This window comes from Chenopodium album, chromosome 12 (genome assembly GCF_948465745.1).
Source record: "Chenopodium album chromosome 12, dcCheAlbu1.1, whole genome shotgun sequence".
NCBI lineage: Eukaryota > Viridiplantae > Streptophyta > Magnoliopsida > Caryophyllales > Amaranthaceae > Chenopodium > Chenopodium album.
In genome coordinates, this window is record NC_137845.1 from 46,093,088 (window position 1) to 46,165,176 (window position 72,089).

At 37.3% G+C, this 72,089-nt stretch overlaps 2 protein-coding genes across 2 annotated transcripts; one reads left to right on the forward strand and one right to left on the reverse strand.

Moving 5' to 3' along the window:
- Positions 1-11,595: 11,595 nt before the first annotated feature.
- On the forward strand, positions 11,596-19,645 carry LOC145570554 (ABC transporter B family member 1-like). The gene is made up of 10 exons (XM_081629679.1): positions 11,596-12,402; positions 12,494-12,548; positions 12,661-12,836; positions 12,938-13,138; positions 13,248-13,507; positions 13,598-13,914; positions 14,004-14,227; positions 15,988-16,361; positions 16,783-17,497; positions 17,952-19,645. The coding sequence occupies exons 1-10, from the start codon at positions 11,962-11,964 to the stop codon at positions 19,236-19,238; spliced, it is 4,050 nt and encodes a 1,349-aa protein (XP_081485805.1). The 5' UTR covers positions 11,596-11,961; the 3' UTR covers positions 19,239-19,645.
- Positions 19,646-24,705: 5,060 nt separating this feature from the next.
- On the reverse strand, positions 24,706-29,910 carry LOC145572462 (uncharacterized). Its single transcript, XM_081631437.1, has 2 exons — positions 29,519-29,910; positions 24,706-24,949 (listed from the first exon to the last, which is right to left on the reverse strand). The coding sequence occupies exons 1-2, from the start codon at positions 29,773-29,775 to the stop codon at positions 24,847-24,849; spliced, it is 360 nt and encodes a 119-aa protein (XP_081487563.1). The 5' UTR covers positions 29,776-29,910; the 3' UTR covers positions 24,706-24,846.
- Positions 29,911-72,089: the final 42,179 nt, after the last annotated feature.

Sequence of the window (72,089 nt, forward strand, 5' to 3'; positions counted from 1 at the left end):
ATTAAGCTTATAGCATTGGAAAAGCTCAAGATGTAAAAAAAGTGGCATGCTCCAAGTTCTAGGTCTTGCGCTCTCAAGAGATTATGGTGTTGAACCCACTGTCAACTCCATTTGAATCTTCCATACCCAATGTTGATCATGAAAGGTGCACAATCCACATAATGCTCGTACTGAAGGAAATCCCTGCTCCAGCAGCGCAGGCGCACAAGGAAGATGCGCAGCGCCCAGGAATGAAGCGTCGCAACACTGCAAGGAATGCCGTGACATGGTAGGAAACACCGCGTCACGGCATCAACCACCGTGATATGACAGCATCCAGCACGCCACGGTAACCTCAATTGTGCAGGCGCATCATTCTTGTGCGGGCGCACACCTTTGGGATCTGTTTCCATACCATGTTTATCGCAGGCGCACAAGTTCAAGCGAGAGCGCGCCCAACTTCGCCTATTTTGGGATTTTTGCCTTAATTTCTTTGTATATAAATAGTTCTTCTTCTTCTTATTTCTTGGAAGGAACCAATTCATTATGCACTTTTAGGTCTCATATTCTTAGCTTAGTTGAGAGTTTCCCTCTCTAGTTTTAGGGTTAGTTTAGGAGTATTTAGAGAAAGAGAGTGAGATATTTCTTTGGTGATTTGAGAGATTGAAGATTTAAGGTGACAATTGTATTGAAAATCTCCATAATCAATCAATGAGGATTTCTAACTCCATCTCATTTTATTGCTTTGTTTGATTTCATGTTTGTTTGATTTGATTTTGATGTTTGATTCTTGATTAGTGTAATTGTTCTTCATATTTTGTTGATTCTTGATTTCATTAGTTGCTTGTTGATTAGATGATGATTCTTGAGTAGTTGTTTTGATAGGGATTGGATAAAACTTTATGATTGATTGGTTGTGATTAATTTGGGAATTATGTTGATTGATTGTTGAGATTAAAGTGATTAATGTAAGCTTGCATATGTGTAGTTTGATTAGGCCTTGAGAACTATGCTAGATTGCATTGTGATTTCTAATGACACAAACCATTGATTTAGGAAATGCAATTGTTGATTGGTTTGGATTGTGATTCTCCTAGTTTGTTATTCGTAGAGAACCCTAGCTTAACGATTAGGAGATAACTCTTTAATTCCAATTGATAGCTCTTATCATTAGTCTTCACAACCATTGATTGGCATGTGCTTTCCAAGTTGTTGCAATTGTCATCATTACTTATTGATCCCCATTCCCTAGTGTTTTATTTGTTTGATTCATTGTTTTGGTAGTTGATTTGTATTGTCTTCACCCTTGACTTCGACCTAGCTTAGGCGTTAATTGAAAACATTTGAACATAACTGTTCCTAGTGGTTCAATCCTTGACTTACCTCTATACTTGTATCTAGGTTTGTTAAATGATTATAAGTTTTGTTTGACACTAGGGAGGATTAGTCAACGACCTAGTTTTTCCCCTGTCAAACACATATCATTATTTTATTGGTTTGACAATTTAATTTGATTTATTTTTATTTATTTAAGATTTTTATTTTTTAAATATTATTATTGTTATTGTTTAGGATAAAAATACCTTCAACACGTGTCCCAAATCCTATAGTGACACGTGGCCCAATAGCCGGGCGACATGTGGCCCAATAGGAAGAAGGCGCATGGCAAACATGAGAGCACCTTAATGGGAGAAAAGGCCTCCTTAAATCAGGAGCCCCAAATCCCGAGAAAGACGTTAAAACAGCGCCCCCAAAGAACACTTGTCCTCACCAGATTCCGTCGCCAATCAGAGCACACCTTTTTAGGGAACTAACCATAAAGGGGCATACATTCTCACCCCTATCAATACCCTAATCATTTATGATGAGAGGGGTGGATAGAGATATCTCATTTATTGCATAAGAAATTTGCTCCAACTTTTCTCTACTATCTCTCTCTAAAATTCCTTCGTTTTTCAATCACTTGATCGTCGGAGGCGAATATTCCATCAAACGGAATATTCGCTGTTTTGCAAGTGTCCAAGAGCATCTGGTTGTATTCAAGACTTGTATCCCGAAGGATTCCAAAAAACCTCAAAACAATTATTATTATTATTTAAAAAAAAACCCAATCCCACACCCACCTCCCCCACCAGCCACCGTCGCCACGCCCTTCCCCGGTGCCCTGCAAGCAGCCCCCCTTGTTGATTTCCGAGGTCAGACGCACCCAAAACCCCTCCCTCCCCTAAAAAAACCCCTAAAATCGGATCTTCCCCACCATTGCTAGAATTTCGAAAACCGATTTTCGAAGGTGGGGGATAGGCTTGTAGAGGAGGGAGGGGAGGTTGGTGGTTCGGGCGAAGAAGGAAGAGAGGTGGCGTGAGAGCGGCGACAGAGATAGAGGAGGTCTGAGCGCAGCCGCCGCCGCGGGGCAAGGAGGGGACAATACTGGCAAGGCGCCGGGGAAGGGAAAGAGGGTGGCTCGTAGGGGAGGTGGGTGGGGGATAAGTTTTTTTGTTTGAAAAAAATATTTTAATTGTTAATCAATCACAATTAAGAGTTAATTAAACTCTTAACAAATTTATTAAAAAATAAAACAAAATATTAACTGGTCATTAACATTGCAGATAAAATATCTTGTTTAAAGTGGAAACCCTTTAAAGGTTGTATTATTCAAAAATAATCAAAAGGTTGACTTATTTATTTTTAGCACATCATTTAAATGTTGAACTATTTTTGACAAATTTTCCTTTATTTAATTAAGATATTATTTTACAAAAAATCCAGTAAGGTAATAGCTCACAAATTGGAGTAAAACAAGGTTTTTTTTTTTTTGCTTTTTTTTAAAACAATTATATCAGCCTTTTTAACTTTATTATATAGATAAATATATTGATGATCAAAAATAAGTGTTAAAAAGACAGAACAAATGAAATTAGACACTATGCTCGATAAGCTAATATACGGTATATTAGCTTATCGAGCATAGTGTCTATTTTCATTCGTACTACTTTGTATCTTTTTAACACTTATCTTTGATCATCAATATGTTTACCTATTTAAGACCTAAACTCGAACATGATCCGACCTGAATATAACCTGTATTTTATTGACCTGAATCGAATACGACATGAACCGAGATTGATCCAAACCTATTTAAACCCGTCAAAACTTGAATTTGACTCGATATGTTACTAACCTGACCCAAATTCAACCCGGCCTGTTATTAATCCGACCCAAATCCGATGGGATGCATGACCCAAAGTGACCTGAACCTAACCTGACCCGCATAAGTAGTGCTATTTACCCGAATTAACCTGACTTGAGTTGACTCGACCCACATCGACCCGACTCAAACCTGACCCAAATACCCGAATTGACAACTATAAATACACCCTCGGTATTTGAATAAGTGAAAAAGTTCACTTGTGCATGTTTGTTAATGTAAAATTTTGAATAATTGAATATTAATAAACCATACATTGATACAATTCCAACAAATACCCACAAAACTATGTTTATTCTTATGTAAATATTGTTGGAAGTTCTTGAAGTAAAACCAAGAAAGGTACGGTGTTTATTCTTTTGACTGGTGGGATTTAATGGCTATTGGAATCCCTTAATTTTAGCTTCCTCTTATTGCTAATTTAATGGGCATTATTGCTGATTAATGTTGTTACTTATTGCCTAGCCGTTGCCTCATTGATTACTCATTTTAATAGTTGGTCAATGGCACTTAATACTCCACTTATTAAGGTTGGCCGTTGCCTTCTTCTATACTTACATATATTCAAGCTTCCTTGACTACTAGATGACACACAAAAATAAAACACTCTCTTATTCTTTTTTAAAAAATATTCTTTTGGTTTTTGGGCAAGTATTCTGGTTCCAGTCGGGTTTGTGAGTGCACACAAATTCCGGCGCCGTGCTTATCCTGGAGGGCGACCGCTTGATGTCTACTGCACCGGGGTAGCGCGGAATCGTCTTTTAGGTCAGTGGTTTACCACGACGCGGCAATTGTCAATTGGTCTACACAACATTGAGATAAGTTTTCCGTTTAATTTGCTTATATACTAACAAATATCACATTGTAAATTAGATAAATAGAGCAAACTGTGAAAATGTTTCAATTATTTAAATATGGAGAGAGTAAATTTATGAAGCAAGTCTTTGTCAAATTGTCAACCAAATAGTTTGGATTCAATGTTTTTAGTTAGTACTCTTATGAGACAAGGGAACGTTAATGGATGGAAAAACCATGCCCCTTTGTCAATTTGTTAATCGTCATCAACCTAGGGCGACAAGCCGTACAAGCGGCGTGGAAAACCCGCAAATAAAGTGGAAAATAAAAGATGTAAATTATTTAATTTTTCTTTATTGAAGGGATGGATTAGAGAAAAGGACATCTTAACTGCAGATATTCACGACTTTTGTGTTTATTGTACTACTATTTTGGAGTCTTAATCAAGCTTCATAATTTTAACAGATTAATTAATTTAACGGTAAAATTTGTCTTAGATTCTCTAGGGTAATTGCTTACATGGATTTATTAGTATTTTATTTTTGCAGATCATCTATATTTTGCAAGGTCAAGCTATGTATGAGTAGAATGACAACGGGTCAGATTCAGACTACATGAAGCATAATTTGACTCCAACTCTACAAGTTGTTGAAGTTTTGATTCCTTTGGCTTCGACATCCATCTCTGATAATCCAAATCCAATTTGACTAAATATCCCAATATTTGAGCTCAACTCCAATTCTCAATTTTGTTTTCACCTAAGCTAACTTGTTTCAATTATTAAAAAATTGATCCAAAACAACTAATCTAGTGATCAATACTATTTTTAGAGAATCATTTGGCAATGATATAACCAACTAAATATTAACTAAATGCAAAATTAACATCAAAGGCCAATGAAACAATAGAATTGAATTCTAAAAAAATTGGAGATGAATTCATATTTTTATTTGAATTTAGTCTTTTTTTTTTTTTAGATCCAAACTCGGTCATTCTTATGTGTAGTGTCATCAAGAATATTTGAATTTTAATCAGGCTAATAATTACTTTGCGATTTCTAATAACCACGGTAAATTCAACAAAATATAAACCATTTGTTGGTACATGAAGTAGTTAAATTTCTAGTATTGTTTTCAAATTCGGCTTTAGATTGGGTATATTATGTTCACCTTATTTTTATTTATTTCAAGACTTTTATTAATTATTTCAAAGTTTAAAAAAAAAATTAAGGGTTGATACGGCTAGCTACCTAAGTTCAATTACAACTAATATAAGTTTAGATAAATATATGATAAGCTAAGTTCACAAAAATCAAGTCAATAGATATATAGAACACGTTCTTAATATGGAAAGAGATTTCTATGGCTTATGTGTTTATCCTTTTTAGAGAAAATTACTCCATAAATAATTAGATTTTTTTTTTTTTTTTTACTTATTTGTTATTCCGTATTTGATAAAGAGTGTACATAAACTATGGCGTTAAGGGAGTCACGAAAAACGGTGATGAAATTCAATCAACCCTAACTAACCCAAAACTTTAACCTGAAGTAGTTGGCATTGGCAATTGAGAAACCAAATTTTAAATTAGAAATGAATAAAAGAAATTGAAGAATCAGAGCTTTGCGATTTACATATCATTTTTTTCTGCAAAAAAGCTAGCTTGATCGCCATTTGTTTACATATACATTAATTTAATAATTTTAACAGAAACCAGAAGATAATAATTAAAGTGCTTTTAACTATAAGCTCTCTGAAAAGCACCAGTATTAAAGAATGTAACATGACTATATAAATATAATGTTGCATTATAATTTAGTTTAGTTAGTACTCTCTGACATATTAATCAAAAACAGTTCAGTAATTTAGTTGTAATGTTAATTATTATATATTACTAAGTGCTTAAAATTAGTAGAAACTAAGTGGAGTAATTTGCTGTCAATAAGAATCAGCAGATATGGCCCAAGATTTTCTGATGACAAGTGGAACTAACACCAATTATTTATTAACTTTGTTGATTATGAATAAGATAATAAGAGTACTATTCCTCAAAAAAAATAATAATAGTACTATACAAGTGTTCATAGTGATAGTTTAGAGCATAAATTCAGAAACCCTTGATTAATTACACAAATGTGGTAACTGGCCTGGGGTTATTTTCGGTTTGCTCCGATTACAAGTCGTTTGTATAATTATTATATTAGGAATATAGAAAAATATATTATTGATTGTACTCGAACCAACTTTTATTTTAAAATTAAGGGTAAATTAATAGCATCAATACAATCTAATGACAATTACCGATCTACAAAATATTTCAGAAAACGATTCTTTTTTTTTTTCTTCTAAAAATAAGTTGTGAACCATTAGAAATTGTAAACAAATAGGCTACGTAATTTCGTATTGTGAAGTAAATTGATATTTATTGCATAATTGAGGACAATATTTTAGATTCGTAACTATAATTTGGGTTGGATTAATTCGATACTTTGTAATTTACATCAAAATAAAATTGACATTCTATCCATCTTTTTTAATTTGTTATTTTATTTTGTTGAGGATGTGAGTGATAGGTTTTTTTTTTTCTCCTTTATGTTTTACAGAATATACTTGTAGTGTAATCAAAATTGATTTTGAGTAAGTGAGATTACGAATTTAATTCTTAAATAAAGATGTTACCGCTAATTTGGGACAACTTTATAGGAAAAATGATATGTGAATAATTCAAAATGTAGTATTATACATGAATTATGAAATATAAGTGTAAGCTAGATTTGATTCCTTGAGTTACAATTTGGATATAAATATAAGTTAAGTAATTGGATACATGCATGTATGTATATGTAATTTGTATAGACACTAATTTTGCATGGTCTAGAAATTATCAAATTATTGAACATTAAATTAAAGTAAAAATAAATTTCTTCCAACAAAAAAAATGAAAATTTGGTACTAGATGAGATATGATGGGTTGAGGATTGTGGGGTAATAAATATAAAAATAATATGCCAGCTAAAATGTAGGGAGGTTCAAAGTGTTTAACCGATCGGAGACAAAAGAAGAATTTGTTGCTTAGTGATGGTGTTCTTCTGCAATTACGACAACAAAGCGTGGGCTTAACTACTTCTTACGTTAACAGCGGCCCAAATTAAGAAATTTACTAATACCTAGTATTATTGAAAGCAATTGGTTAAACAACATTTAATTATATAACAACCTTTTAAGAATCCATAGAACTGTTTAACGGAGACTAGTGTTATAATGGAGGAACTCTATGTATTTTCTATATAAAGGAAAAAACGAAAGATATGAATAAATCCCAATATTTTTTTTTTAACATGAGGTAAAAAAAAAAAAAAAAAAAAAAAAAATTCTACACTTGAAGTGTCTAGATGATTCTCAATTGAGCCTTATTGCCCTTTGCTGATTTCAACAATCAAGCTTGTGAATATTACATACTCCCTCCGTCCCATGATATAGTTCCTCTTTTTTTTTATTTTGGAGATTAAAATGTTGTTCCTCTTTTAATTTTTGGATAGTATGTAAAGACTATTGTACCCTCATTTTTTTTAACTTTATTCATTCTACTTTCTAATTTATCTTTGAATTTTGCACATGCCATTTACTTTTTTCCACTTTCTCTCTCTAACTTTTGTCTATGATTGTACTTTCCACTTTTATTAATGTACTTCATCCACTTTCTCCTCCTATTTCTTAAATATTGTGAAAAAACACAAACAAAAACTACATTATGGGACGGGGGCCGGGTGTATATCGAAGAGACTACATGCCTCCCAAAACGTCCTTAGTGTCCAAAATAGGGTCATTTCCTAAAGACCCTCCTAGTTAGAAGTGTCAAAACCAAACCGAAACGAAGAAAACTATACGTTTCGAACTGTAATCGATCCAATTTGATCCGAGAAATTTAAGACCCAAACCCGATCTGTAACCGAACTGAACTCAACACGAACCTGAACTTGACCCGATCCGAACTTAACCCGGCACCGATTTGATCCAATGTGAACTCAACCCGAATTCGATTTGACCCAACCCAAACTCTAACTGAACCGATTTGACCCGACCCGAGCTCAACCGATCCGAAATTGACCTGGCAAATAGTCAATCTAATCCGATCTGTTTTGACCCGAACTGATATTAACCCAACCCGATTTTAACTTGATTTGATTTACTTGAGCTGAATTTAACCCGACCATAATTAATTATTGACCTTTAAATTCAAGTTCTTATACTACACTACTATATTTACTAATTATTAATAAGTTAACTTTTTTTACTACAAAGAAATAATCCAAGTAACAAGTTTACTTCATATACATATTAATTATATAAAATTACTTTCTAAGCTTTATATTCGTCTCATCTAAAATTTGCTACAAATAATTTGTAATACTTGAACATTAAAACCTCTTCTGTCAACTCGATAAAAAATATGATACATGAATGACTTGATATTGACCCAATAATAAGGTAAAAACTCAATAATAACTCTAGTTTAAAAATAACCTTATTTGGATATGAATTAGGTCAACTTAATCAAAATCCAGTCAAATACAGAAAGGAATTGAATCGAAATTGACCAATTAATGAATCAACGAATCAACCTTTTCTTAATCAAATCGAACTTGACCGAACCGAAATTAACCCGACCCAAATTCATCCGACCCGAAATTAACCCAGTTAATCTCGCTTTTAACCTGATCTGAATTTATCCGAACTGAACATGAACCGATCTGGAGTTGACCCAACCCATATCCGACCCGGACTCGATAGACCATGACCCGAATTTGATCCAACCCGAATTTGACCCGACCCGACCCGATTCGAGTTAAAAGAATAATTTTGACCCGAACATATCCGATCCGAACAGACCCGACCCGAATAGACCCGACCCAAACTCCATCCATTTATCTGAATTGACACCTCTACTCCTACCCTCCTGTTGTAACACTAAGTTATTAAAGCATTTTTGTGTAAGCCTGCCAAAGGCCATTGTAGGCATCCTAAGAACGTCGATGCTTCCAAATGGAATGTCATTGTCGCTGAGCTATATTCGTAACCTTAGAAACCTTGCTGGGGTGCCCTAAGTTCCTCAAGCCTAAACTTGATATGGGTTATAGGTGATTTTTTTTTTTTTTTTTGGGGGGAGGGGGGTGGGGGGGTTGAGGTTTCTAAGGTGTGCTCCAATATTTTTTTCAAATAAAATTCTAAGCTTACCCTTGTTTTTTGGTTTCTACATGGTATCCTAAAATCACACTAATTATATCCTGATCGATAAATTGTTGTTAGCTCAGCTTTAATTAAGCTAGCCCCTCTAACTTTCTATTGGAATCAATGGTAAAATTAAATTATTGCCACCACTTTCCATTATAATTAAAGCTTTGGTTTGCGTGCCCAACAATTATCTCGATTTATTTGGTGAAAAAATCATTGGGTTAAGGTCTCAAGTGTCATTTTGGCTCTTAAGGGTCCATTTTAAGGCCAAAACCAGCAAAAAATTACCAAAAACGCCTCAGTTTACATGTTGTGATTCGCATTCGGGATAATTGATCATTAGTTAAGGTTTCGATAGGTCATTTAAATCCTTAAGTTTAAATTTTAGGTCAATTGTTCTTAAGTTTAAATTTGAGGTCAATTTTGGCATAAAATTACTAGAAACTCTTCAGTGTGTGCAATGGATCGCCTTGGTTTGCATGCCTTAATTTTTTAAGCAAGGTAAATTGCTCGATAAAGGTTTTTGAGAGTATTTTTGGGATTTGAGGTAGGTTTAAATTTGAGGTTAAAATTGGCAAAAAAAAAAAGTACCAAAAATGCCTCAACTTTGTGTGTTTAAAAACGCTCAATGACATTAATTCTAACGAGTGTATAATAAACAAGTGAGGGATACACAATTTTTTTTTTTCTTTTTTATAAACAAGGGATACACAACTTAGAAAAACCCATTTTATTTATTTTTGATAATCATCCTATAACAGAGTGTATAATGAAGTGATAATAATAATAAACAAGGGATGCACTACTTAGAAAAACCCATTTTTTTTTATTTTTGATAATCACCCTATAACCGATGTGTGTTGTGCTACCGGTTGGGTGTTCCATTGTTCTCTGTCTCGACGCCATGTTCTGCTTGTTCAAGGATTTTTCTTGGGGATATTTTTGGTGATCGTGCGGTGTCGTGTGCTGGTATTGCGGGTATTAAACATCGGTATAATATTGTTCGAGATACCTTTATTGATGTTTGCTATAGAATTGGGATTTCAACTGGAAAGGAGTTGGACATTGGGTTGTCTGGTGGGAACGATGGGACCTTCACACCTACAGATGTGTTACTTTATTTATGGGACCGAGGACGGGATGTATGTGTTGATTTTTCAGGGTCTTCTCCTTCGACACAGACTGGACAATCTGACTTTGTTCATGGACGGGTTGTGGCTAATACAACTCATCAAAAGTGGGTCAAGTACGAATCCAATTGTCGAATAATTGGATATGGTTTCCTCACCTTCTCCTTTTCTTCACTTGGTGAATTAGAGAAGGAGGTTGTTGCATTGCTGAAGAGGGTTTAGAAGTTCTCAGTGACTCAGGACATTGGGGCACGTGATGCTATTCATATTTTTACTAGAGTAGACTTTGATATAGCTAAAGGAGTGGGGGCCCAGATTGTAACGTGACTTTCCATTAATTTTCTAGAGTTAGTATTATATATTCATGGAGTACTATGGATCATGGTACTCCATACACAATATTTTTGAGTTATTTTGCCTACACTTTATGTTATTTTGCTTAAATATTTGTGTTATTTTGTTACAACAATATGTTATTTACTTATTTAGTTCAACCTCAGCTCATGCTATTTTAATTTATATAAATTAACCGGTACTTATGTAAAAATAACATATATATAAATTGAAATAATAATAAGTTTACATCAAAATAACATTAGCAGTGTTGAGTTTTAGGGCATTGTGAAGAGAAACGAACACTATAGGAGGTACTAAATTTCTGGACATGAAGACATTTGAACCCTTAAATGGCTTCAGATCCATTGCTTTCTAAGAAACCCATATAATTGGAAGAAGAAAAGAGGAGAGAGAAAGTGTGATTGATTTTGAGTTGGAGTAAGAGAGTGGGAGGAAGATGACTGAGAAAAAAGGTGAAATAACATACATTTATTTAAAAATAACATTATACATAAATTGAAATAATAAGAAGTTAAGATCAAAATAACATGAATTTTATAAACCTGGAGTGCAATAAGATAGAAATTGCAAATTTTCTATAGGTTCTATGACTTTGTCTGTTTTTAAAATATAATAATAATAATAATAATAATAATAATCATAATTAGATCATGCTAAGTTTTCACATAGTGTGTGCACTTGGTTTTTTTAGTACAGCTCTAGCTCATAGGGTCAAAATTGAAAAGAAAACCAAAAAAAAAAAAAAAAAAAAAAAAAATCCAAATGTTGATCCTCCAAGTTTTCACACAACAGTATAATTTGTCGGAGACTTTAAAATTACAAGAAGAATTAGTACAAAACCTCCCCACATTCCACTCTTTCTCTCTCCTTCCTTTCCCTTATCATGTCACTTTCTTGCTTCTCTTTCTTTTTTTCTACACAAACAAGCAACCAACCAAACAAAAACAATTACAAAATCAATGAATTTTGAAAACACATCTTCTGTAACTCACTCTCTCTCTCTCTCTCCTCTCTCCAATTCAACACAGAATCACATGTAAATTCTTATTACCAGTAGTAATTGTCAACTATTCTTGGGATGGTGTTTCCCACAAGCTTTCAACCCCATTAACTAAAAAAATAAATAAATTAAAAACCCATCTTGAAGAGAGAGAAAGATGAAGTGGGTGTGAATTAATTTTTAATATTATTCATTTTTTTTTTTTTTTTTTTTTTTTTTTTTGGGGAGTTATAAAAGAAGCTCAAATTTGGGTTGGTTTGCAAATAATGTCACAAAAAGAATCTAAAGAGATAAAGACAATTGAACAATGGAGATGGTCGGAAATGCATGGTCTTGAGCTTTCAGGCTCTTCAAATAACAACACTACTCTTAACTCCAATCCTCCTACTCATCTTCAAGAATTCCAAGCTTCGAAGATGGAAGCTACTGATGGTAATGGAAACAGTAATAGCAATGCGAAGAAAGATGCACAATCGTCGTCTTCGGGATCAGCTGATAAACCTAAAGAAGGACCGCCTCCGGTTGCGTTCAAAGAGTTATTCAGATTTGCTGATAAATTGGATTGTATTTTGATGGGAATTGGTTCTCTTGGTGCTTTTGTTCATGGCTGTGCTTTACCCCTTTTTCTTAGATTCTTTGCTGATCTTGTTAACTCTTTTGGTTCTTACTCTAATAACCCTGATAAAATGATGCAAGAAGTTTTAAAGGTACACTTCATTTACTTTTTAATTAATCTCTAATCTATATTTTTTTTACTCAAATTTTTGAATAATTTCTCTTTTTGGCAATTTTTTGTAGTATGCATATTATTTTCTTGTTGTTGGAGCAGCAATTTGGGCTTCTTCTTGGGCAGGTAAATTTTTTTAATTTGTGATTTATTTTTGGGGTTTTAGTTCATAAAATTTTTCTCCTATTTTTTGTGGACTATAATCAAATTAAATTTTATTATATGATATGGTGTATAGAAATTGCATGTTGGATGTGGACTGGAGAGAGGCAATCAACAAAGATGAGGATTAAGTACTTGGAAGCAGCATTGAGTCAGGACATTCAGTACTTTGATACACAAGTTAGAACTTCTGACATTGTTTTTGCTATTAACACTGATGCTGCACTTGTTCAAGATGCCATCAGTGAGAAGGTACAATTTTATTTTATTTGCACCATATTTCATACACATAATTATTGGTCTATTATATGGTTGAATTATTGCTGAATATGATGTTTTTGATGAAATTGCAGTTGGGTAGTTTTATACACTACTTGGCAACATTTGTGACTGGTTTTGTGGTGGGATTTACTGCTGTGTGGCAATTAGCTTTGGTAACTCTTGCTGTTGTTCCTTTAATTGCTGTTATTGGTGGAATTCACACTACTACATTAGCTAAGTTGTCTAGCAAGAGCCAAGGAGCTATGTCTCAGGCTGGGAATATCGTCGAACAGGTACGATTTAACGAGAATTTTTTGAAGGTTTTGTTGAATTTGATCTTTTGAGCATGTTTTATGGCTAATTTTCTGATCTGGGTATGTTTCATTTGGTACTAATTTGCAGACAATTGTTCAAATTCGGGTGGTTTTCGCGTTTGTGGGTGAATCAAAAGCCTTACAGACGTATTCGGCAGCATTGAAGATTGCCCAGAAGCTTGGGTACAAGAGTGGATTAGCAAAGGGTTTAGGATTGGGAGGAACTTATTTCGTCGTGTTTTGTTGTTATGCTCTACTTCTTTGGTATGGAGGTTATCTTGTTCGGCACCATTTAACTAATGGAGGTCTTGCCATTGCTACTATGTTTGCTGTCATGATTGGTGGAATGTAAGTTTACTATCAATTGTTTCCGACTTTCTTGTAGACTTTTTATAATTGCGAAATTTTGATTAATATTGTACTAATTTGGTTAATCAGAGGTTTGGGACAATCAGCACCGAGTATGAGTGCGTTTGCCAAGGCGAAAGCTGCAGCAGCAAAGATTTTTATGGTAATCGATCACAAACCAAGTATTGACCGAATCAAGGAATCAGGAATCGAATTGGAATCAGTTACAGGGCAAATCGAGCTCAAAAATGTCGAATTTGCATATCCATCTAGGGCGGATGTGAAAATTCTCAACAACTTCTCACTTTCAGTACCTGCTGGAAAAACCATAGCTCTAGTTGGTAGTAGTGGATCTGGGAAAAGCACTGTTGTTTCTCTAATTGAGAGATTTTATGATCCCACTGAAGGTAAAAACAATAATATGTCATTTATTTTCTTACAAATAAATGAAGCATTTTTTCATTGGGTAGTTTGTTAATAAATATTTGGTATGCAGGACAAGTATTTTTAGATGGGCATGACATTAAAACATTAAAGCTGAGATGGCTGAGGCAGCAAATAGGGTTGGTGAGCCAAGAACCCGCTTTATTTGCAACCAGCATCAAAGAAAACGTACTCCTAGGCAGACCAGATGCTAGCATGGTCGAGGTCGAAGAAGCTGCCAGAGTCGCCAACGCCCATTCATTTATCATTAAGCTTCCTGATGGCTTTGAAACTCAGGTAAGATCAATTTCACCCTTTTCTTATAAATGTTGTATATCTTTGATACGAATCTTGTTATCGGTTCACAAGGCGGTTGGCTGAGGGGGCGGGGAGGTGGGTGTGTGATTGTTCTTGTTTATTAGTTGTGGTTTCTGATGTTAATGATAACTCATGTGTTTTTGCACATATTATGGTTAAGAGTAGTGGTCTAAGTCTCAAACTTAGGAACATTGACCAGATATGGTTGTGGATTCGAGGATCTGACTTAGCTATTAATTCTATCTATTCTTGGTCTGAATTATTGTGTCCAATGTTCCTACATTGTTTAAGTTTTGGCTTGCGTATTGCCCACAATAAAAGAGTTTGCATAAGAAAAGTAAATAGCGTACAACTTCGGTATATAACAGTGTAAAATTTACCATTTTACACTTTTCTTTAACAATTTAAGGGCCACAAGGAGTTAAATTTTACTGTTAAATAAATAGCTCGAGTCTTTGAATAACCATAAGGGAATAAGAGGATGGTTCATTATTTTATACCTTGGATAAAAGAATATACTAGCCTACTACTAGTATCTCTCATGTTCGTTTTTTAATCATTAATTAATCAATTTCTATGATTATTTTATTTTCTTGTTTTTCATTCCTTATGGAGTACTCCAAATTAATTTCATATAACTAGTGCAAGTAGTAATACTAAAAAGATAGTCGTGAGATAGCCGGACTTTTAGATTTTATTGGTTTATTGCTGTGTTACAGGGACGTTTAGATCTGTGTACTTTTTGTATACGGAGTATTCGAAAAATAAAGTTAGGCGTGATTTCTTTCTTATGTAACTCAAAATGGGATGATTGGTCAACAAACAAAACCTAATACTTTCTCCCTTTCAAAAAAGTCAATGCAATAGAAGGTGTTTGGTCATGCATTTAAAGAAAAGGTAACATGTCCCAGTCAACAATGCATGTGCAAATATTAATAGCATACTCTTCTGAAACAAGGACCATTTGGACTAGAGCAATTTGTCAGTTAGTATTATATTTCCCACTCACTGCCATTCTTTTACTTATCTGTGTCTTGATTTATTTATTTAATTAGTAATATTTCTTTGCTTTTCTTTTTCTTTTTCATTTTTTGGGTTTAATTGTCAAAGAGAGTTAAGTAAATGTTATACTAAGTATAATATTGGTGTTTCCACTACAAAGTTTCTTCTTCTGATTATAAAACTCCCTCAATTTGAGGCTCTTCGAAGACCGAAGACAGCTTCTTCAAACTTCAAAGCCTTGTTGAATTATTATACAAGTACTAAAATTTTGAAATCCTGTCAGCTTAAGTTAAAAGAATTAATAAAATGGTTTGAGAATCAAGCAAGATTCCTTATTACGAAGTTTGACACATTATATGCATTATCAAATATGCTATCCTATTAGCAGTGCTTGACAAAATCATGTGTCAATATCTAGTAGAGTTTAGTGCAGTATTTGGGCATATCAGTACCTTTGTCTTTTAGAAAAAATATACTTGTATGTAATATTGTTAATACAGTCTTATTTTATTTTTCTGTAGAAAATTTCCTACTGTGGGCTGGGAATGAACTAAAATTTTATGTGACAAAACATGGACTATAATTGATTTTGACGAGGAATAGCAACTTTCTGCTTCCAGTTCATTGATTTTACTGTACAATTATTTTCTCACCAGTAGGCTTGCTGCGAATTAAATCCAAAAAACTTGACAGGAATTTTGATAAATAAAGTCTGATAAACGTTCTGAAAATGACAGGTTGGGGAGAGAGGCTTGCAGCTCTCTGGAGGACAAAAACAAAGGATTGCTATTGCCAGGGCAATGCTTAAGAACCCGGCAATACTGCTTTTAGATGAAGCGACTAGTGCATTAGATTCTGAATCAGAAAAGCTCGTCCAAGAAGCTCTTGACCGGTTTATGATCGGCAGAACAACTCTTGTTATTGCCCACCGTCTCTCCACAATTCGTAAGGCTGATCTTGTGGCTGTACTTCAACAAGGAAGTGTATCAGAGATTGGAACCCATGATGAACTTATGGGCAAAGGCGAAAATAGTGTTTATGCCAAGCTCATTCGCATGCAAGAAACGGCTCATGAAACAGCCATGCATAATGCCAGAAAGAGTAGTGCCAGGTACTATCTTTGAAAAATCGTCTAGGACAATCATCCTATTCAAATTCAAACTAGATATTCCTGCTTTCTGCTGAAAATGCATCAGTCCTATTTAATTTCAGGAAAGAAAACATGTTATGGTTATCATTCTCTACTAAATATCAATCTTAAGGAGCATGTTACAAAAAACTTGCCAATCAAACAAATTGAGAAAAGAAAAGCTAGGGTTTGACATAAAGTTAGAAGCTATGCAGAGTTTAGTAAGTTTTATAAAGATGAACTTAAAATCTAGTCATAATAATTATAAAACCCGTAAAAAAAGCTGGAAATTACTTGTTTTGGTTCTGATAAAACAGAAAGTTTAACTTGTGACTTTGTTAGTTATAATAGCTTGAACTGTGTACATCTGAAGTAGTATATGACCTTGTACTTTATCTTGCAGGCCTTCAAGTGCCAGAAACTCAGTTAGTTCACCAATTATTGCACGGAATTCTTCGTATGGTCGTTCACCTTATTCACGTCGGCTCTCTGATTTCTCCACTTCTGATTTTAGTCTCTCTATTGATGCCACCCATGGAAGTTACAGGCCTGAGAAGTTGGCTTTCAAGGAGCAAGCCAATTCCTTTTGGCGTCTTGCTAAAATGAATGCTCCTGAATGGCCTTATGCTTTGGTTGGTTCTGTGGGCTCCGTTATCTGTGGTTCACTCAGTGCCTTCTTTGCCTATGTTCTTAGTGCTGTCCTTAGTGTCTACTACAACCCAGACCATTCTTTTATGATCAGAGAAATTGCCAAGTATTGCTACTTACTAATTGGACTTTCTTCTGCTGCCCTCATCTTTAACACGCTACAGCATTTCTTCTGGGATGTGGTTGGGGAGAATCTGACGAAAAGGGTTAGGGAGAAGATGATGGCAGCTGTGATAAAAAATGAGATGGCGTGGTTTGATCAGGAAGAAAATGAGAGTGCCCGAATTGCTGCTAGGCTTTCTCTTGATGCTAATAATGTTCGATCGGCTATTGGGGACAGGATTTCTGTTATAATGCAGAACTCCGCTCTTATGCTTGTTGCTTGTACTGCCGGGTTCGTTTTGCAATGGCGTCTTGCTCTTGTACTTATTGCGGTCTTCCCTGTTGTCGTTGCTGCTACTGTTCTGCAGGTTTGTTACTCTTTGCTGATTATTTCAAAGTCTCCCCGCCAAAAAGTAGATAAATTTAAGGACATGCTTATGCAATTATATATAGTGCTTAAAATTAATTATTTCCCAGAATAATTAATGACAAAATATGATTAAGGAATATAATACCTGTGCAATTATATAGAGCATGAGTTCCAAGTATGACCTCTCCTACGTTTCCCCTGTGGCATAATCCCAATACAAAAAAAAATGAGCATGTTAATTAGTCTACTTTTCCAGAATACGCCACAGTTATGTTTGAAAATTGTACATGGCATGCTTGAAAAGATAAAAAGAAGGATTGTGCAACCATCAATTTCCCATGTGATAGTTGCTAAACAAGACAGTAACTTTATCAGTTCATTCAATTTTTTTATTTTTTTATTTTTTTATAATTATGGTGATGGTTCCTAATGTATGTATTAATCTGGTACAGAAAATGTTTCTGAAAGGTTTCTCTGGAGACCTAGAAGCGGCTCATGCCAAGGCTACACAGTTAGCAGGAGAAGCAGTGTCAAATGTCAGAACTGTAGCTGCCTTCAACTCGGAAACGAAAATTGTTGGCCTTTTCACTAAAAATCTTGAAATTCCTTTACGGCGTTGCTTCTGGAAGGGACAGATTGCAGGTAGTGGATACGGAATAGCTCAATTTGCTCTTTATGCTTCATATGCTCTTGGTCTCTGGTACGCTTCTTGGCTTGTGAAGCATGGAATCTCTGATTTTTCTAAGACAATTCGGGTTTTCATGGTCCTTATGGTATCTGCCAATGGAGCTGCTGAGACTTTAACCCTAGCACCTGATTTCATCAAGGGAGGACGTGCAATGAAGTCGGTGTTTGAACTTCTTGATCGAAAAACTGAAATTGAACCTGATGAACAGGATGCTACGCTGGTTCCTGAACGCCTTCGTGGAGAGGTAGAACTCAAGCATGTTGACTTTTCCTATCCCACACGTCCTGACATATCTGTCTTCCAAGACATCAACTTGCGGGCACGAGCAGGGAAGACTCTTGCCTTAGTAGGTCCCAGCGGATGTGGTAAGAGTTCGGTCATTGCTCTAGTGCTGAGATTCTACGATCCTTCGTCTGGGAGAGTTGTGATTGATGGTAAGGACATCCGAAAGTATAACCTCAAGTCCCTAAGGCAGCACATGGCATTAGTCCCACAGGAACCATGCCTCTTTGCCACCACAATATATGAAAACATTAAGTATGGCAATGAAAATGCAACAGAAACTGAGATTATAGAAGCAGCAACCCTAGCAAATGCTCACAAGTTCATATCAGCCATGCCTGAGGGCTACAAGACTCAGGTAGGGGAGAGAGGAGTTCAATTGTCCGGGGGCCAAAAGCAGAGGATTGCACTTGCCAGGGCATTTGTGAAGAAGGCAGAGATAATGTTGCTTGATGAAGCTACAAGTGCACTTGATGCAGAGTCAGAGAGGTCTGTTCAGGATGCATTGGACCGTGCTTGCTCAGGGAAGACGACGATTGTGGTGGCCCACAGGCTATCAACCATTAGAAATGCTCATGTTATTGCTGTTATTGATGATGGGAAAGTAGCGGAACAAGGATCACATTCACACTTGTTAAAAAACTATCCAGACGGGTGTTACGCCAGAATGATACAGTTACAAAGGTTCTCACACGGTCAGGCCATAGGGATGGCATCAGGATCAACCTCTTCCACAAGACCACGAGAAGATGAGGGGAGGGAAAACTGATGCTGAAAAAAGGTGGAAGAATTTCCAAATTTAGTAAAAAGATAGGAAAAAGGAAAGGAAGAGGGAAAAAAAAAAGTATACTCACATATCCCTTCTCATCAGTTTGGAATTCTTGATTTTTGCTGTCATATATAGCTTCTTGTGTATGTGTTATCTAATTTAGCTTATGAAATATAGTAATTTTATCCAAAAGGTTCATTGTTGGGATCCAACTTCCTAGCTATTGTACATGCAACACATCCGAAAGGTATCGATCCGCTCTGATTTGGTCACTAGGATTTAGTACGGGTACAGATTCCACATATATGTAATTCGAGTGATTTATTGTCATATTGATGATGAATACATGAAATGAACTTTTTAAATGACATGAATCCAATACGAGTACTTCGTATTTTGTAGGCGCCCATCTTTTTCTTCTTTAGAACAAGTCAATCATATTAGGTTATGTTAGGATAATTAATTAATTATATGTCTAGGTCAGAGCTAGGTAATGTAATAATGGAGTTAAGGTAGGGATTTTTTTTTTTTTTTTTTTTTTTTTTTTTTTTTTTTTTTTGACAGAGAGATCTATAAATGAAAAGCAAGATTACAACCTAAACTAAGTAAAGAAAGCAGAATTGCACGACAGAACATTGGGGGACGGACCATACAACTTCTTATGATTAGGAAACCAAGTATACCCGGAAGGACAGGATGCTATTCTTTTAGAGCCGCTTAACCTGCTAAATAAAGAGTTAGTAAACCCGGGAGACCAATTTTGCAAAGTGGCAAATTTCCTTCTAAACTTGGGACGGGAAGACGAGACAAAATCCAACAATATTTTAGAGGAGGACGTTGTTGGGTGAAAGGAAGTCTGTAGAGGGGAAGAAACCGGCTGAATTGGTAGGAGCGTTGATGTAGCTTCACAAGATGACTCGAGACTTGCCATTCCTATGGCTGGATCTTCTTGCATCAGATCTGGAGTTGTTTCACACCTATCATGCCCTTCCACAGGGGGGTGACTAAACTCCATTGGTGTAGAAGCATCTTGAGTTTCACCATTATTCATCTTCTTTAAAGGATTGGCTACTCGGATGGTGATGAAATTCTTATGGAGAGAACAATAGTAGTGTATTGTTCGTCCTTTGGAAATCGCTCCGTATATTGTTGGAGTGAGATGCAAATAGGAATCAATTCGCTTTCGGCTTAAGAACCGAAAACCTGACCCTTTCAGATTTGGGTTTTTTGTTTCTTAAGTTTCCTTCAGGACACAATTGGTATCAATAATGTTGGGCCTAAGATCTTGGTTGGTAGGGTTGATTTTACCCTCCAAATCCAAAGAATTGCCATCAACATTCTTTTCCATTTTGGTGTTGTCATTCACACCTTTACACCTTCGAACATGGCCATCACCATTACCATCTCCTTCCTTTCTTTTTCCTTTTTTTCCTAAGTTCCTACCATTATCTTCCTTCCCATATTGAACATAATCTCTAAACTTCTTATTCTCCCTTGTTACTGCAAGAGCCTCATCAACGAACTCCGGAGACCAACCTAATAAGGAGATCACCTCCTTTAGTTTTTGATTGAACTCACTATTAGTGGGATCTAATTTTAGGGATTGTGCAAGATCCATGAAAGCTAAGGTAGGTTTATTAAGTTCTAACGCCGCAATCGCTCTTCTGTAGTACGCTTTCACATTCGTAGTATCAAAACACAAAACCGCTGAACATAATTGACCCACTCTATCATAGTCTTTTATCTTAATGAAACAAGCACCCAAGTTCAAATTAAGGGACACAGCTATGCCCGAAAACATCAATTTATCCTCATCGCTACAAACCGAAGCAAAGGACAACAACTTAAGAGCAAGAGAGTATTTTGCTATAGCAAACCCTATTTGATTCTGTTTGTAAAACTTGTTTCCCTCATCTTTTAGACTTTTAACAAAATTGAAAATACCATGAGGATTCTCCAAATGCCCAATTGTAAACTCCAACCCATGAGAAGAGACATCGTTCTCTTCAACATGTGAAATACATAACATCCCCCTTAGTTCTTCAAAGCTTGCCATACTAACTTAAAACTAGCAGAGTAACACACCAAAGACAAAGCTGAAACTAAACCACTAGGCTTTCCTAACTATACAAAAGAGTTAAGGTAGGGATTTGGAATCAAATAATTGGACACTACAAAATCAATATTGTTAGGTTTATGTAGGGTAAAGTATGACAAAAATTGAGATGGGTTAGGCAGTTAAGAGACGTAACTTTTTTTAGCAATTAAATTTCCGTAACGTAATATAATATAATGAGTATGAAATTTTTTTTTAGCAACTAAATTTTCGTAAAACGTAATATAATATAATGACTACGAAATATTTGTATGTAATTTATCGCTCCGTAAGATGAAGTAAAAGACAATTGAAAAGGGGGGATGCATTTACACTATTCATTATTGCACCCATAGAATTTTAGTAAGCACAAAATAGAACAAGTAGAAGATTAAATGAGGAAATTGGTTGTGGGCATGGAAAATAATAAAGGGTGACAGAGCATGCGGAAGAGTGATATAAACGGGGGAGCAAAATAATTTAAGTATTTGGTTTCATTGTGGTGGTTGCACGTTCGTAATATCACACATGAAAAGGTGAAAGTGGACTCTTAGAAATGACACATTACTAACTTGAAAAATACAAGTAAATTATAAAGATGGAGTTTCTTTTGGGTTAAAAGGACACAAAAAAGTGGGCTCCTTATGTGGGGTGTGCATGAGCCAAGGAGTTTTATTTATTTATTTTTTATTATTTTTTTTTTAATGAAAAACTTTTTATATACATCCGGTTTACACTAATATTAGTGTATATCGAGCAGTATAAGGGTAACTTTTAGCTAATTTTAGGGTAGTATTTTGCCCTTTTTTAGGTAATTTTAAATATAATACAATTTTTATATAAATAGACAACAAGAAAAGTTTTATAAAAGTAATTTAATTGCATTCAATCACTAATAATTGATTTAAAGTCATTTAAAATGTGATTCTTTACTAATGAAGTGTAGATAATTTTTATTTGTATTGGGTTACTTTTATGCATATTAGGGTAACTTTTATTCATTTTTGGGGTAACTTTAGGGTTATCATTATAATGGATGTATAATAATTATTGTACACCCGATTTTTTTTAAAGTTTGTGTTTTTTAATTAATTAGTTTTTAAAAAACAAAAATAAAAACAAAAATTGAAAAGGACATTTAGATGGAGAAAATGACATTTAAATTATTCTGCTCTTAAAAGCATGCATATGTTTATGCTTTAGATGGGTGTGAGTGGTCCCAAGTGACCACTTATTGTTTTAAATTATGAGGATAGTGAATTTTTTTTTTTTTTTTTTTTCTTTAAGAGCAGAGGAAGCTACAACAAAGGATGATCAAATGCGGAAGAGTAATTGTTCTGCCTTGTGCTGTGAATAAAAAAAAGTCAGCTAGTATTTTGCTCATTTCGAAATGAGTAAATAAACATAATCTTCCTTTCAAAAAAAAAAAAAAAAAAAAAAAAAAAAAAAAAAAAAAACATAATCTTGTCAACATAATCTTTGTCTAGAATCTACCTATTATTAAATTTGACTTTATTACTTGTAGGAAATCATATGGTACCTAATGCCCTAATGGTTGATTCATATTTCTCCTTATTTATAGGGGGTTATTCATCACCACAAAATTAAGGGACAACAAACCCATTAATCTTGGCATATGTCTATGCCCTTTAATGACATTATAACTCGGTGGATAATTATTTTGGTGAGTGTACTTTACTAAATTTTGCATTTTATCCCCACATGCTACCTTAATGACTAATGCCCAGAACCACTTGAATACTATAATAACGTGTGAACTTAGGCTAAGTTAAGGGTCTATTCTCTTCAGCTTGATTTCAGTTCAGTTCACTTCAGTTCAGCTTCAATCAATTCAGTTTAGTTTAGCTCCTAATTTCCTTCTCTCCTAAAATATTCATTTCAGCTCTATTCAGTTCAGTAAATCAGAACATGCCCTTAATTTAATTCGAAATTTATCAAACAGAAATTATTTTTACTAACTAAACTCATTTTCATTAAATTACTGATTGAAACTTATCGTTAATCACCTATATGGGAGATGGTAACTACAAGCCGACGACAAAGATTTCAAATCTTATTGTAGATTATTATGTCATATTGTAACGAGGTGACCCTTCTATTATGGCTAATTTAGATCTAAATGTAGACCATTTCTAAAAGATGACTACTATTGGGACATAGAAGCTCTCTGGTGGATACTAAAGTGAGATTGTACTACTGATTCAAGGTACCCTTTCTTGTGGATCTAATTGATGAACCTTTTTGGGGGTCTCTACTCTCTAGTAATGAGAATTTTACTTCTAAAAATCTGGAATTTGGCTTGCACATAACAATACAAATGGAAATTAGTTAGATTTGGAAGTTAGATATTTCCCCTACATTGTAAATCTTTCTTTGGCATTACTCCATAATGTCTTGCACTCTTGCCTACTAGAATCTAGAGATATTGTTTGCCAACGATACCTTAATATTCCTATTTGTTGTGGCTTTCACAATAACGACTTATCACATGCCTATACACGATGAAGAAAAATAGAAAATAATTAACAAAACCCAATATGATATGAAAATACTGTAAAAAATAAAAAAAATAAAGAAAAAGCCCCTCCTCCCCCTCCCCCTCTCTCTAATCGATCCACTTTTACATTATTCACATTTCGAAAAACAATTCGACTATTAAAATCTTAGGCATCTACAATCTAGAATGTGCACCATGAAGCTAATAAATTACTTGGGATGTCAGCTAGAGGGCTGGCAATCCCAGATTTGACTCAAAGTTACTGAAAGAAACCCGATCCCAATAACCCGAACTCTACCCGAATTAACCCAAATTTCATATTTCGTAATAATATTACGTTTTACACTATTTTTGATAATTTCAAAGCATAAGCCGAACTCGACCTGATGACCCAAATTACAAACCCTAGCCAGCTACTTGTGTAAAGACTAAACAAAATTCCCCAATCTAGTAAAGCATACACAATTCCAACTTTAGAGAGAAGGAATAGAAATACATCTAATATCCCCGTCAATTATTTTTTTTTTTTAAAAAAAAAAAAAAAAAAAAAAGAAAAGAAACATCTAATATCAAGGACTATGGAAGGATGCCTATTATTGCCTAGTAGCTCGGAGCTTGATGGTATACTTAATATACCACCCCCACCCCTTTCTCACTGCAAGGACATTCAGCCTGCTACGTTTAGGGCTGGAATGGTCCAGCACTCAATCAGGAGTAAAATCAGCAAGACTGTTTGGGGCAGGAATGGTCCAGCAGTAGTAAAATCAGCTAAACTGTTTGGGTCTGGAACAGTCCAGAAGGAGGCGGAAGCAAAGCAATTAAACCGTTCTTAAACAGAATGTACAGTACACAGCTGAAAAAAGAAACCAGCAACAAGTTTATAATAAAGCCTGAAAGTATTCTTACTAAGCCAACATTTTTTAAGATTCTCTGATCTAGCTACATTTTTTGAACAATAATATTTATCATTTAAGGGAAAAAGAAGATTTCACAATTCACATAGACATCAACTTTGGACCATTATCCGGCATGCCCATACCAGCAGCTAGTTCGGCATCAAGTTGCGTGTGCGGTGCAGGTCCTAACATAATCTTCAAACTGCTCAAATGAAAATAATATTGAATAAATATACAAACAATGATCAAGCTTAGGGATGCCAATTTAATGCTTATAACAACAAAGGAGATAAAAAGGGAAAGAGAGGTAGGGAGTGGGGGGAACTGGGAAGTCGAATGCTTAATACTCTTATAGCTGCCACAAATTCACAGCCTATCATATTCAAAAAATTAACATGTTTAACTAAAATCACCTTTGTAAAAGTTGCCCATAGTACCCTCTTTTGTTCATTCATTCAAAATGGGGGCACTATGCAAAATTGAAACATAATCCATTTCCAATTCACAATATATACGACTTTTTCTAACTGTCTTTGGACTATTATTGAACAATTGCAGTACTTCCTTCAAAAGAGCTACAAACATACAATACCAAATATAAGAAAAAACGAAAACAATTGAGAACTCAGGCAACTTGCAACACAATTGCTCAAGATAGTCAAAACCTGGGGATCATCTACACAATCCAGCAGGGTAACAGCTCGGAAAAATAAGATGAAATATATAACCGTTGGATATTAGAACAATATAAGCTAACTTTCACCAATGGAGTTCATCTGCATCTAACAATCAATTTATGATAGGAGGAGATTGTTTCTTAATTTTCTTCTCCAGAACTGGTTTATCTATCTTTCATTGATCATCCTTGCAGACAGCCCCAAGAAAGGTTTGTCCAAAGCTGCAATTTATCCTCCTGTCTAAAGGTAAAGCTTTTTCTTAACACCCTTCCAGTTGAGCGTTATAGCATTAGGCCACGTAAGACTATCACATCTGCTGTGCCCATAAACATCCCTTTTTTTGGGGTCAGCATGATTTTGTAACTATCCTCAACTGGAGGGTATAATTTTACAACTAGAATCACTGACAGAAAATAGGTGTTTTAACTTACTACAAATTGTTCCATTCTTTATGGCTGAACAAAAAACCAACAAAATTGCTCGAGCCATGCATAAAATTCTCTAATAAGAGGCTAAGGATTAGGGATGGCAATCCAATTTGGATCCGACCCTACTCCGCCCCGATCCGAGGTAAAAAATCCGCTCTGAGTCCGAGAAAAAAGTAATCCGAGTTCGACTCCGTTAAAATAATCCGACTCCGACTCGGAGTTGGATCCTACAAAAAAAACCGGGAAAAAAATCTGACTCCGACAAATGTCCAACTATGACGGATAATCCGACTCCGACTCCGATAGATTGTGGATTTTGGTGTGTGTCATGGTGGCATTAGGTGTGGGTTGTAAAGGCCCAAATAACCCAATTTCTCAAAGTATATTGAATACTCAAAGTATATTGAATAACGAAAAAAAACTCGGAGTCGGGTCGGATCGGAGTCGGAGGTCGGATATTGAAATCGGAGTCGGAGTCTCGGAGTCGGATGTCGGAGTCTGATTTAGCCTCCAACGTCCTGTAGGATCGGAGTCGGATTTAGCATAATCCGCTCCGAATCCGACCCGTTGCCATCCCTACTAAGGATAGGCTAGAACAAGATAATTTTTCAATTGAGTATTGCTGTATTTGTTTCATTTATCAGTAGAATATACTTCCTCTGTTTTCTTAAACTTGCAACACAGACTTTAGACACGCAATTCTAGGAGAAGGGTCAGGTACTATGCGTAAAAATCTATTAAAAAAACAGGTACTATCCGTAAAAATTATTTAGATTAATTTATTTGTTTACAATCTCGACCTCAAATTGCGTGCCATTGTGTTGCAAGCAATTAAAAATAGAGGAAGTAATATTTAGTAACACAATGACACAATGTTGTTCTATTGTACAACAAAAAGCTTTGAGATTATACATGCCCCATTATGCTACGTTTCTAAAAATTGATCATTATTATTCCTGGAGTGTCGTTGATTTCCAACAAAGCACTTTGTTAGAATGATAAAACTTTTGGCTTAATTGCTATTCAGAATAGAAATTTAATCTGATAAACAAAAGAGAGTACTTTATTGAGTTTAATAAACCAGGACACAACACTCAACACTCACCCTGAATAAGAATCTCAATTTGGCCCAAGTTTGCACAGAAGGGGAACACCAAAACTCTAGCATGCAACTGGGAACAACTACTAAAAACTTCATATTTTCTTTTTTCAAGTATTCTGGCCTTTTGAGCTGCTCATATCATGATTTGTGATTTCACGGTCAGAAGAAAAGTGACAAAAAATCTTCACCTAATATCACTTGATTAGATTGCTCTCAAGCCCGTTATTATCTCAGTATTTTCCAACCAAGCATAAACCCAATGTTATCCTTTCCATCCCTAAATAAAACCCGAAACTTGAAACACTTGGTTTCTCACTTCAATTACTCTTCATGGATTATACACGAATGACACTTCAATCTCTCCCTCAAATGGGTTAAAAGCCTTAAAATTTATGTTTTCTCTCAATCAACAGTATCACCAATCAACAAAAGGGTCTTCTACCATCCAATCTTCATTCTATTATAAAATCTCTTACATTCAAAAGAAGGGCGAGACACTGTTCAATATAAATATATGACTATTAATAATCTCCAACTCTTGTTTCTTTCATACAAATATTCCCATTTCCACAATAAGACATAACAAAATTAACCATGGAATATCAGCATGCTTCAAGAAGCATAAACAAACATGGTAGTTTTACATTGGAACCAACTATAATTATAAAACGGTTCCTGGCAATAACCTAAATGACCAATGTTAGAAGATTGTTATACTGTCTCATTCTTCAAAACAGAATTTTATCTTGCACTTACTAGCATAATTATCCTGAACTGTAAATATTTCGATCCTGTATTAAACCCATTGCGAAAACTCAAATGCAATCATCATATATTGACCAATTGCAGGCATTTGAACGCATTATATTCACTAAAAACTAAAGCTTAAGCAAAGCCAACTCAAGAAACGTTAATTTCCTCAATAAACAAAATGGGCATCCATCAAATCAAATAGGGTTTTTCTACACAGTTACCCTAAGGTATTCACTTTTCCATGTTGTGTCCACCCATTTTCAAAATTCCACACTGTAACCTCAAATTACCTTTAGTGTGTACAATGTAACCCTGCCCTAACCCCTCTGTTAACATTAACTTGAGTTAACTTTCTGTTAACTTCAAAATAAATAATTTTATTTCTTTTTTTTTTTAAAAAAAAAAAAAACCAAATCACCCAAACACCTCTCTCTCCTCCCTCACAAGTACCCACTACTGCACCACTAGCCGCACCACCGAGCCTCGCTCCTCTCTCCTCGACCCACCACCGTGTCACCCTCCTCTCTCAACACCTCTTCATGCCCTGATTTTCGACCATTTTTTTTGAAAAATTTTGGGCAAACGTCGAACAATTTCGATCAATTGAACCATAATTCATGCAGATTTTTGTTGGAAAAATCAATTAAAACAAGTTTTGTGTATTTAATCTCAATCTAATTGAACCAAAATTGATGATATAACAATTAAAATCAAATTGGGGGAAAATTTGGGGTTTTCTATTGCTTTGAACCAAATTCTTTGATTTTAAAACGAAAACAACAATTAACAACTTAATTTTGCAATTTAAATCCAATGAAACAAAACCATAAACCAATTTGTCGAAAATTTAATTTGAACACTTTCTTTGGTGGTGCACTAGGTGGTGGTGGGCCTACAATGAGTGGTGGTGGGGCTGTTATGGGTGATGGTAGGGGTCACTGGTGGGGTTCGGCGGGCGGCTTGGGGTGTGTTGGTGGGTGGTGGGTCGTGAAGGCTGTGTTTTGGTGGTGAGGAAATATAAAACTAACGGCAACTTAACGGTAGGGTTCGCCGATTGAGAATATACTTTGAATAGATAGTAAGAAGAAGGCATTTTGACTCTCTTTCTAGACATCGTACACACTAAAGATACTTCAGGGTTACAACGTGGAATTTTGAAAATTGGTGGACAAAGGAAAAGTGAATACCTTAGGGGTAGAAAAACCCAATCAAATATTACAATTACTAAAATCATACATTTGGTATTTTGGTTAGTGATGTTAACCATGCTCCTAAATACTACTTTCTACAAAGATACTCCGTAATCTCTAAAGGGCAATTAACCCCAAAACACCAAACTCGATACACTCACCCAGGTTATTGATAAAAGCAAGCGAGGAATAAAAAATCCATGTCTGAATAACAAACGCAACAAATAGCCTAATCAATCTCATCATGTACTAAACCAAACCGTGCACCGAAACAACAGCACCGAAGGCGAAAAAATCACTCTACATCACTACATCTTCAAGTAAAATCTTTCAATTTAGAATATCATTCTTCTCTTACACACTAAAACCCCAACCAACTTCACCCCATCAAAATTTCAGAACGTCAAACTCCAAATTTCATCCCCAGCAATGCAATGCTCATTTTAATCCGAAACAATAAATTAATGAACAATTTTATACATGAAAATAAATAGAATCATTATAAAAAAATAGATAAATTAACCCACTAACAAATTTATATTTCCCAATAAATCATAAACTAAGACGAACAAAAACAAATAAATATCAAAATCAAAATTAAGAAATTGAGCAAATACAAACCGTTTCTTATGACGTTTGGATTTGAAGTGTTCATCCCTAACAGGGACATTGGAGAAGTAACGATCACAATGAAGGCAATAATACTGACCCATACCAGGCAAATCTTCATCAAGCGGCAATGGCTTTCGATTTTCATCAGGTTTCAGGAGATCATTGTAGACAATATCGTCGCCTTTAACTTCAAATTTGGAACGTCGATGAGTTTTGTGCGAGTATCTTCTCTTCCTGACGCTTCTGTGCGGGCACTTTCCTCCCATTTTCTCTCTCCTCGAGACTGCAACAACAACCGAATTCCTTCTTGTTGGTGCTGCGAAGTTGCAACAATGGAGGTTTTTGGGTGATTTTTGCTGGGAAAGAGAAACCCTAGAATTAGGGTTTACCGAAAGGGGAGGTAAGGCGATGAATTGATTTGGGGATATATGGTTGGCTTGGGTTGGGATAGGATTTGAGGTTAGGGTACAGAAGAATGCTCGAATTGTGGCCCAATGCTTTTGGGGCTACTTTTTGACCTCCTTAGCCCAATGTAAGTGAGGCAATCTTAAAACCGAGATTGAACTTTTTGAGTTTGCCCCACCCGGTTCACCGAGGATGAGTAGTCAAACAAGAGTTTTATTCAGTCGGCAAGGCTCGAACTCGAGACCTCCCTTAAGCGATATCAAGCTACTTACAACTTGAGTCAACTCTTGTTGATAAACCAAGATTGAATGGGAAATCGAAAAATATGAACTAAAAATGTTTAAAATTGAGGCTTAGTTCATTTGCCGAAAATAAGATGTTCTGGTTCGAATTTTCTAAAGTATGATCTAGTATTTTCTTATCAAATGTGGTCTAAATTAAGTGCGATCCTACAATCCGGGTTGCGATTCTTACGGTTTTAGAGTATTTATTATAAGACGTATTTATCATGTGTTGAATTTGATTGTAAAAGATGGTTCATATTTGATAAAGATCTTGAATTCTCGTATTCGTAGTGTCATTAGATATGTGAGGAGCTATCCTTTAAGAGTAAAATTATTTGCACACTCTGTTGTGCTTGTGAAAGTTTCTTGTAAAGGCTCCATTTGTCTTGATGTATCAACTAGATGGTATTCTACATATCTCATCTCATGCTTAAAACTGCTTTGAAATTTGAAAAAGATTTTAATATTATTCAAGGAAGATGACCCTGATTTTAAAAGTAAGGAGCTTAAGGATGGAGTTTCAATAAAAGATAATTGGGTAAATGCTAAAGTGTTGGCCTTCTGTTCAAAGCAATTTGATGAGTCTACAAAGAAAATGTCGGGAAGCTTGTTGTCTCTTCAAACATAATGTTGAATTCTTTGATAGATGAATGGGAGAGCTCTTCAAATATAGATTTTTTTTTTTTTTTTTTTTTGACAGTGAGAACAAATAAACAAAAAACAAACAACTTAAAAAGACCAGAAAAGAAACTCCCGAACTCGAGCCTTCCCAGCCAACCAGTGTGCCGGCGAAACCCACTGCCTAGGAACCTTCCGAATTCTGCAGACATCAATAGTAGCCAAAAGAGCACGAATATCCCGAACCAGCCAGCATAGGGAAATGTCATCACGTTGTTTCTGGGCCAACATCAAACAAAGGCGTTCGGAATCAGACAAAATAAGGATTTTACGAAAACCCCTCGAGAGGACATGTCGCAACCCCTAGTAGCACGCCTGTAACTCAGAATGGAGCGCCGAGGAGGAGAAAGAAGCACGGGCACCTCCCCCTTGAACTAAAGGCGAACCACAATCTTGAAAAATCCAACCTGCACCACCCGAATTATCCAGTGCCGACCAGGCACCATCACATATGAGACAGATATCAACCCCGGAATTAATCCTTCCACAAATAGTGACCTCAACACCTGAAACCGGAGACCTGAGACGATTATCCTCCAAGAAAGGATGAGTGCAGAAGTCCTGAGCCTGCTGACCTCGCAAAAACCACTGAGAAGCAAGAAACAGAACGTCGTTCGAGGAAGCCGCTTGGGACCGAAACCTAACATTATTACGCGAAAGCCAAATAGCCCATAAAAGAGCAAAAAACCTGACCAAGTTTTCCCAGTCCTTAGCCACCCTAAACAAAGAAATCATCGAGGAAAACCATTGAGGGAAAGACAGGCAAAGAAGACCCCGGCGATTAAACTGGAAGGAACTACTGACCCATAAAGAAACAACAAAGTCACAATCCCTAAATAAATGGTCCACCGTTTCCAGCTCCCTATGGCAAAAACAACAAATAGGGTCGACAGAAAGACCACGAGCAGCTAACACTGCCGCCACCGGAAGACCAGACTGAAGAATCTTCCAGCCAAAGATTTTCCATTTTGGAAGCAGAGGTAAACCCCAGAATTTTCCCCACCAGGAAGGGGAAAATGACCCCCTTGAAAGACGATTGGAAGTCTTTAAAAGCAAGAGTGCATAAGCAGATTTCGTCGAAAAGGAACCATCCTTAGTAAATTTCCAATACACAAAATCGTCCATGAGCACCCTTGGACGATCCAAACCTAAAATTCGAACAGCTGTCGGGTTGTCGAAATACCTATGGACCTTTGAAGGGTCCCACGCGTTAGAACGCGGATCAATAATATCGGATACAAGAGTCGGAAGATCCGACTGGGATAAACTAGGCTTAAAAGAAACTGGACCACCAGGAGCCCAGTCATCAATCGTAATACGAACATTCCTACCATCACCGACTTTCCACCTAAAACCAGGAGCAACCGCTGTCAGGGCCTCCTGTAAACCCCGACACCCCCAAGAGGGTCGAGAAGCCCTAGCCTCCGACGCAGTAGCAAGAAAGGGATACTTAGAAAACATGATACGAGAGACCAACAACTGAGGATTATGCATCATTCGCCAACCAGTCCCAGCAAGAAGGGCAGAGTTAAAACAAGCAATATTTCGTAAACCCAGGCCACCCAAGCCTTTTGGCAAATGCAGGAGAGAGGCTGAACGCAAGGCCAAGCCCTTAGTAGATCCAGAAGATCTCCACCAGAAGCTGGCTAACATACTGTCGATCTGGGAAGCAACAGAAGACGGAATCTTGAAGACAGACAGAATATGATTAAAAGATGCCACCAACACTGAATTGATAATAACCAGTTTTGCAGCAGCTGACAATCGCACAGAAGCGAAAGTGGACAGTCGACTAGCAATCTTATCAATCAAAAATTTAAACTCCGAAACCTTACTCCGTCCCATATCCACAGGCAGGCCTAGATAGGTTCCAAGTGAATCCTTTGATTGAAGCCGAAGACTGCGAGATAGGTAATCCCGATAATCAGGGGGAGTATTTGGACTAAACTTGACAAAGGATTTCTGAAGATTAATCATCTGGCCGGAGGCGGAACAGAAATCTGAGAGAATGGCCATTACATTATCACGATATTTTGTATTTAAGGAAATTACGTGAATAGAATTAGAAACAAAGCTAAAAACAATAGAAATATATGTTAGAGTTTTACGTCTTTAGGTTGTATGGGTATTAGAAAATAGATTGGTAGTTATAGACAAAGAAGCAAAAAAAGATATAAAATAGCTGAAAGTGCAATGCGACACACGTAGATGCATCGTAACATGCTAGAATTGGCATACCACTCTGGAATTGGTGTGGCATGTTGCAATTAGCGTGTCACGGCAAATGTGACGTGTAGTGGCACTTTTCCTTTATTTTTTTAATTGTCAATTTTAACCCTGAACTCAAAGGCAAATAATATTCCGTTGTAAAGCAAGTCTACTTTCAAACCAATTTAAATCAGATCTATATTATTTCTAGATTCTAAGATATGTCCCAATAGTGCAAGGGTGTCGGGTTTGGACTAAGTTTAGTATTTTGTTCATATTTCATTCGTTTTAAACCGGAATTGGACGTATGATATATAATTGGGAAGCTAATTTCAAAGGATATCCAACTATGTAGGATTTGCATTATGAATCGCAAAATCATAATTGCTCGGTTTTAGGCTGTAGTTAGTAGAAAGGAAAATCGGGCTAAGGTTTTGTGGATTTTGGGCTAAAAATAGTGTTTGGGCTATTGAAATGACTAAAGTGGCGTAAGAATGATAGCGGAGTAGTATAAAAGGACTATTTAAGTAATGATAAGAATGATGTCCTTTGAACAAGTGTATTATTCCGATAGAGGGTTCGAAATTATTAGGAAGCTAATTATTCAGTGAGGTCAAGTGATCGGAATGCCTAGTTGGAGGCCGCTTCCGATCAGTAATATTAATATATAATTAATATTACAGTTTAATCTTGACTAAACCCTTCGGGTCACACCCAAGCAACTAACGATCCGTCACGACGAATTAATCCGAAAGGAATTAGTATGTGTTTGGCCAAGTTTCTAAAAGAGTTTCTAGAACCCAAAAGCTAAAACTGGGCCAAATACCATATTTTTTGATAGTAAATTCTACTTCTTGAGAAGCCCAAAAAGGGCCAAAATAGCTTCTAAGGGACTTGGAAACAGAAGCTACAAATTGAAGCTTCTCAAATTTGTTTCTCGGGGAGGAGTTTTACCCATTTAATGAATATTTTAGTTTGTCTAAAATACCCTCACATAATAAATAAAATCCTTTGTTATCCCATGAAAAAGGCTGCTTCTTCTTTAATGGCCTCATTCTTCCCAGTTTCCCCACCTACACAGTATGACGCCCCCTTCCCCATTCTCAGCCACCATAACAAGGCGAGGTAAGGTGGACGACATTTTGGGCAAACATTCAGTTTAAAAAAAAAATCAGCCAACACCAAGACCAAAAAAAAAAAAAAGAAAGAGAGAGAAAAGCAACTCAAGTAAATGTCGGTGGGATACTCTTGCCACTTGCTGGATAACCACGTGGCTCGTGGTCATTGTCTGTTTTCTGATGAAATTTATTAACTCATTGGTATTGTTTCGTGGTTGTTAGATCTTATTAGGCTACTCTCAGATCGATTGTTGATTTGTACAATGGGAACAGTAGGCCAAACAATGTGTTTAATGAGTTGCTCGAGTATTATGAACATAGACGTCGGAAATCGAGTTAGGAGCGTTGAGACTGAGCGTCACAAGTCGAGTCGAATTGATAAAAGACGAGACGGTTAAAATCAATTAATCAACAATTACCAAAATACCCCTAGCATCGGAATGCCCCGAGCAAACCGAGTACTAGGGGTAAGTGGTGCTAACATGGCAGCTAGCATGCGCGCCGCACCATGCTGAGCCTGCTAGTAGTGCTGGCTGGTGCGTGACGCAGCACGCTAGCAACATGCTAGCGTGCTAGCACTGCTAGCAGTAGGAGCGCAATAGCCTCGACTAGCAGCCCGCAAGCATGCACGGCTTGCTGGGCCGAGGCAGCAAGCAGCCCGTACACGCACACGGCCAGGCTCAGTTGAGCACAAGGCCGCCAGTTGGGCGTGCGTTAGTGCCCAAGGTTGGGCGCCATGTAGCGTCATGTGAGTGAGCCGGTTTTGGGGATCCTTGGGGGCAAGGCTTTGGTCCCCCCTTGTGGTCCTCACCTACTCTCTCCCTTCTTGCTTGACACTTGTTGATTAATTATTGCTTTGCTTTTTTCTTTTGTTTTTGAATTAAAAATGAAATGGAAAAAAAGATTTTTACCAACTCTCCCTCATTGATGGGAGAGAGAAATGTAAGTGGGAATTCTCTATAAATACCCATGTATTGGGATTTGAGAAACCCACTTGAGTTGAACTCAATAAGGCGTCATCAAAGAGAGAAAATCTTTAAGTTCATTTAAACTCGAGTAAATTTATTTTTGGTCTAGCTCGGCTAAACTCCGAGTAGAGACTGGACGGGTCGTGTTGCGGGTGGATTTTCGTTGGAGGTCTACGCACTTGCGGGACTCAAAGCTTTTGAAATAAGAGCTCGTAAAGCGAGCAAAGCACACATCAAGGGTAATATTTTCTTTCTCCTTATCTTGTTATTTATGTTTATTAGTTATATTAATTGTGAGCAGGTCTTGGGGTCGGGTTTTGTTTCCGCAAAAGTTGAACTTTCCGATATGCAACTGCGGAATCGGAGCCTTGCTCATTTATTTTTGTAACTAATATTTTCAAGGTGTTTAAAATGGATTTAATTTCTGGTTATGGTTGCTAATTAGATTAGTAGCTCGATTTTATTAATTTTAATCTCGTTTTAATTAGAATTTTGGCTCCCGAACCCAGATTTTCACCCAATACTAGTGAATTTTGGGTGGAATTGATGTTCTGGAAACATTCTGATCCTTTCTTTTAGGGTTGTGAAAAAGCCAAATTCTGCCCATATATGCCTGTTTTGAGGGATTTTTCGTTTTGATGAAATTTTTTAAATCTTTTAAACCTTGAATCTTAATGGCATATTAATTGTGATTATGTGTTTGGTTCTTTCCTTTATGCTTCTGCAATTTTAGACCACTTTTGAGCATGATTACTATATAGTAATTGGTGCTTAATGGTTGGCTCAAATTTTCACATAATTGCAAATAAATTGTTTTAAGTGTGAAAAGTTTGTGTTTTGAGGCTCTTAAGTACTAAAGATCTAACCTTTAATTATTTTAGTTGGTTGGAACTTTGTGTTACTAAATTCCACAATTGTTTATTGAACTTTCTTGATTTAATCATTTATTAAGTTGATTAGAATCATAAAGTTTCAAACTTGTGATTGAATTTTAATTAATCTTCATATTGAAAGATTTGATTTTGCAAAGATTCACAAGTTAAAGTGGATTTTTTCATTGAATATTTATATTCATTATTCCAACTCCCTTTTAATTTTGTCAAATATCATGATTAATTATGTTGGTTAAATTAATAGTGAGAGTAGCCCTTCATTTTGTTGCATCAAATTGAACCAAATTTTATTTAAAGAATAGTTCTTGGATTAATTTGGTTTATGCACTTGAATGAATTTTATTTAGTTAGACTTGTTTTTCAATTTTCATTTTGCTCAAAATATTAATTCTAAAATTAATTTAGAATTAATTAAAAATGTCACAAGTAAAATTGGGAAATAATCCCGAAGCACTTGCACGCAAATCGAGGCACAATAGCAGCCCGCATGTGGCTGCCGAGGATGCATGCTGTGTGCATCGGTGCGTGCAGTGCTGCGATGGTGTGCGCATGGGGGCAACAGCTTGGTGCGGCAGTGGTGCTCTTTGTGTGCGGCAAGCTGCTGCGAGGCAGCATAGGCTTACACAGCAAGAAGCCCACAGGGGGCCTTCACGAGCCAAACGTCACGAGCACGCCTCGTAGGCATCATTACGCGCTTTGCGGTGTTGTAGGCTACGGGGTGACGCTTGGCATGGCCGTGGCTGTGTGGGGAGCCCACGCAAAGGCACCCGAAGCCTTGGTGCCTAGCACAAGGTTTTATGCTAGGCACTTGGGCGTGTTTAGGGCTATGTAATTTTGCGTTGTATTTCCCTTTTAATTATTTTATTTATGTTTATTTAATTTAATTAGATTTTTGTGGCTAGGCCTCGGTTTTGAGCAGTACTTGCAAATTTTAATTTGGCAAAATTTTGGGTTTACTGACTTAATTAATCAGATTAATTAAGTTGGATGCGGAATTTAGTGGGAGCTTCATTATTTATTCGAGCTATTTTAATTGCGCTAAATCACATAATCGGTTAACAACTTTGACTAGTTTTAATTTGGCGCGTTAATCGGATTAACCACCTAAGTTAGTTACCAGTTTACGCGTATTGATGCATTGTTACTTTTTTTATCGTTGTAATATGCATAGGCCATTCACATATAGTGAATGGATGAATGGAATGTATATTCTCTCACAGGTTTTAAGAAATGGCAGCTAGTAGGGCCCGATTAGGATAGAAAATACAGACTGCGTTTCGTCATGTATATTTGTAAATCTAAATACGGTCTGCGAACTGTTGCGTATTTTTGTACCTTAATATTTAGATTAGTCCTAATCGTAGATACTAGTAGTTGCATAATTTTGGTTATGTCTTGAAGGTGGAGTTTCTTGGAAGACGAAGCCATGAAGTTGCAAATCAAGACCCTTGAAGACTTGAAGACTCAAGGGGTCATGCTAGTTGCCAAATGCATCATTTACTTATGTTTTTGATATATATATTTATGCTTATATATATGAATGATATGTTAAATGCATGTTTAGGATTTCGAATGTTGCGATGATTAATTAAGTTCACTTAAATCAACCAACATGGAAACCCTAGGTCCCTAAAATATTGAGTAATACTTGCCATTCCAAAATAACACTTACTGAACTAATGTGCATAGTGGTGGGCTATGCTAAAGCTAGGCATCACTATCTCCCTAGGAACGTAAGTTATGTTGATGGGTTTGCCAAAGCGAGACATCACATACATGTTGATTTTAGTTAGACTCAATGATATGAGTGATGGAATCCTAACATGTCTTGGCAAAAGAGATGAATTGTCATGAGAGCATTAGATGCGATGATTTATTCAACCAAGAGTGGCTTGGAGCCATAGAAAAGAATTGCTTACCTTAGAGTAATAAGTGTTAAGACAAGCCAAAGCATGCTTAATCACTCATTGATTCTTTGGATCTTGGAATCGCCTTATTCTCACCAAATAGGGACAAATTTAATGTGTGAATAAGACGCTTAAATAAGTTTGATATATATATGCATGAATTCAATCTTATTTAATATTATGAATGGTTTTTCATTTTAAATTCTTTCAATTGTAGAACCATGTCTGCGAATAACTCAAACAACTAATTCTCGTTACGCTTAATTCTCAACAAGGAGAAATTGAGTGGGCCAAATTTTCTTGATTGGCAAGAAACTTGCGTATAGTTCTCATGCAAGAGCAAAAGGAATACGTCCTTGATGAGGAAATGTCCGAGACTCCCAATGAGAAAGTGACTCAGGCTGCCCTGAACCGATGGCAAACTGCCAATCGGGATGTCAAATGCATCATGTTGGCCACTATGTCACCCGACCTTCAGAAGACTTTCTTTGAGAAGGAGACGACTTTTGAGATCATTTCTGAACTTCAGAACATGTTCTAAGAGCAGGCTCGAAGTGAAAGGTTCGAAACCCACAGGCAGATCCTTGAGAGCAAGCTCAAGAAAGGAGAGCCAGTCAGCCCACATGTACTCAAAATGATTGGTTTATTTGAGAACATGGAAAGACTTGATGTGGGGTATTCGACCGAGATAGCAATTGACATTATTCTCCATTCGCTGTACAAAGGCTATGATCAATATAAGATGAACTATAACATGAACAACATGGAAAAAACCCTCACCGAGCTTCATGGTATGTTGAAGCAAGCCGAGCAAACGCTCAAGGATGAGGGAAAGCATGATATACTTATGGTCAAGAAGCGCAAGCCATTCAAGCGCTCAAGCAAGAAGAAGAAAGGCTTTAAGGGGAAGGGTAAGAAGACCTTTCTGCCTAAGCCAAAAGCTACCAAAGACAATAAGGAGAAGAAGGTAGCCTCTTCTACATCTTATTCCGAATGTTTCTGCTGTAAGAAGAAAGGACATTGGACGAGAGATTGCCTCAAATTCAAGGAAAATAAGAAGAACGACACCGTTGCTTCTACATTAGGTATTTTCATTATAGACTTAAACTTTGCTAGCAAAACATCATGGGTATTAGATACCGGATGTGGCTCACACCTTTGCTCTCATGCTCAGGGTCTAAGGATTGATAGGAAGCTAGAGAAGGGAGAGGTTGAACTACGGGTCAGCAATGGAGCCAAGATGTCAGCCGTATCTGTAGGAACTTTCAGTTTGTCTTTACCCCCAGGGCTTATCTTAGAACTTGAAAATTTCTATCATGTTCCTAGAGTTCCAAAAACATTATATCTATTTCGGCGTTAGACGCCAAAGGATTTGAGTTTTGAGTTAAAGACAATGCATGTTCATTTTATCTCGACAATGTTTTATATGGTAAAGCATATTCAGAAAATGGTCTTTATGTGCTCTCTCTAGACAAACAAGTTTATAATGTTAAAAATACCACTAAGAAAGCTAAGACCGTTGAGTCAAATGAGACATACTTGTGGCATTGTCGTCTTGGCCACATTAACATCAAACGCATCAAGAAACTTCTACAAGAAGGTATTCTTGACTCATTCGATTTACAATCGTTTGAAAATTGCGAAGGATATCTATTAAGCAAGATGACAAAGTAGCCATTCTCCAAGTTGGGAGAAAGGGCAGGTGACTTATTAGGCCTAATACATACACAACGATGTATGTGGTCCAATGAGCACAACCACAAGGAACGACCATCGATATTTTATGACCTTCACGGATGACTATAGTAGATATGGATATGTCTACCTTATGTCAAACAAATCTGAATCGTTTGAGAAATTCAAAGAATTTCATAGAAAAGTTGAAAATCAGCTTGGCAAGAAAATCAAAGCCTTTCGATTGGATCAAGGTGGTGAATACTTGAGCCAAGAATTCAATGACCATCTGAAAGTACATGGTATACATTTAGAATTTACAACTCCAGGAACTCCACAATGGAACGAAGTATCCAAAAGGAGAAATCGAGCCTTTGCTAGACATGGTACGATCAATAATGGGTCTTAGTGATCTTCCTATCTCTTTTTGGGGACACACACTTCTAACCACGACACTAACACTGAACCGTGCTCCGTCAAAAGCTATAGAAAAGAGTCCATATGAATTTTGGACGAAGAAACCTCCTAGGTTGTCTTTTCTCAAGATTTGGGGTTTCGAAGCATATGTCAAGAGATTAATTTCTGACAAACTTCACCCTAAATGTGACAAGGTTTTCTTTGTGGGCTACCCAAAAGAAACCAAGGGGTATTACTTCTACAATAAATTCGAGAACAAAGTGTTTGTTGCTCGCGATGATGTCTTTTTGGAGAAGGAACACCTTTCCAAAATGACAAGTGGGAGGAAAATCAAACTCGATGAAGTTCAAGAGGACGAGAAACAAAATCAAATTGATAGTGAAAGTGCTCAAACAACATCTGTTGACGTTGGTCAAAATGTGCAAAGTGAAACCGACAATGCAAATGCTCAATCCATTACCCTACGTAGGTCATAGAGGCCAAAGTCTCCACCTTACAGATATCTTGGTGTCGTATAAACCGAGAATTAGGACATCTTAGTAGTGGATGGAGATGAATTGGCAAACTACAAGCAAGCTATGGCGAGCTCCGACTCTGCTAAATGGCAAGAGGCCATGAGTTCTGAAATGGACTCCATGTTTGAAAATCAAGTATGGGACTTGGTTGATTTACCTGAAGGTTACACACCTATCGGATGTAAATGGATTTTCAAATTGAAAACCGACAAAGATGGAAATGTATTCATTTACAAAGATAGACTGGTAACAAAAGGTTACAGGAAAATTCACGGTGTTGATTATGATGAAACCTTTTCTCCTGTCGCTTAAGTCCGTTCTGATTATCCTAGTGATTTCTGCACATTACAATTATGAAATATGGCAGATGGACGTCAAAACTGCCTTCCTCAATGGAATTTTGGAAGAAATTGTGTATATGACGCAGCGTGAAGGTTTTGTCGACCAAAACAATGCTGGGAAGGTATACTAGCTTAAAAAGTCCATTTATGGTTAAAGCAAGCAAGCAGAAGTTGGTATCTGCGATTCGATGAAGCCATTAGTAAGTTTGGCTTTATCGAGAATCCAGATGAGTCTTGTGTTTAAAAGAAGGTCATCGGGAGTGACATCGCCTTCCTAGTCTTTTATATGTCGATGATATATTGCTCATTGGAAATAGCATTCCGATGCTAGAGTCTGTAAAGGCCTGTCGTAGAAAGTGTGTAAAGGCTTGGCTTAGAAAGTGTTTTTCAATGAAATACTTGGGAGAGGCACAATACATATTGGGCATCAAAATCTACAAGGATAGATCTAAGAAGATGATTGGATTGAGCCAAAGTACTTACATCGATAAGGTACTAGCACGATTCAATATGGAGGAGGCTAAGAGAGTTCACCTACCCATGTCACATGGCATAACTATAGACACCTAATTGTGTCTCCCCAAAACTAAACCCAGTGATGAATACCTTTCATGTCATTGATTATCGAACGAAGTGAAAGTATGAAAAGTCTTGTGATGCTATTGTTTTAATATAAAAATAACCTTCTTTTTGTTTTCGAAAATGTACTCTATTTATGAAAATGTCCAGTCCAATTTAGTTTGGTCCATGATAAGGGTCCAATAATGGTGTAGTTGGATTGGGCTCGAGAAGAGCTTTCCAATGATATATTATAAGCCCAATTCCGATGAATAATGAGGAAGTTATGACCAAAATACTAAGTTGGGCCCGAAACAAGTTTTATATACGGCCCAATGATCTAGTGGAGGGCCCATTAATTATTATTTCTAAAGTCATTAAGATTGATTTTAATCTTCTAGAATAATCTAGGAGATTCTCTTAAGTTCTAGTGGAATTAGGATTAATAATTATATCTTTTGAAAAAATAAAGAATTCTATTTGGAATAAAACAAGTGTTTTAAAGAGATTAAATCTGATTTTTAAAAGATAAGTATGGACTTTGATTAATCGAATTTTAATTAGATTAAGGATTCTATACGGATTTTAGAAAATGCGTGAACCATCGCGAAACGACAGAACTAGCGCGCCACGACAAAGCTGTCGCACAGCGACAAGGCTGTCGCGCCACGCTGGACCTTGTCGCGCTGCGACAGTGGTAGTTTTATTCCAGATGGGATTCGGTCTTTTTCTGATCGTTTCTGGTCTATTTTTCTTATAAATAGGGCCGCATTTCCCCGTTTTTTAATTAAAAAAAGAATTCATCAACAATCATCTAATTCTATTCTCTCCCCTCTCTTAAGCAATAGCTTGTTCTTTCTCTCTCTTTCTAAGCCTAGCCTTTTTCAAAACAAAATACCGCATTCACGAGTCCAAGACACACCTAGCCAAGCTCGAAGTTGCCTTCGCCTTAAACGTGAAAGGTTGATAATTTCTGAGGGTTTGGTCCCAAATCCCTATTTCAATTATTTTTATTAATTGTTTGATTTAATATTTTCCTTGAAGTTACTAACGTGTGTGTTGTTTTGATAGAAAGAGATACGAGGCAACAAAGTAAGTTGTTTTATTACTATATTTTGTAGAAAGTCATGCTTAGATTATTTTAATTCATAGTATCATGTTAGGATGTCTTTTGATTCCTAGTATCATGTTTAGGGTATTAACTAATATTTCTAATATCATGTATGTTTCTAGTATCATGCTTGGGTTGCTTCCTATTTTCTTCTATCATGTTAGGGATAAAACTTTGATCTTTATTGTTTAGTGACATGCTAGGATTTGTTATTTATCATGTTAGTATCATGCCTAGGATCTTGTTAATATTATTATGCTTTGATGACATTGAGGTTATTATGATGATGATTTGTTGTTATTATGTCTTGATATTATTGTTATTGCTTGATCACGCCCTCTCTTGCAGGTTTAAAGGGAATTTATACTTGTAATCACGCTTAATAAGATAATTAATAATTTTATTTAGGCTAATGTGATTTTAATTCAAGTGATCACCAATAATAGTTTTGTTTGTGCATTAATATTCAACCAACATAGATTAAACAGGTTTAGGATTAATATCTTGATTTTATGTTAGTCAGAAAGCGCACATGAATATGAGAAGAATAAAGTAGAGGCCTATTTTTAGGGTAAGTTCAATCTCTTTTAGGTTGGATTTGTACCTTCATCCCCGAATATCAATTCATGGTTCCAGACCACTATGGAGTTAGCAATCTCATGGATCGTGAAGGTGTGTAACCTTCACCCTGTGAACGGTTTACAAGTTCCTAAAACTTGTTGGCGACTCTTTTGCTCTAGCTTCCTTCCCTTTGGACGCCACCATACTTAAGTGTATGATCACAGTGGGGCTCAAGTATGGGATGCTTGAAATAATTCCCTACAATAACCCTAAGCAAGAAGTAGTGTCCAAAGACACCTGATGAGCTAGAAAGGATGAATCAGATTCCATATGCTTCGCTTATTAGATCGATCATGTATGCCATGATATGTACTAGGCCAGATGTATCGTATGCCTTGAGTTCTACTAGCCGATACCAATCAAACCCAGGAGAGGCGCATTGGACTGCGGCCAAGAATATCCTAAAGTATCTGAAAAGGAACAAGGATAATTCCTGGTATATGGTGGCTCAGACGAATTAGTTGTTGATGGTTACATCGACGCAAGCTTCCAAACAGACAGAGACGATTTTAAATCGTAGTTAGGATACGTACTCTATCTAAATGGAGGAGCATTTAGTTGGAAGAGTGCTAAGCAAAGCACAACTGCAGATTCTACAACTGAAGCCGAATACTTGGCAACTGCTGAAGCAGCTAAGAAGGCAGTTTGATTCGTAAGTTCGTTGGTGAATTGATGTAATACCCTCTATCAATGGTCCAATAGCCCTCTATTGTGACAACAGTGGAACTATTGCTCAGGCTAAAGAGCCAATGGAACATCAGAAGGTCAAACATATCAAGCGGCGATTTCACATGATAAAGGAATGGAAGTCAGAGGGTGAAATCAGAATTTGTAAAGTTGGAACGGTCAACAATGTAGCTGATCCACTTACTAAACCTTTGCCTCTAATGAAGCACAACAAGCACGTTGAGGCAATGGGAATCAGGCATGTTAGTGATTGGCTTTGATTTCCTTGTTAGGTGTTATAATTAATATTAGAACATTTTAATGTAAAACACTATGATGTAAGTTTATTTTTGGTCTAGCTCGGCTAAACTCTGAGTATAGACCGGACGGGTCGTGTTTTTTTGGACGCCACCATACTTAAGTGTATAATCACAGTGGGGCTCAAGTGTGGGATGCTTAAAATAATTCCCTACAGTTTTTTGGCGACTCCACTGGGGAGGATTTCTATTTTTATTCCTAAAATTTATTTTGGCAATAATTTAGAATGAGTGGATGAGACTCGAAAAGTTCTAAGTATTCATGTGCGTAATTATTGACATTATTGGCATATGCATAAAAAGGTCCGCATTGGATAGACCATCCGTAATGTGTCAAAACATAGGCTTTTTACACGTAGGAAATTTGGGAAATATCTTTCACAACTAGAATTGAAATAACGCTACGAAAATCTGGAAAATTCTAAGAACAGAAAGCTGTTGAGGCATGTAGGAATTGGCGCTGAGAAAACAGTGCCCGTTGCAGTGCGACAGAAAAGTCGCGTAGTGACAAGGTCATCGTCTCGCTACATGCCCTGTTGTCTCGCGCTAAGTTTTTACAATACCGAGCCAGAAATCTACCTTCTTGCTTTGACCAGTTCTAGTATTGTTTGCTCGATTCTACTTCCTGATTGAGTTTTTTCTCACTTTTCTGAACCCATATGTGTTCTACATATGGCTATAACCCTATGGGAATTCACGCTCCTTCTACCCAAGCGAACGCTCATTGCAACGATGGGTACATTCGAGTTTGTAAATTCACCAAATCGTGGAAGTAAGTTTAACTTGCGGGGTCCCATCCATATGTGCCAAACCTTCCAAAGGTAAGGCTTCATAACCGTGGACCCTCTTTGAGTAACCATAATCCTTGAACTTTAGGGAACTAGAGCCATGGTTAGGTTGCAAACTCATTGCATCATATTGTGCTTACTTGACTACTTGTGCATCTCTTGCTTGTGCATGTTTACTCTAACCATTTGTTTGGCTTGTGATTAAGTCTAAATAAACTAATTAATGACTAAAAGACTTTGCTTAATTAATTAACCAATTAATATAAGCAATTAAAGTCTAAATAAATTGATTAAACCTGACTTAGTACGACTATAGGTTTTTCCCTCTAAGGTAGAACGCTGGGGACAGGTCCAGACTAACGTTTCAGCAATGACGAAGAGGTTTGGCCTGTGGCGCGACAAGCTAGTGTCCGTCGCGGCGCGACAGCAATGTCGCACCACAATGGTACCGGCGCCTCACGACAGTCCCATTGTTTATGCGATGGTCCAGTTTCCTGCTTGAGTTTTCACGCTAAGTCTAACTAATCAGTTTATTAATGGCAGAAGCCGTATTTAGTCTTTGTTTGAGTCTAGTCACATGGTCATGACACGAGTCAAACATGCCACTTACACTCACAAGTATTCACACACTTTGTACGTACTCTTTTCACACCAATGACCATGTCTTAGGTTCATGCGTGAGTCGCTCTTGCCGTCATTTGAGTTAGGGGTCCATTCTATTCTGAATTCTTCCGTATCTCTTCATCTACATCATCTTTCCACTCTCTATATAATTTCACCATACATATCACACTCTTCATTCTTCCATACTCTTTCCCATCTATTGCATGTTGAATCGAGATTGAGTCGAATAATTAACAAAAAGTATCTCTAACTTCCACAACACTTGGTCAAGGAGAAAAGACAACACTTTCATCCAAGTACTACTCTTTGATTAACCGATTTGACAAAGAAGAAAAGTTAAAAAGAAAATGGCGTCTCAGGAAGAAGTCAATGAACTTAGGCAAAACTTAGCCAATTTAACCAAGATGATGAAAACTATTGCTCTTCAAGTCAATAACCCTGTGAAACAACAACAGATGGAGCAAATGGAGGAAAGCTTGAGAAAGCTCTCCAATGACTATAAGTTTCAAGATATTAGCTCACAAGGGGTCTCAGTGGACAAGGAATTTCTTCCGCAGAAGTTCAATGCCAATGATATCCCTAAGTTCAAGCCAACTGACAACCCCTATTTCCATTTAAGAGCTTTTGAAACAATAATGAACATTAAGGGGATTGATAGGAAGGTTTTTCATTCTTTGTTCTCACTATCTTTAGAAACCGTTTGTCAACAATGGTTCTTTCCCCTTGAAAAAGTAAAGACCTCTTCTTGGGATTCCATAATAAACGCTTTCATAGATAGATATAAGTGCAACATTCAAGTTGAAACATACCATAGACAACTTGAGATGTTAAAGCAAAAAGAAAACGAAGGGTTCACCTCTTTCTTCAACAGGTGGAGGGAAACTTCCGTTAATATGGTTGAGGTTCCTACTAAAAAGGAGTCTGTAAGGATGTTTATTAAAAAACTCCAAGAAAAATATTCAAAGCACTTAAAAACCAACATAACTTGGATACTTTCAAGGCTGTCTATGACATAGGCATTGATATCAAAGACGACCTTTAGAAAGTTGATAATGCGAAAGGAAAGAAGAACGACTATCCTTTTTCTTCCTCTCCTATTAATGAAGTACACGCTACAAACACCTCTAAACAACGAATCCAAAGGTCGAAAAGAGTGTTCACTCCACTTGGTATGAGTTACGAGATAGCATTCGAAAAGCTTCACCACAAAGGACTAGTCATGCCCATAGGACCCATCAAAGACCCAGTTCCAGAAGCTAGGCCACCTGAGTGGGATCCTAATAAACACTGCAAATATCATCAAGGAAAGGGTCACGACACCGAGGAGTGTTGGAAACTCAAAGAAGCTATTCAAAACCTGATCGATAACAATAAAACTTCTGAGATTCTAGCCATCACAGAAGATCAAACATTCTTCAATCCTTTGCTCCTTATCACACCTGTAGAAGCCCTTGATCGAGGCAGGCTATATAACCTCTATCGATGAAGACCATGATTAAGGAAGATGAAGGAAGTTTGTTAGATAATATCAAGGAAAACTCGACAAGTCTAAAAGAAGACGTTCGAAAACTGCAAGATATCATCACCATGCTCTTGAATATGGTGGAAGACCTAGCAAATCAAACCTTTTAATTAAGGAAAATTTGTCAAAAATAAGCCAACCTTTATCTAGTTAGCTCAAAATAAGCCAACTTTTTAATCAACTCAAAATAAGTCGACTTTTAAAGGGTATTTTCTTTGGATAAGCCAAATGACCTACAACCTACTAAACAGGTCATTTTTTTAATTAAACATAATTTATTAAATTTAATTTGATTTTTAATAATATTAAATTTAATCAAGTAACTAATATTATATTTAATAGACAATTGTTAAAAAAAAAAACAGATTATAAAAATAAAAAAACCCAGCCACCCCCTTCCCCCTACCCACTGCCAGTGCCAGCCCCTGCCAGTTGCCGGCGCCGGTGACCACTGCTCTACCTCGACGCCGGCGACCTCACCTCCCTACCTTTCCCCCCAACCCATGAATTCTCTCTCCATCTCTTCCTCCTATCTACCATCACTTCTTCACTCTCAACCCAACTCTCGACGTAACAATCTACTACTAACCACTTTAATTTCCGCCACCCATGAACACTTTTCCGCCGCCGTTCGACTCATTGACCCAAACCTCATTCGAGCCTTCTCAAATGCCCAACACCCTCCTTCACTCTCTCGTCGCAATTCGCTCTAACGCCATCGTCTGGACCACATTTACACTCATGTCGTCCATTCTACCCTTGTGCCAACATCTCCACCATTTCCGTCGGCTCCGACATCCTCTCTTCCTCTGACACCTTGTCGACGCTCTTCTCGCCGACATCCGCAACATCCATATCCCGCTTCACAACCTGGGTATTCGTCGAATCTCTGGCCTAGGTTTAAGGTTTAAGGGTTGGGTTTAGGGATGAGAATGAGGAAAGGGAGGGGACGGAGTAGCCGGCGACGAAGGAGGGAGGTGGTCGCCGGCCGCTGGAAGGGGAGAGGGCTGGTAGTGGGTGGTGGCTGTGATTTTTTTGTTTTTTTTAATTTATTTTGATATAATTATTTAATTGTAATTTGAATTTTTTAAATAATCAATCAAAAAATAAATCTTAATTATGTTTTATAAAAAAGGACCAACTAAATAATGACACGTGTCATACTTTACCTTAACAACAGGTCATTTTCTAATCTAACGGTTTTAACTCATTTTGAGAAGATATCTAATAAAGGTTTGCTTATTTTGAGTTATTGAAAAGTTGGCTTATTTTGAGCTAACCACGCAAAGATTGACTTATTCTTGACAAATTTTCCTTTAATTTATACATTTTAGTACAATTAATCAATTAATACATAAATATTAATTTTCATTCAATCAATCAATTAAAAATTTTGGAGTTTGCCCATATAAAATTAAGTCAGGCATAATTTAAGTCATAATGATCTAACCAAATTAGAAGAAAATTAGATGATTTTAATAATCAAGCTAAATTTAAAAGATAATATTTGTAAACATACCTCCTCAATCACCTCTCAAGAAGTCAAAGATAATAACTAGAAATTCTCTACTACATAAACTTAACTCTAATCCCTTCCAACTTAAACACTCAAAACACTGTATCGCTCTCTGCTTCTCTTTCTCTAATGTATGATTATGTTACACAAATAGAAAGTAGACATTCATATCATGTTGCTATAAAAAGGAAGGGAGATTGTATTATAATATACAATAAATTTTTGTAATATGTAATTTTGATCTAGCTAATTTTATGTAATTTTGGATCAAATAAGGGCCTGTTCATATTTACTTAATTTTAGTTCAGTTCAGCTCCAATCAGTTCAGTTCAGTTCAGTTCAGCTCTTAATTTTCCTCTCACATAAAATATTCATTTCAGCTCAATTCAGTTCAGTTCAGTTCCAATCAGTTCAGTTCAGCTCCAATCAGTTCAGTTCAGTTCAGTTCAGTAAATATGAACAGGCCCTTAGTCAAAATTTGGATCTATAATATTCTATTAAGTAGCGAGTGAGCAAGATCTTGCGAGCTAGCTTGCATAGGCGGCAAGCCCAACATCCCTGAGTGATAGTTCAATGAGCGAACTACAATAAAGCCCACGACAGTAGCGAGCTATACCTCCTCGAATTGAAGCCCACCACAGCAGTAAGTAACATCATCATGCGAGGAGCATCATTGCATCACGTCCTTGTCTCGTCGCTCGATTCCAACAGGCTCATCATGCCATGTCTTTGTGTCACGTCATTTTCTATCATCCAATAATAATATAATTTATATAATTTATATTTTCTTATTTCTTTTCTTCAATTATTTTTTGATTAGAATTTAAGATATTATAATTATTCAAAGGGATTAGTTTCCCTCATGCTTTTATTCCTTTTATTATTATTTACGTTTGTTTTAGTTTTCACTCTAGCCATAATTTCTACTGGGCAATTCCATGGATTCCTCCATGTATATTTTTCTTGAGTTTGTTACATTAATTTATTGAGGTATATTTTTTTTAATTTTAATTATGATTTGTTTATTAGATTTATTAGTTTTAATTGTTTATTTGATGCTTGAGTAGTTTTACCTCTAGGGTTCGGAAATCCTAGTTTGTGTGATGATTTGATTAATGTTATTGATATTTTGATTATTAAATACTATTGAGGATATTTTGTGATATATTTACAGAATATTATTGTGAGATGTGGTTAGGATATTTATGTAGTGAATATCTTGTAAATTAAGTTAGTTTCCTAAAATTCTAGATTATCTTTTATTCTAGGTTTTAGGGAATCTTGTAACTATATATATTTTGGTGGAGCAATGAATGAAAGGCAAGCCGCATTACAACAATTTCTACATGGTATCAAGCCTAACTAAACTTTTTTTTTCCCTATGTAAACTGCAAATCACCATGGCTGGTGATGATATTCCACCACCGCCACCACCAAAAATAGAGCCTAACTTTCCTTTCTTTCTTGGTCTTCAAGATCGACCCGGAGATTTTATAACTCCGACTCAGCTTAAAGGCGATAATTATGATGATTGGGTGGCCGATATTCAAACGACATTGGAAGCCCGACGCAAATTTGATTTTCTTGATGGTAGTATTACCGAACCAATCCCTCCGTGTACTAAGTCGGATTGGACTGCTATCAATGCTATGTTGATTTCGTGGATTGCAAACACGATTGATCTGGAGGTTAAGTCCTCTTTATTATCAAAGTTTCATGAAGCTAATCCGTTTTGGGATCATCTCAAGAAACGTTTTGCCCAAAATAATAGTCCTCGTATTCAACAATTGAGGTCCGATATTGCTAAATGTGAGCAAACTAAATCAATGCTTGTTTCGGTGTACTATGGAATATTACATTCCTTGTGGCAAGAACTTGATCGTCATGAACCACTGATTTCGTATTCGTGTTGTGAGAAATGCACAGCCGGTCAACTCCATGAGGCGCGACGTGAGCAATCGAGACTACATGATTTTTTTAGTGGGTTTGTATTCTCGCTATTATGCTTCCTTACGTACAAATATTTTGTCTCAAGATCCTTTACCTACTCTTGATCGGGCTTATCAATTGGTTACTCAAGAGGAGCGAGTTCGTTTGGCCAAGCAAGAGTCCGAGCATAAACCCACGGAGGTGCAAGGCTTCGCTGTTCGTACAGGTGCCAGTAAAGAATGAGAAGTCATGTTATGGGTGAGAAGTCATGGATTTTTGACACCCAAGAATTTAGTTGTCTGGTTGGTTTGCCTAATGGAGACACCGTTCTTGCTTCCTTAGAGGGCTCTGTCAGATTATCTAACACAATCACTCTTCATAATGTTCTCTATGTTCCTAATTTGAGTTGCAATTTGCTGTCCGTCTCTCAAATCAATGATAATTTGAAAACTATTGTCCAATTTAACTCTTATATGTGTGCTATACATGACCAAGCAAAGGAGCTGATTGGAACGGGAGTTAGACGAGATGGACTATACTATTTTAACAAACCGGACATTGTGCAACATGTGTCGGCAATTTAAGCTACTTCCACCTTGGAGCTATGGCATCGACGTTTGGGTCATCCATCGGAGAAAGTGGTTATGTTACTTCCTCATGTTCGTAGCAATAATAGTATTTTCAATAAACGCTGTGAATTATGTTTTCGTGCTAAGCACCCTAGAGACAAGTTTCCTTTGAGTGACAATAAAACCAATAGAATTTTTGAGAAAGTAAATTGTGATTTGTGGGGTCCTTATCGACATGTTTCGTCGTGTGGGGCTCATTATTTTTTAACTATTGTTGATGATTATTCCCAAGTAGTGTGGATTTATTTGCTTATTGATAAAATCAAAGTATTTCAAATGTTTATGGCTTTTGTTGCTATGGTTGATCGGTAATTTTCTCAAACTATTAAATTTGTTCAAAGTGATAATGGGACTGAGTTTAATTGTTTGAGTGATTATTTCTTTGCTACTGGTAATGTGTTTCAAACTTCTTAAGTTGGAACACCGTAACAAAATAGGAGGGCTGAGAGAAAACATGAACATATTCTTAATGTAGGGAGAGCATTGAGGTTCCAAGCTAAATTGCCAATTTATTTTTGGGAAGAGTGTGTTCTAGCTGCCGCTCACTTGATTAACCGTACTCGAACACCTCTCTTGCAAAATAAAACTCCATTTGAAATCCTTTGAAATAAATCCCCTTCCTTTGATGCAATCCGTACTTTTGGATGTCTTTGTTTTGCTCACAATAAAAAACCAAAGGAGATAAATTTGCTAGTCGTAGTCGTAAGTGTATATTTGTGGGGTATCCTTTCGGGAAAAAGGGATGGAGAGTGTATGATCTTGAAAAGAAAGAGTTTTTCGTTTCTCGTGATGTCAAGTTTGTGGAAGATATGTTTCCGTTTGAGCGTCCGGAAGATGTGGATTTTGAAGCAAATAATTATGAAGTGAGAGATGATATTCATCTTGATTTTGAGGAATATGATTTGGGTGATAATATTGACGATTTTGCTGAGAATTTTGGTGGTAATCATGTGGAAAATGTTGATAATGCAATGCACAATCAAATTACAAACTCTCGCAGCACGCAAGACACCATCGCTCACCCATCTGCCGCTGGTTCTCCGCATCACGCAACCTCATCTTCTTCTGCTCGGGGCGAGGGAAAACCAGCGGACGCTAGGTCTACCAACCACCACATAGCCACACCGATAGCCCAGGGCGAGGGAAATGCTGTGGGCGCTGGGTTAGCCTAGCATCACCAGACTCGGCCAACATCCCCGCAACAGCAGCGAGGCCCCAGGGCTCACACCGCAGCAGCAAGACCCAGGCCAGTAGCCTGGGCGTGTCCCCCAGTAGCACAGCTCCGGCCAGCAGCCTGAGCCGGTGTGCCAGTCGTAGCAAGCCACGAGCCAACCGGGGTCCACGCAACATGATTCGGCTTTGGGTCGAGGCTTGAGAGAAAAATACCCTTCGGTTTTTCTTCGGGATTTCGTCACTCATACGGTTTTTGCTAATAGTCCATCTCACTCCGGTGCAACTTCCAATCACTCCTTAGGTACTCCGTATCCCTTAGCACATTATATGAATTGTGACAAGTTTTCTGTGAATTATCGGGCTTTTCTTGCAGAAATTGTTAAAAGCAAAGATCCTACTTCTTTTAAGGAAGCTATGAAATCAGACGGTTGGCGCAAATCTATGCAGGAAGAAATACGAGCTTTGGAAGATAATGGTACATGGACTGTAGAGAATTTACCTTCAAGGAAACGTGCTCTTCGTAGCTCTAGACACCTGATTGTGTCTCCCCAAAACCAAAACCAGTGATGAATATTTTTCACGTCATTGATTATCGAACGAGGTGAAATGTGAAAGAGTCTCGTGATGCACTCGTTTTTAACAAAAATAATTCTTTCAGTTTTGAAAATATTTCTTTTCGTACCCTATTTATGAAAATGTCCAGTCCACTTTAGTTTGGTCCATAATATCAGTCCAATAATAGTGTAGTTGGATGGGGCTCGAAAAGAGCTTTCCGACAATATATTATAAACCCAATTTCGATGAATAATGAGGAAGTTATGGCCAAAATACTAAAATGGGCCCAAAATGAATTTTATATACGGCCCAATGATCAGGTAGAGGGCCAATTAATTATCATTCCTAAAGTCATTGGGAATTACTTTAATTTTCTGGAATAATCTAGAAGGTTATTTTAAGTTCTAAAGGAATTAGGATTAATAATTATACTTTTATTTTATTTAGAAAAGATAATGAATTTAATTTGGAATGAAACAAGTGTTTTAATGATTAAACTGATTTTAATTAATGATAATTACAGAGTCTAATTACCTAATTATATTGGGAAAAGGACTCCTTACAACATTCTTATCATATCCGCGTCATCGCGCTGCGAGGAGGCTATCGCGTCGTGATAGCTCTGTCGCATCGCGATAGGAGCAGTTTTACTCCGAGTCGATTTCAAACTCTTTTCTATCGTTTCCGGATGTTTTTCTCTATAAATAGGGTCGTATTTCCCCGTTTCCAATCATTAGTAATCACCATCTTTCTCTTTCTCTTTAATCTAAAGCTTATTCTTTCTTTCTCTCTCTTGATTTCTAAGTCTTCCCTTTTCAAAACACAATACCGCATTCACGAGTATTAGACGCACATAACCAAGCTCGAAGTTGCCTTCACCCTGCGAACGGTTTACAAGTTCCTAAAACTTGTTGGAGACTCTTTTGCTCTAGCTTCCTTCCCTTTGGACGCCACCATGCTTAAGTGCATGATCACAGTGGGGCTCAAGTGTGGGATACTTGAAATATTCCGTACAGTTCTTGGCGACTCCACTGGGGAGGATTTCTATTTTAATTCCTAAAATTTATTTTGGCAATAATTTAGAATGAGTGGAGGAGACTCGAAAAGTTCTAAGTATTCATGTGCGTAATTTTGATTGACATTATTAGCATAAGCATAAAAAGGTCGCATTGATAGACCATCCGTAATGCGTAAAAAAACATAGGATTTTTACACGTAGGAAATTTGGGAAATATCTTTCACAACTAGAATCGAAAAACCGCTGCGAAAACTGGAAAATTCTAAGAACACAAAAAGCTGCTAAGGCATGTAGGAACTAGCACTGAGAAAACAGAGCCCATCGCAGTGCGATGGCTCTGTTGCGATGTGATAGCAATATCGCGACGCGACAGGGCTATCGTCTCGCGATGGTCCCTGTTGTCTCGTGCCATGTTCTTCCAATATCGAGCCAGAAATTCGCCTTCTTGCTTTGACCGGTTCTAGTATTGTTTACTCGATTTTCCTGATTGAGTTTTTCCTTCTTTTCTAAACCCATATGTGTTCTACATATGGCTATAACCCTATGGGAATTCACGCTCCATATACCCAATCGAACGCTTATTGCAACGAAGGGTACATCCGAGTTTTTGAATTCACCAAACCATGGAAACAAGTTTAACTTGTGGGGACCCATCCATACGAGCCAAGCCTTCCAAAGTTAAGGCTTCTGCGCGATGCATCCGGACTCATAACCATGGACCCTTATTTGATTAACCTATTCCTTGAACTTTAGAGAACTAGAGGCATGGTTAGGTTGCAAACACATTCCATCATATTATGCTTATTTCACTATTTGTGCATTTTTTGCTTGTGCATAATCTATGTGTGTTTACACTAACCGTTTGTTTGACTTGTGTATAAGTCTAAATAAACTAATTTATGACTAAAGGATTTTGCTTAATGTAAGGAGTGTATGCCCATCGTAGGGGATCCTTCTCCTTAAATGCCCATGGCCCTTTAAAAGCCTAGGACTTTACACTTGTTAGGGTGTATTAGGATTTGAATTCCTGACTGTTTGGGGGACCTTGAATTAGAATTGATCCTATCATTACGCTTTTTTGTAAGAAACAAATAGGAGTCGCCAATGAGTTTTAGGAAAACTCATAAACCTCGTTCATGCCTTTCTCCCAAGTAGAGTTCAAGGAATATTTAGCACGAATTGTAAGTTTACCCATGCCAAAATTGGTCTACGTGTACCAGAAATGAGTTCGGGAGTGAGGGTACTAAAATAACGTTCCCTTTAGGGGGAATCACTATCCTAGCCCTAGTGCGGCCTCTAGTAGCTCTTCCTTTTTCATAATTTCATCACCAAACAATGTATGCAACGTGATACCTAAAAACTAAGTTAGTTGATTTTATTTACACGCATCAATCATGTAGGAATTACATTGCAAAAGTCTTTATTCTTATTCAATCAATATTCGTGAAAAGAATAATAAATAAATAAGATTCGCCTTGACTTATGTGGTCAATCAACAATTAATTATTCAATTCTATTCTTTATTTAACATAAGATACTATGTGGAATTAATTAATTAAAAATTTGTTTAAAGTGCTCAAACAACACTAATTAGTTGATTAAAAGTTATTTAAACAAGAAAAAATAAAGGTGATTGATCTAAGTGCTCGTGAATTTACCACTTCTCCTTGCTAGATCTTCGTTTAGAACACTTATGGACTCCTTCTTGTTCGGGAACCTCCACCGTAGTAACAAGTATTTAGGGGGTGAGTGTTTAGGACAAGAGGGTTAAGAGTACGCAAGTTCACAAGTTTCTGCCAGAGTTTCGGGTTAATTTATGTCTGTTTAAGCCTCGTATTAAGCCTCTATTTATAGGGAATGGATGCATCTAGGGTTTCCAGTGTTCTGTCGCAGCAGGTTTTGTGCGCATCTAAATGGGTTGCACGCGACAGCCCAGCTCAAGTGATTTAGATGCGCTGCTCAGGCAGCGCAACTAGATGTCTTGCGCGCGGTATTATGGTAAGATTCGATTTTTATATTTTTATGAAATTCTGAATCTTCCACAAGCGCATCACTAGACGTTGCGCTGGGTGTCACGCGCAACCTTGTGAGTTACGCGCGCCAGACCAGCGCGACTCATTGAGATGTGCGCGGATTTTTTCTACGGCAGCTTTAATTTTTAACCTAGGCGCCTCTAAATCCGTCAAAATTAGGTTTTAACCTCGGGCTTAAGCCTAATTATGATCGGGCTTAGTTAATTTGGACCTTAATTCATTTTGCTTTGGGTTAGGCTAGTCATTTTGCATTCTTGTGACTTAATTAGTTGTCCATAAGCGTTCTTTACGTTGATCCAACACAAAGATGGTTTTATTTATCTTCATATCACTTCCTGTCGGGACAGGAGCCCAAAAGTTGATGTCTACAGTTAGCCCCCACTTTGATCGAGTCTAGAATAGACGAGGATCAAAGTAGCCAAGGAAATAAATCTGAGACTCATTCTGCGAAGTTCTCTAAGAATGGAGAATTTTTCAGTATTGTTAAGGATGTTGAAACGATCATTGATTCGCTAAGTGTTTGAGACAAGTAGCTATTAAGGCTAGGAAAAGTACTTTTTAGTCTTAACTCACTAAAGAATCTAGATTGATCCTTTACAATTGTAGAACGCTTTTACAAGTAAAGGTTGTCCTAGGTGATGTCATGTCATGAGAAGATATCGGTTTAAAAAGATTAAAGAGGATGATATCCTCTCAATTATGGCATCGTTGATCTAAAGTCCCTCGATATATCATTGAAACTTTAGTCTATGATTTTAACAAGTTAAAAGATGATAAAAGGAGAGGTGCTTCGGCATTCGTAGCCTAACACGTGAATAAAGTTCTTGACACTCGCTTGCCAAAACGCAGTATTTAGGGTCCACAAGATAAAAATACATGTCTTAGGACTAGAGGCATATATCCAAATCCAGTGAGAGAGAAGAAAATCGACAACTCTCTCTGCAATTTTGTCCACAAGATGCGACTTCGCATGTCACTCTTTATACAGGGGGTGGACGGACACCCTATCTGTCCGGTAAGCCAGTAAGCTCACTAACTACCGTATTTGCTTCCAATCGAGAAGTGTCTTTTCTCGATTGGTTCGGTGCGCCAGTCGGCTAGTTTAGCTAACGTGTACAAAAGACAGAAAATTCTACCGTTTTAGTTACGGGAGGTAGATCACGTTGCTGGGAAGAGGTGAAATTTTACGCAACACCTATGCCATACAATTTTACGCTGTACGATACGCCATCCTTTTTGTTGTGGATGCCAAAAAGAAAGAAAAGAACGTGACATTTCTAAAGTCAGTACAGTAAAATGACAAACCTGTTTATGGGAGCTTTTACGTAAAGCACCACTATGGAACATGTTAAGACACGCTTACGAAAAATGTCCAAAACGTATGCTTAGGGTAGGCATAAAGCACGGTGTGCATGCAGTATGATGCAAAAAACTATCAAAGAAGAAAACAAACTATAAGATGCAAAACAATTAAAAGATTTTGATAATTTGCGCGCCATTAAGTCTAATAATGAGCAAAAACCGTAAGAAATAAATCCAACGATCGAAATCAAAGTACCCGTCTTTTAAGTGACCAGTATCCACGCGCAACTCAGTGGGTCGCGCTGGCCAGGCGCGCGCATTGTTCTGAGTTACGCTGGGCTTTCACGCGCAACAGATTCAGTTGCGCGCGACATTTTAGTTAGTAAAAGAGAGATCGAAGAGCGCGATTTCAGTTCGCTCTCTCTCTTCTCTTTCTTTCGCCATTTTCGTCCCTTTCTCGCTCTACAAAGCTCGGAATTCTTTGCTCTTCGAGGCAAAAGGAAGCAAATGTCATCCCCTATTCATATTTGCCATAATCTATTGTAAGTTTTTGCTAGTTTTATTTCGTTTTTTGGCTGAGTTTGGGGAATTTCGAACCATTAAACCTCAAAATTCGAATTTGGGGGGTTTTTGATTCGATCCATTATTCTTGAAATTGTTTGTTCCATGTTTTCATGCTATGTTTAAGGAGTGTTTTGCAACAAATTTCATGAAAAATGGTTGAGTATTGAACCTTGTATGAGCATTTCTTTGTTTAAGTACGTTTTTGGCATTTTTCTTCGAATTTGAATTTGTTATTTTTGCTTGCTCATTTGGTTATACTTGTTGATCATGAAGTGAATTATAGTATTAGAATTACATTTCCTTTCATGAATCATGTTTCGAAAATTTTGAATTCGAAAAATGGCGCGAAAGTATACACTTTAGCCTCTTTTTGCCATATACGAACCTCAAGATTGTTTGGTAGACGATAATTATGCTTATATTATTATTATTCGTCTAAAAGTAGTTAATTCTTTGATATTTAGGAATATAATCTCTAGAATAGTTTAGTTGAAACTGGTATAGGATGGCTTTTGTGGGTGTTAAAGACCCCATTTACTGAGTTTAACTGCAGGTATTGTAGCCCCCAAGCGTGGGTGGCATTCGATTTTTGTGTTTTTCCCTTTCGGTAGCTGTTATGCTGCCGAAATGAGTCTAGAACACGTATATTAGTCTTTCTAGGAAAAAATAAACTAATAAGGAATTTTTCCCGTTATAGTATGGATTCCCCTCCATTCGTCGATGTTGAGGAGGACTTATGAGTGCCTATGCCTGACGAGGCGGTTCGCCTTCAAAAGAGGGTGACACGTACTCGTGAGGAGGTTCAAGAGCAACGCGTTGGGGCTGATCGACGTCGTCATGAGGATGTGGTCTAGGAGGCTCCTCCCAACTCAGGTCTTTAAGTGGGATCCGGACCATCATGTTTCGACTCGGAGTTGGCGCGGCATAGTGAGTTCTTTCGCGTCTTTGTCCTTTCATTGTTTGTTTCTTTTTTTTTTTGAAAAGTCATGACCGTATTTTCTTGTATTTTTTTAGAGTGAGCCTAGCATGCGTTTGTACGGCTCGGGTGACTTGAGAGGTCATTTCGAGAGTTTACCTGACGCGGTAAAGGAGGTGGTGGAGCTTTCGGGGATCATCCCCCAGCTGGCAGCTCTTCGGGACTTGTCGAGCCAGCCTGCATCGTCAACTTTCTTTCGTGTGTTGCTGGAGTTTTGGTGGGATTCCACCAACACTTTTCACTTCCCATGGGGAGAGATGACGGTTACCCCTTTCGACTTCTCTATGATAACGGGTTTTCCTTTAAGAGGTGAGCCTGTGGTTTTGGAGACCGTGAAGTGGTCAAACGAGAGGTTGCAGGACCTCGTGGGGGACCGTCTTGCGGCGGCCCTTCATATGTACGTGCAGTCTTGTACGTACTCGGTTCTTGCCGACGAGGTTGATCGGCAGTGTACACCTGAGAAGCTGGCTAGGATATACATTGCCCACGTTCTTTCCGTCACTATTCTGAGTGATCGAGGAGAGCGTTTCGCTATCGGGTTACTCGTTTGCCTCAGTGATTTGGGGCAGGTGAGTAACTTGAGTTGGGCGGAGGTGTCGTATGCCCGTATACTTACAGTTGTGGGCAAGGCGACTCGGGTGATGGATTCCACGGCAGTTACTGAGGTGCCTCGGATCACCATTTCGTGGCATGGTCGTATCCTTGAGGTGTGTAACTTAATATTTTATATGTTTTTTTCATCACCATTTTGCTTTTGATTAATCGATTAATTGTATTCTTTTCTTAGGCTTAGGGGTATTGTACCTGCGTTTTCTAGCCCCAGGATACTTGGGGAGGCTCGTTTTCCTATCAGCCATCGTCTGATCATGATTAGGAATAGACGAGCAACTTCAGCCGGCGACTTTCGCAAGAGGATTCTTTCGGCGACTCGTGCATCGATTAGTATGATTTTGACAACACATATTTCTATGTATATATTTTTTGAATGATTTTCTCATGTGGTCATGTTTTGTAGATCGATCTCCGTCCTTGGAGTTTGATCGTCGAGGTCCCTGAGGCTGTCTGGGAAGGTATGGTTCGCTGCCGTTTTCGGGCCCTTTATCCGGGACTCTTTGTGCTCCAGAGGACGGACGCTTGGTTCTTAGGCGAGCGTGTCTTCTAGCAGTTTTCGTCCGAGGAACCTTTTGGTTCCTTCGGACCCTCCGATCTGGATGATGCGTCCAGACCTGCTGCCTATTCAGGATCGAGCTTAGGCAATCCTTTGTTATCCTGCGGAGCAGCTGGTGCTGTCGGGTGCATCTTACCCGACGTTCGTTGCATCCAAGCTGACTCCTTTTCCAGCTTTCGCTCTGGTTAGTATTTTGCTTTTCTTTTCTTTTTCTTTATCTATTGTTCAGAACTTTGACTCCTTTATTATTGTATTTTCAGCAAGTCGAGCTGGGTGGTTAGGTGCCTCCCACGGCGGAGATTACATATACCGACGCTTTCGGGTCGATAATTCGTGAGATTCTTCTAACGACGGAGGATGAGGTTATACTGTTTGTGCCAGAGACGGTTAAGTCGGTATGTTTATTCTGTACATGTATATGTTTTCTTTTCCATATATCATATACATTTGTTTTATAAATGTCCTTTATTATTATTATTTTTTTGGAACAGGTTCTGCGAGAGACTGTGAACGGCATGGTGAGGACTATGCGTGCTTTCCGAGCTGCTTATCTGAGAGCCCTCATGGCTTTGTCATGCCGTGATCATCAGATGGTCGCGGTAAGTTTGTTGCTTTTTTTTTTTTTTTTTTTTTTTTTTTTTTTTGTTTTTCAAAGTTATTACACATTTTGTGTATTAATCTTTGTTTTGGATTTTGCAGGATGTACAGTAGCCTTTCGGGAGTCGTCGAGCATCTTGCCTTCCACTTTTATTATATATATATATATATATATTTTTGCTTATGGAAAATGTACATATACATTTTTTATTTTTATTGTTGTACATACGACACATATTTTTTGTATATATATCATATTTTATTTCCATAAGTGTTAAAAAAATTTCCAAGGGAGGGAATGGGTTCCCGACTTAACCCCCTTGAAAAAATGACAAAAAAGAAAAGAAAAGGAATAAACGAAAAGAAAACCAAAGGGGAAAGAAAAAAAAGGTAAAAGGAAAGAAGGAAAAAAGAAGAACTTAAAAGAAAATAAAATAAAAAAGAAAATAAAAAAGGAAGTTAGAAAGAAAAATAAAATAAAAAGAATGAAGAAAGGAAACAAAACTAACAAAGGCAAGCGTATGGATTAGTCATAAGATTTCGTTGATATTCCATGATTTGGTAGTTCGAAATACAGAAATAAACCAACCAACATGTCACGACAGAATAGGGCGCGCGCATGTAAATTGGTTGCGCGCGGTAGGCGAGCGCAACTCGTGAGGTGCGCGCGCCACCTGCAGGTGAACTTTCCTTTGGGCGAAAATTGCCGAAAAGTTACCCCGTTTAGGTTTATTTAAACGTGGTTTCGTGTAGGCTTTTGATCATCTCACATTCATTCGTATTATAAAGAAAAATTATTGCTCTCTTTCTCCATATTCATTTTCTTTTTCTTTGGTTTGAACAATGGTAAAATCATTTGAGCAACATCTGAAACAATGGGTCACTTCTCTTTCAACTGAGGATAAATTAACTTTTAAAATATACCACCTTGACCCCCTATTAAGCTATATGCAACTCAATATACATTTCGATTTCCTCCATGCTACAGTTAATCATTGGGACTCGAACCATCATCTTTTCCTCTTTAAAGGGGATGAAATTGTCCCATTACCTGGCGAGTTTGAGACTCTACTAGGCTTCCCTGCAAATACTCTCCCCATGACATATGCCCCTACTTTGTCAGATTCTAAACCTGTGTTTCAACAATTTTTTGGCTTGAATGACAATGATATGGCCAAAATTGGGATAGAAGAAGGTGTGAATTTAATTCAATTTATTGAACATTTCGTCGCCCCTCGTGACAACTTGACTAAACAACGTTTTAAAATTCGTGCTTTGTGTTTTTGTCTTGTTGTCAATTGTTTGCTTAGGATAGGTAAAGAACATGGAGATTATTCTATGGTGTCCATAGTGGAGCAAATAGAGGGATGTCATACACCCGCTCCCTTAGCTCTGGGGGAAACTATACTTTGCTTGAATCGCCTTAAAGGAGACCCAAATGAGAACAGTTTCACGGGAAGTCCACTCCTATTACATGTACATTTTTTTTAACGTCGTATCTCAGCGCAGCCTTGAAAGTTGCGCTGGACTGACCAGCGCAATCTTCCAGGATGCGCGTGAGTAGCGCGCACGACTGATTGTCATGCGCGCGCCACCTGCTTATGTAATGTCGCAAATTAATTATTAATTTTTTTTTCTTCAGATTTGGCTCATGGAGCGTTTGCGAATTGTTGATCAGCCACAAAATCTTGAGGCTAACGGAGTGAGAACGTTCCATGGTCGTCGCATTCTTTACTAACATAAGAATGAGGAAGAATGGACGTCTTTTTTCTATCATGGGGTTCCTAACATATGCTTTGTGATTCCTTGGTGGAACATAAGTAGTATGATCGGGAATAGTTTTAATTATCCTTACATTAGGCTTTTAGGCCTCTCTAGTACTACTTACATCTTTCCTTGCAGGGTAATGAGACAGTATGGGATGAAACAAATTATTCCCCCACTGGATTGTGATGCCCTTAAAGATGTGAATTTTAAACCTGAAAGGATTCCTAGTTGGATGGAATATTGGTCTATCCTTCCTAAGTAGGTGGTGCAAAATCCCACGGCGAGCATAGTATTATCTTCCTTTTACAAAGCTTGGATGAATGTGGCGGACAAGGGAGAGTTAAATAAGGCTCGTCAACAAAATCAAGCCGTCTCGGCTCGCAATCCACCCAAGCCTTCGATGCATTCGGCCAATACTACTCCTTCTAATGGCCAAAACAAAGGAGCGAGAAGAAAATTAGACTTCTCCTCATCACCTAAGGCTCGTTGAAGGTAACCTAAAAGGAAGGCTCCTCCTAGACCCGCGCAACAAGGCGTGAAGATTAAGGAATTTTCATCAAATCCTTGCAAGAAGGCTCCAATAAATGCTAAGGACAAGGGGAAGAGAGTTGAAAAGGCCCCTATTCCTAAGTTGAAGAATAACGTTTGGGTCAAAAAAAGGAGAAGGGGAAAGCTCTAAGGTCGCTGAGAGTACTGCAATGGAAACTACTCCTCTGTCAACTGTGACGATTTGAGGACATAGTAAAACCTTAGAGTGTTACACAATATTAGTAGTTTAATAATTTTTTGAATAAAGTGTAATCACTACTATTTTTTTTAATTACTTATTATCTAGTTCTATGATGCCTTTTGAATTTTGTTTGGAATAAAAATAAGCTTTTTTTTTTATATGACCGAATCATAAAGATTGCCTACGTATCTGTATTACGAAATCAGGTCTTTGTGTAGTTCTTTGCAAAAAAGAGTTATTTATTTTTTAAAATTTTTCTTTAATCCTACTTGTAGAAATTAAATGAAAAATTAATCAAATAAACTTTGTTTAATAATTTAAATCAAAGTTTAATTTTGTTGTTTTTCGAATACATAATGTTTGAAAAACGCCCTTATTTTATTGCTAGTAAAAATCGAAATTCTATTCAAGCGTAAAATTCTGGGTTCGTAGTTCGTCATCAGGTGGCACGCGTAACGTCTAGGGTTGCGCGTGCCTGTCGCACACAACTGATTTAGTTGCGCGCGACACCTGTGCTACGAGTTTTTTTTTTTAAATTTTTTTTAATCAATATTACCCCCCCAAGTGTGAAAAGTTTTTTTTTGTGATGTTCGAAAAAATATGAACACTTTGAACGGTATATGTTTTTTGATTATCCCCCCTAAGTGTTATGAACTTTACCGTGTGATTCTGTAAAGTGCATAACACTTAGAATCTTTATTTGAATGCTAAGAGACATGATTGTTAATTATGAATGAACGAGTTTATCCAGACTTTTACATTTAATACTATTTAAGTCGATCAATTTTTATTAATTGGCGGGTTTCATCGCCACCAATATCCGTTAACCTAACGGGTTCTCCTGATAGAATTTCAATTACGCGGTATGGTTCTATCCAATTAGGTGTGAATTTCCCTCTTAGATCGGTTGGTGGACCCCTAACTTCTTTTAGTATAAAGTAACCTTCTTTAATATTACGGGGTCGCACCCTTTTGTCAAAGTGTCGCGCGATGCGTCGTTGGTAGACTTGTACATGTGTAAGGAGGGTGTTCCCATCGTAGGGGAACCTTCTCCTTAGATGCCCATGGCCCTTTAAAAGCCTAGGAGTTTACACTTTTTAAGGTGTATCAGGATTTAAATTCCTGACTGTTTGGGGGACCTTGAATTAGAACTGATTCTATCATTGTGCTTTTTTGTAAGAAACAAGTAGGAGTCACCAATGTGTTTTAGGAAAACTCATAAACCTCGTTCATGCCTTTCTCCCAAGTAGATTTCAAGGGATATTTAGCACGAATCGTAAGTTTACCCATGCCCAAATTGGTCTACGTGTACCAGAAATGAGTTTGGGAGCGACGGTACTAAAATCACGTTCCTTTTAGGGAGGAATCGCTATTCTAGCCCTAGTGCGACCTTTACTAGCTCTTCCTTTTTCACAATTTCATTACCAAACAATATATGCAACGTGGCTCCTAAAAACTTAGTTAGTTGATTGTATTTACAAGCATAAATCATGTGGGAATTACATTGCAAAAGTCGTTATTCTTTGTTTAATCAATTCGTGAAAAGAACAAGAAATAAACAATGTCCGCTTGACTTAGGTGATAAAACAATCAATTAATTATTCAAATTCTAGTCTTGATTAATACAAGAATACTATGTGAATTAAATTAATTAAAAGTTTGTTTAAAGTGATCAAACTATACTATTTATTCAATTTAGAGTTATTTAAACAATAAAAGAAAAGTGATTTATCTAAGTTCTCAGAAACCTAACCGTTCTTGTTTTATGTTAAATCTCCGTTTAATGCGTTTATGGACTTTCTTTCTTCTTCGTACCTCCAAGGACTTCAATGGATTCAATTAGGGTTGGAAAGTATTTTGGAAGAGAGAAGAAAAGTAATATGATAGTAAGAGAACTTGAGAGATTAGGGTTTTGAGAATGCTAGGGTTTGAATTCTGATTTTTCGGTCCTCTTTCGGGTTGAACGAAAACCCCTATTTATAGGTGTAGGGATCTAGGTTTAGGGTTTTAGAGCCGCGCCTTCAGGTGGTGCACGCAACTCTCTGAGTCGTGCTGGGTGCCGCGCGCGTCTCAATGAGTTGCGTGCGCCAGTCGCGCGCAACTCACTGAGTTGCGCTGGGTGCAGTTTGCCTTATATGAAAACGCGTTTAAAACTTTCATAACTTTTGATTGCAAAGTTGTATTAAGGCGTGTGAGATATCATTGGAAAGCTCTGAATGTCTACGTTCTAATGCCATTGGAATTAGGTTAAAATTTGTTATGGATCAAAAGATATGGCCGTTGGAGTACAAGGGTGTCGGTTTTTATGGCCCGATTTAGTGTTTTGATCATAACTTCTTCGTTTTAGCTCGGAATTGGGCTTATAATATACCGTTGGAAAGATATTTGAAAGTTCTATACATCTATGTAGGCCATGCACGGAAATATGATGTTTTGTTTATCTTTTTGGATCGGTTTTAAAAAATGTAAGATCCATTGGATCGAATCATTGCATTTGCCACATTTGGGTCCGTTATTAATCAAGTTTAAACATGTATGAGCACGTTTTAGGCCTAATTAGTAATTGGAAAAGGCTCTAAGATAACTTGGTCTCAAATATGAGTTTTTAACTTACTTCATAATGCATTTTGTAGTCCATAAACACTTCAACTTTGATCTAGCATGAAGAACGGGTTTTTGTAACATCATCGCACTTCTTTTCGAGACAAGAGGCCAAAAGTAGGTGTCTACAACATGATGTAAAGATTTTAATCGTCTTTCATTGAGGAATAAAATCTCTTCATACCTTGCTCGTACCCATTCAGCTTCCGTTAGCTTACTTTCGAGTACGATGCGTAGGGATGGTATTTTAGTTCAACTGGTTGAACTTCGTCTACGCCAAAAACTAAGGAGTATGGAGTTACTCCTATTGATGTTCGTATGGATGTTCTATAACCTCATAGAGCAAAGTGTAGTTTGTTCGGCCTGTCCTTATAGTTTTCTGCCATTTTCTTAATGATGACTGTTATGTTTTTATTCGCCGATTCTATTGCTCCGTTCATTTGGGGTCTATATGGAGACGAATGATGATCTTTTACTTAATAACGAGCTAAGAGGGTCTCAACTTCTTCTTTGAATTAAGATCCCTGGTCACTAATTAGTTCATGTGGAACTCCATATCTACAAAATATTTTTCGTTCGAGAAACTTTGCGACATGTTAAGAAGTGATATTAACGTAAGAAGTGGCCTCGATCCATTTAGTAATCAATGGCAACTAGTACGTACGCGTGTCCTCATGCTCTTGTTGGAGAAACTTTACCAATTATGTCAATTCCCCAAGTCGAAAAGGGCCAAGAGGAAGTGAGATTATATAGTTCGGATGGTGGGAGGTGTTGTAAATTAGCAAACATTTGGCACTCTGGACATTTCTTGACATATTGTATGCAATCATGTTCCATGGTGGACCAAAAAGTACTCTTGTCGTGAGATTATTTTGGAAAGCATTTTTTCATTCATGTGAGGTTCACAAACACCTTTGTGAGTATTCTCCATAAGGTGCATGGATTCAGGGTGGTCTATACACAATAAGCTTTGACCATTGGGTCCTTTTTTGCATAATTGACCATTTAATAAAACATATTGGGCTGCGAGTGTTCTTAAAGCTCGTTGGTCTTTTGATGAAGTATTTGCAGGATATGTGCCATGAGTAATGTATTGGAGGATATGATCATACCAAGGACTTTATCCTTCGATGTCATTTATTTCCTCTATTGCGCTGCAATAAGCAGGTTCGTCTCTTCTATCAAAGCACAATGGCATCATATTTAAGTGATCTGGAATGTTGATCATTAAGGCTAATTTTCCTAGCGCATCGGCAAATTGATTCTCATCCCTCGGGAGGTATTTGAAGTCAATATAATCAAAATGCTCGATGAGGTGCTCTAGGTGTGCTTGGTATAATATCATTGTGGAGTTCTTAATTTTCCATTTTTTAAGTGTATGACTTATTATCAAGCTAGAATCTCCATATACCTCTAATTTATGCACACCTATGCTAGCTGCTGCTTCTAGTCCAATAATGCACGCTTCACATTCCGCGTCATTATTAGTAGCCTCAAAGTCTAGTTTGGCAGAGATTGGAGTATGTGCTCCCTCTGGACTTATGAGTAATACTTCCACACCACATCCTTTTTGATTAGATGCACCGTCGAAGTACATTACCCACTTGTGATCTTGTGTCATGAGAATCTCTTCATCCGGAAGATGAATAGTTTCTGCATGACTTGTTTGAATAGGATGTTGAGCCAGAAAATCGGATATTACTTTTCCTTTTATTGATTTTTCAGGAATATATTTTAGTTCGAATTCGGCCAACATTACTAACCATTTGGTTATTCTTCCTTGTATGGGTGGTTGTTCAAACAAATACTTTATTGAATTTTGTTGTGAAATCACATTAGTGGTGTGGGGTAGCATATAATGGCGTAATTTTTTGGTTTCCCACACTAATGCTAAACTTGTTTTTTCTACGGTGCTATTTTTTGTTTCATATTGGATAAAATTTTTACTTATATAATATATTGCACACTCTACTTTTTCTAACTCTTGTGCTAACATGGCTCCCGTGGCCGTATCTGTAACGGTGATGTATAGCCTAAGAGGTAGTTTGGGTACTGGTGGTGTTAAAACTGGTGTACTTTTAAGATAATCTTTTATTTTCTCAAAGGCCTCTTGGCATTGATCGTCCCATTCATGTTTTTCTTCTTTTTTCAATTTTTTAAATATTGGCTCACAAACTTATTGATAAATCGACTAATAACTGTAGTTTGCCAAGGAACCCCCTAATTTCTTTTTCTGTTTGAGGGGGAGGCATATTAACAATTGCCTTCATTTTAGAGGGATCGATCTCAATACCACGTTTGCTTACTACGTATCCGAGTAACTTGCCGGAAGTCACTCCGGAGGCGCGTTTTTGTGGATTCAATCGCATTTTATATTCTTTTATGCAAGTGAAGAATTTGCGTAAAGCATATATGTGTCCCATTCTATCTTTGGACTTCATGATCATGTCATCCACATATACTTCTATTTCTTTATGCATCATATCATGCAAAAGAGTCGTAGCCTTTCTTTGGTACGTAGCTCCTGCATCTTTTAGACCAAATGGCATGACGGTATAGCAATATGTACCCCATAGGGTAATAAAGCATGTCTTTTCTTCGTCTTTTTTTGCCATTAGAATTTGGTTGTAACCTGCGTATCCATCCATAAAGGATAACATCGCATGTTCAGCCGTGTTATCTACCAATATGTCAATATGAGGTAGAGGAAAATCGTCTTTAGGGCTAGCCTTGTTGAGGTCCCTAATGTTGGGTTTCGATACGTCCGACTCACCGCGGAAATAAAACCCGAGCCCAAGATTAAACTCACCATTAATATAACAAAATGCATAAATAACAAGAATAGAGAAAAGACTAAATTACCCTTGTAGCGTGCTTCGCTCAACCGAATGGAGCTCTTACTTGAGAAAAGCCAAGCCTCACAAATGGCGAGGACCTCCGACGAAGTCCACCCACAACGTGACCCAACCGGTCTAGTACTTCGAGGTTAGCCAAGTCCGACCAAAAAGACTACCCGAGTAATTAATGAGCTTATAGGTTTTCTCTCAAGTGGAGATGCCTAATTGAGCTCTTACTCAAGTAAGTTTTCCTAATTCCCAAGTGGGATATTTATAGGGAAAATCAAGTGAGAAATCCACTTTCCCATCAATGTGGGAGAGTTGATAAAATCAATTTTCTCCTTTTATTTTTAAATCAAAAACAAAAGAAAATAGCCAACAACTAATTAATCAACAAGTGGCATTCTAAGAGGAGGGGTTAGGTAAAGACCACAAGGGAAAGGGGGGACAAAAACTTGTTCCCTAAGGCTTCCCAATAACCGGTCATACATTCCCACATGCTCCAATGGGATGCCGCCACGTGGCAGGCCGAGCCAAGGCACCCAAGCATCCTAGCTGGTGCTTGGTGTGCGTGGCTTGCCTGCTGCTATGTGCGGCATGTGATGCTAGCTGGCGCACCATGCGCGCATCGCTGCTAGCAGTGCTAGCACGCTAGCGCGCTGCTAGCTTAATGCTGCTGCCCTCGCACATGCTAGCTTGATGGCGCGCCATAGCTTCTACTGTTGTGTGCGTGCCTTGCTAGCTTGCTGGCGCGCCATACCAACTGCTGCTGTGTGCGTGCCATGCTAGACTTGGTGCGTTAGTACGCACCAGCCAGCCTTGGCTCAGCTTGGTGCGTATGCTAGCCACCTTGGTTATACCAAATGCCCCTATTCCTCGGTTTGCTCGGGGCATTTCGATGCTAAGGGTATTTTGGTAAAGTGTTGATTAATTAGTGATTTTACCGTCTCGTCTTTAATTAATTCGACTCGACTTGTGACGCTCGGTTTCGACGCTCCTAGCTCGATTTCCGACGTCTAAATATTTATTACTCGAGCGACTCATTAATTCCTTCCGAATAAATTCATCGGTCGGATCGTTAGTTTCTTGGGTGTGACCCTAGGGGTTCAATCAAGATTAAGTTGCAATATTAATTATGCATTAATATTACTGATCAGAAGCGGCCTCCACCTAGGCATTCCGATCACTTGAACTTACTGAATAAATAGCTTTCCAATAACTCCGAACCCTCTATCGGAATAATACACTTGTTCGAAGGACACCATTCGTATCAATCTCCCACTTGTCCTTCCGGACAAGTGTGCTTTTAGTGTATAACCTTTTTCGTATGTCACCTAATGTCTCTTCAAAAACTATAAGGTAAGATTATTCATCATCCTTATTACGTCTTGAAGTGTTTCTCGAAATCTGAGTCTGACTGTCAATCCATCCGAGTACGGCCATGCATTTTCATAGTCTCTCTCTTCTAGAGGCCTTGTAAACAATAAAGACATGTTCCCTATTAATAGTAGGGGGACATTCCCAGTCTTGTAATGTAGGCTTCTCTTACTAAGAGGACCTAACCGTCCGAGTGTTGCCGTTATAATCTCCATGGACGGCAGACGTTTAACTAACCTCAAAACGGACTAGTACTCAAACAAGAGAACTCACAATACTCATCGTTGAGGAAAGAGGTTCCGATAGCCACAATGAGAAGTATACTTATGACGATTTTTAAATCTCTTAAAGTATTCTCATAGGTCGATCTAGTATGGTTCTAAACCAATACCTGTGCAAATGATTTATGATAATCATGTCCTTGTAGCACAAGAAACGGTGTTATAAATTAAACTACACACTAATCTCAAGCGGTCATTAATCGTCCATCATTTAAATGACCTCGATTAAGGATAATTTTCGATTATAATATTAAATGTTCACTTAATACGTGTTTCTTTATCCAAGACTGGTCTTGATACCCTATTTTGAATATTCTCAGAATCGAATGGACTCAATATTTAATCTTAAACCAAAATTTAAATAGAAACAGAGTGACAAAATTGCATGAAATTATATTACTCCAAAGCCTGAATGGTTCATCTTAGTGTCTTACATTAAAATGTTCAAAATTAATTAAAACACTAAACAGGAAAATCAAAGCCAATCTCCAATGTGCCTGATTCCCATTGCCTCAACGTGCTTGTTGTGCTTCACTTGAGGCAAAGGTTTAGTAAGTGGGTCGGATACATTGTCTTCTATTCCAACTTTATAAATTCTGATTTCACCCTCTGATTTCCATTCTCTTATCATGTGAAATCGCCGCTTGACATGTTTGACCTTCTGATGTTCCCTTGGCTCTCTGGCCTGAGCAATAGCTCCATTGTTGTCACAATAGAGGGCTATTGGACCCTTGATAGAGGGTAAAACATCAAGTTCACCAACGAACTTACGAATTCAATCTGCCTGCTTAACCGCTTCAGCAGCTGCCAAGTATTCGGCTTCAGTTGTAAAATCTGCAGTTGTGCTCTGCTTAGCACTCTTCCAACTAAACGCTCCTCCATAGACAGAACACATATCCAGACTATGATTTGAAATCGTCTCTGTCTATTTGGAAGCTTGCGTTGGTATAACCTTCAACAACTAATTCTTCTAAGCCACCATACACCAGGAATTTATGCCATGTGACATGGGCAAGTGACCTCTCTTGGCCCCTTCCATCCTGAATCATGCCAATACCTTATCAATATAAGTACTTTGGCTTAATCCAATCATCCTCTTAGATCTATCCCTATAGATCTTGATGCCCAATATGTACTGAGCCTCTCCCAAGTCTTTCATTGAAAAACATTTTCCAAGCCAGGCCTTTACAGACTCTAACATCGAAATGTTATTCCTAATGTGAAATATGTCATCGACATATAAGACTAGGAAGGCGATGTCACTCCCACTGACCTTCTTGTAAACACAATATTCATCTGGATTCTTTATAAAACAAAACTTACTGACGGCTTCATCAAATCACAGATTCCAACTTCTGTTAGCTTGCATCAGCCTGTATATGAACTTTTTAAGCTTACACACTTTCCCAGCATTATTTTGGTCGACAAAACCTTCAAGCTGTGTCATATACACAGTTTCTTCCAAAATTCCATTGAGAAGGCGGTTTTGACGTCCATCTGCCTTATTTCATAATTGTAATATGCAGCAATCGCTAGGAGGATCCTAACGGATTTAAGCATTGCGACTGGAGAAAAGGTTTCATCGTAGTCAATATTATAAATTTGCCTGTAACCTTTTGCTACCAATCTAGCCTTGTAAATGAATACATTTCCATCTTTGTCGGTTTTCAATTTGAAAATCCACTTACATCCGATAGGTGTGTAACCCTCGGGTAAGTCAACCAAGTCCAGACTTGATTTTCAAACATGGAATCCATTTCAGATCTCATGGCCTCTTGCCATTTAGCAGAGTCGGTGCTCGTCATCGCTTGCTTGTAGGTTGCAGGTTCATCTCCATCCATTATTAGGATGTCCTGATTATCGGTTAATACAATACCAAGATACCTATCAGGTTGAGTCCTCGGCCTCTACG

Bases quoted from the DNA above. Each gene is read 5' to 3' on its own strand.
- LOC145570554 (XM_081629679.1), top strand. From the start codon at position 11,962: ATGTCACAAAAAGAATCTAAAGAGATAAAGACAATTGAACAATGGAGA. The intron at 13,915-14,003 runs GTAAAAACAATA...TTTGGTATGCAG, and splicing joins ATTTTATGATCCCACTGAAG to GACAAGTATTTTTAGATGGG. The intron at 17,498-17,951 runs GTTTGTTACTCT...AATCTGGTACAG, and splicing joins TTGCTGCTACTGTTCTGCAG to AAAATGTTTCTGAAAGGTTT.
- LOC145572462 (XM_081631437.1), bottom strand. From the start codon at position 29,775: ATGGGAGGAAAGTGCCCGCACAGAAGCGTCAGGAAGAGAAGATACTCG. The intron at 24,950-29,518 runs GTTTGTATTTGC...TCATTTGAGCAG, and splicing joins TCCAAACGTCATAAGAAACG to TTTGAAGATTATGTTAGGAC.